Below are 72,089 nucleotides of genomic sequence, written 5' to 3' on the forward strand. Positions count from 1 at the left end.
CTTCTGCTGTAGAGGTGGAAACACATCGATAAAGTTGGTTGGGGCAAGCCCAGGATTTGATACTGCTTTGTAGTCAGCTTTTTTCAACTCAGTACTTGAAAAGCTGTGGAGAGAGAGAGAGAGTAACAGCTTCTGAGAGGAAACCAGCTCTGTACTGCAATGTGTTTTGGTCTTAAATGGCTAAATAAGAAGCAACGAATTCAACTGTTAACAGATGTTGTTTGCTCTTCATAAAGTTTGAAGTAACTCTGAAACATCCAGTGCTGGGTCTTTGGTTGTGAATCACCTGGGAGAAGGATATTTAACTTTTAAATTTAGGAGCTGTTCCTTGATTTAGAGTACTAGGCTAATAACCTGGTTATACAGTCAATGTTGTATTAGAAGTCCCAGGGCTGCTGGTATTGATCCCAGTACTGGTCTGAAGTAACTCATGCCTCTGTTAGGAAAGAAAATGGTATATTTGCCTGAGAGACAAGGTGATCTGTGAGGGCTAAGAAATGGATGTTTCCTTAGAGCATCTAGGAGCGAGACATGGAATTTATTACCTGGTTTAGTATTTACTTGCTCTTTCCTCTGTAGTTGCTAATCGCAACCAGCCATGGGGAAAGCTCTTAAGGCTATGACGTCTCTACTTATTTGATTGTCCCAGAGATTGGAAAATGGTCTAAATCAAGGTCAAGTCCATCCACAGGTAATGAGGGGATTGACTTATGTAAGGAAAGGATAAAACCTGGCTACAGTTCTGCACTGAAGCCACTGAGTAAGCTGTCAGGAGACAAGTTTGATTATTGCCTGTCTGTGGGATACTGGCTCTCCCCAGGACTATGCATGTTTCACTTTCATTGTCACCAAAGACATCTCAGTGATGAGAACAAAAGAAAAGTAGCATGACTGTTTTTTATAAAAATGTATTTCCCGTTTTGGTTGAAAAGGGAATCCCCCAGGTCTTTCCTTTTCTAAAATCATCCAGGTGCATCTGAGCATTTCCAAGCCAATTTGTCATCATTTCAAGGACTGACTGCCTGTAGTAACAGAGAGGAGAGTGCAAGTGGGTGCTAACCCTTTCATGTACAGCTCTGTTTTACCCAGCTCTAACGCACAGTATCAGAAGGACTTTCACAGTGTTTCCTCAGTTTCAGTGGATTAGACTGAGCTGGAATCTGCACTGATATTTCAGTTGTGCTTTTATTAATGTAGAATGTCAGCTAGAAGAACACACAAATACTGCACTTATACCTAAGGACATTATTATGATCAGTGATGCAGCTAACACACACATGTCCAGTCCAGCATGGATACAGTGACTGTCTTGCTCTATTGAACTACTAAACTATTTTTGGTTCACATAAGTCCTTCAAAACTTCAATGATAAACAGACCAGAAATTTCTACAGAGAGCTGAAACATTTACCTACCTCTGCCTTAATGCTGCAGAATCCCTAGAGGTTTATGGCAAATTGATCTCATTTGTGACCCCTAAGAAGTAGATACCTCCCAGTTTAACGGCTGAATGATGTTCCTCTAATGTGTTCACTTCTTTCTGGGAGTATTCACAGCACAAGGTGTTAGCCAGCTAATTTAGATGGTGAAGCTGGTCAATGGCAAGAGAGAGGCTCCCTCTGTAGTCCTGAGTGTGAGAGTGGAGTTTCCAGAGGAAAACTCCAGGCTGAGTTGGCTCTGCTCTTAGAGATGAAACTTTCCACAAAGATCTGTTGTGTGGCTGTGAGTTAGCAAACTAAGCTTCATCTTCATGAAGAGAGGAAGGAAACTGGCCGAAGAAAAGCAATATGAGCCAATAAAATAAAAATGTTCAGGCACTCCTCATGCTAGGAATGACATTATGTGCCACTTACATTAAATATCCTTTTTAGGTTACAGAAGGCTGTAGCTGGTTGCCTCAGTTGTCACTGAATCACACAGCAGAGAGTTCCAGTGGTTATTTTTGCTTAAACACTTAAAAGTATTTTCTTTATAAGTCTTCTAAGTAATTTCTGGTTTAACTGTGCAGATTGTCCCAAACTGCTTTCTCATGTCAGTGGAAAAGCAGAAGTGCCGAATGTGATTTTTTATGTTCATGACCAGGCCTGTGCTGTATTATCTCATTCATCTTTCTGATTTCTATTCAATAGCCATCATCTTTGTAGCTTTTCTCCACAGAGAAAAATCTCTATTATCTTTACAATCCTTTTTGAAATTGTGTTCATTTTTTACCATGTTCTCTTTGCGTTTTGACACAGATCTGATCACAGCACTCACCAAGGAAATTACTTGTGGTTTCTCTAGTGCATACCAATGTTGGTATTTTCTGTATCCCAATATTTTGACTCTGGAGCAGACATTTAAACACTACAGATGTTTTGAGCAGATGTCAGAGTGTTTGATCATGCTGAGCTGATTGAAATGACCTTTGTGTTCTCAGGCCTTCTTTCTCTCACCAAATGTTACAGTGAGTTTAGATCCTTTCAGGCAAAATCTCCCAACCTTTGCCATTGCCTGCAACAAATGTTGTCTGAGGCTGTGCTGACCAACTCTCTCATGAGATCTTTCAAGTCCTGTTTAATTCTCTATTTCCCTGTAGATTTTATCCTATATTATTCATTCTTTTACTTCCAGAAGCGAATAGACTTCTCCAGACCTTGCACCGACCGTAAGGCTTTTATGGTTCTCGTTTCTTCTACCCTGAAGACTGAGCATAGGAAATCCAGGCAAATTGAGTGTGGCTCTTTGTCTCCCCCAGGTGACTGGCACAAACACAAAACTCTCTGCAATTGTAACCTCCTCCTGTGATTTAAACCCTAAGGTGTGCTGTTCCCCTTGAAGAAGCTCATCTGTTTTTTTTCTCTTATTTCTTTGGAAACATAAATCTGAAGGTTTTTAAAAAGAGGCATGGCTTTATTCCTTGCCTGGAAAAGTCAGGATGAGAAGATGGTGGCTTCAGACTATCCTCTGACATTGCTGCTTGGGTAGATAAAAGATATGAGAAGGCTGCTCCAGAACCAACATTTTCCAAGACATTACCTCTAACCCATCTTACTTTATAGCAGTCTGAAAAGTCCAATTTAAAATTTACTCCCAAATCTGTCTCAGTAGCTGCGATGGTGAGAGCAGACCTTGCTGAATGGGGCTTGGGGGAAGTGAAGGTGGCTGTGCTGTTTGCAGCCCACCCCGCTGTGTTCTCACAGGGCTGTGTGGCCCTACATGGTCTCGTTGGCCTGGCAATCTCTGCTCAGAACCCATTACACATTGTTACTGAAGTTATGTTGAGGAAATCAGAGCCAAGGTTGCTTAGAGATAGCTTAACTTAAGCTCAGGACATAGCAGAATTGTCCTTTGATTCCTTTGTCATATATACCTGTCATTTTTCTCTGTATCTTTTAGCTCTTTGTATGCAAAGATAGTTTTTCCAAAGTCGCCAGACACAGCTCGAGCCAGGGCAGTGGCATGTACATAAGCAACATGGGGGACACTTGAAAAGATGCATTCCCAGCTGACTGTCTCCATTCTCAGCAGCAATGATTAGCCCAGCTCTGAGTGACAGTGTGCAATAAAATGGTGACAGCTCTGCTCTTGATGCATAATAAATGATAGATGAGTGGGAAATATCTGAAAAACTTCCCTACCTTCAGATTGGATGAGTGAGCACAGCCCTTTTCTGTCTGTCTTTTCACTCAGTTGCAGCAGCAGCCTAGAGCTGACCCTTTGGTGCCTTTGCCCTTCTCTTTTCTACCTCCTTTTGTAGCTCCTAGGATGAAAAAGTAATGTGGCTTTCCTAACATTCTAACCCCATTCTGTCATTCCTGCTGCACTCCTGTGAAATGCGTGTTATACTACAATAAAGCTGATGTGCAGCCAGCATGGAAATGGTATTGGCAAAGCTGTAATGGAGGCAGCAATTTATGACTTCGGCCAGGTGGACTTGTGAGGGATTGTTCTTGTGCTAATATTACCTTGCTGCCAGCCACTGAATTCAGCTCTATCATCTTGGGCAGGCAAATCTATTGGTGTCATTCTAGTGCCATCCCTTTTCTTTTTTAAAAAAAAATTGTTTACTTTTAATTGGAATGAATGTTAATCAGTTGTACCACATTTAAAAAGAGTTAGAGAGGCATGTATGAAAAAAGGAAAATGGATGGTTGAAAATTGAAAATATTTTTCTCATTATTAGTTTTTAAATATGCACATTTTTAGGTCATTAATACCTGGAATTAGGCCAAGTGGAGCTGACTAGACAAGGATAAAGTTTGTGGCTGGGTGACCTTGGAAGCTGTAACCACTTGGGGCAGAGAGGCAGGGGGACCTGTACGCCGCCAGGCACAATGATTGCCTCTTCCTTCATCCAGCTTCATATCCCAGTACTTGGTCTCAAGCAGCTGCCCTGCTCGCTCACTCACCCCTGTGCCATAGCTGGTGCAGCCTGATCCTAAGTCTGTTGAGATATGGCTGCAGAGTTATTGAGAGTGGTGCTTTGGGAAGTCACTGATTGCTTTCAGACTCCAATTTTCCCTTCCTATTCTGTCTGCCTGCTGTCCCTTAAGAAGTGGGTACATCCTACAACACAGGACTGGCCTAGGCACAGCTGGAGACAGTGCCTGTCTGACACAGGATTGGAATCAGACTTAAGGGAGTTCTTAACCTTGACTTGAACCTTGTGATCCTGATGCCCCTTTTCCCTTTTCTCTGCCCTCATCATCTTTGCTGAGACTGGATGAAACACAAGTGTAAAGAAGTCCACAGATTCAGGGGCTGGAAACCTGGGGGGTTATGAGCTCCCTCTGTTTCAGCCACTCCACTGCAGTTGGATTTATGTTCCCAGAATGGGTTAGCTTTCTTCATTTTCCCCTTTCCTTCTCTGTCAGCACCACAGATCACACCCTATGCTTCACCTGGGATGGGAATTCACTCAACAGTTCTTGCTGCAGAATTACTCAAGAAAGAAAACTCAGCGAAGAACATGCAGCTAAAGAAGAAGAATATTCTGTTAGTTATAGCTGTGGGCTGGGTAAAAAACAAAGTGAAGAAAACATGTCCTTTCCCATCTATTGCCACCTTCCCCCACCCCATTCAGAGCAGTGCTGTTAAAAAGCTGGTGCACCCTTCACGCCTTTAGTATCTTCACGTAAATAGTTTTATCATCCCTCTTAGCCAAGGTATCTGTCAGCTGCTAAAGGCATTATTTTCTGTTTATCTTCTCATAAGCTGCTGCTCCAGCGGAGCTGCAAAATTAACATTGTGCTCAGCAAAATGGTCTATGTAAAACAAGGGCAATTTATACAGAAATATCCATAATGCTTCACATTAGAATTTGGCTGTTAAAATTCTGGCACCTCTCGGAGGTCACTCTAACCTAGTTAAGTTCTGTTAAGAAAAGCTGTTAATGTGGCTCACGGCTTTTTTTTTCCTACAATATCGTCTTCTTCGGCTTGTGCGCTTCAGGACTCACCTCTATTTCCCCTTCCCTGCTCTCTGCCTCTCCTGATTTAAATTGCATTACTTGCTGTCATATATTATTGAAGACTAAGCTTAACTACCTGGACACCATGAAAAGTATTCAATACTGGGGTTAAAATTCCTGCAGTGTTTCCTTTTCTTGTTTTTTCTTTTCCCTCTTTGGGATTTTGACCACAAATGAAGCACATTGAGGGAGGCTGCTTATAGAAAAGATGCTGCGCTAGAACAGAACAGATGTGAATTCAGTTCCCTGCTGCGATATGTGTTTCCTGAGTGTCCTTGGATACTTCATTTCATTTCTCTCTTCTTTTCTCTCTCTCATTCTGCCTCATTCCTCCCCTTGCTGCTTTGCACACAATAATATTTACTTTTATCATGCAGCATATCTCAACGTGTTTTTTCTCCCAGAGGAAATGTATATTAACCAATGTGTACACAGTATTGTGAAGAGTGAGATTTCAGTTTTTGGACCTCAAATTTGACAATACCACACAAATAAATACATTAAATAAATAACTCTCCAGCTCATTCAACATTACTATACACCGCTTGAAACAGAATGATACTAAGGTTGAACTTGATCTCTCTTGCCCGAGGCTTTTAAAAAAGTGAAAAGGAGAAGATTTCATTCCAATACTAGTGTGACAAATCTATGGCCTAAAATGGAGTCCTGTTGAATTTTTCTGGGGGGGTAAACACGCAACTAAGCAAATATTTAGAGCCACTGGCTTCCTGGCACTTTCTTGTGCAATATTCCCTTTCATGTACTGCATAGCAAAACTTGCATCACCAGCTGTCCTGCTTCCATGGCAGAGGTCTCACGAGCACTTCAGGGTGTGTGCCAGGTCCTGGCTTCTTATAGCACATGTTCCAAGGAAACACTTGTATAAAAGAAATGGCGCTTTGCACTTCAAAACAGAAGAGAATCCCCTAGCAGTCATGGGGAAAAGGTCTCCCTTGCAAACGAATATAGTCAGATGTTTCTGAAACCCTGACATGACCACAGATTGGCTTTCAGGTCCTAAGCACCATTGCAAAGTAGAAAAATGCTTGTGCTGCTGTAAGTGGGCAAATCAAGGGTGACACGCAGTGACTGGTCAAAGAAGCCTCAGGGAGTACTCCATAGGGACCTCCTGTCTTCTGGCAAGCTGATAAAGCAAACCTTGTTTCTCCTTCTTAGGTGGCAGCACGAAGTTGCAAGAAGTCCACTCCCAAGATGTGCTTGGCACAATTCATAGTAAAGTCCACATTCCTCATAGTATAGATAAAAGTGACTAAATTAAGGCTGCAGAAAACAGCACCCTTGAATGGAAAGAAATCTCTTCCCCCATGCAGAAAGGAAAGTAATTACACTCAGAAGACCCCAGAGAGCTCCTATCTCTACGACTGATACAAAGAAACAGACTGAGAAAGATCAGTCTGACAAACAATAATATATTTATACTGCAGTAATGAAAGGGGTACAGGCACTGGACCTTGGGAGTGTTGCCTTTCTCGTTTAGTGCCCTTATCTGATAATAGCAGGACTGTTCCATTGTGTTTTAGATTATGAAGTTATTCCAGGATATAGAAACTTCTATACTGCAAAGTTTTGCATTGACAGAGGAGCCTATTTCAGTGGCCCAGGACAGGGTGCTGTAGTTAGATTCTGATTCAGCAATGACACACCTGACCTTCACCATGCAGGTAGTTTTGGAGGTATCTGTGAAACTAATTGTATTACTGGAAGCTAGTCTATTGTATAAACATCGTGTACAATAAAATGGCAGAGGTTCACTCGCCACCTTGGTATAACACACTGCAGGTTATTCTAGGCAGCCCTCTGGCTTGTTGAGAAGCTTATAAAGACTACGCAATTTCACTTCAGCAGGCTTTGTTATAGCTGTCTTTGACCACATCCTTGGGATTTTGAGCAGGCTGCGTCTCTCTTTAGTAGCCTTATAGGATCAGAGAAAAAACAGAGGAGAAAGGGCTTGAAGACGTTTCTTTATCCATTTTCCTCCCCCTTTAGAAAGGATCATCTCTCTATGTATCATTTGATGGATGTTTGTTCTTTAAAAGCCTCCAACAGTGAGACTCTACCACGCCCCAGGCAATCCACTCCAGTGCCCTGCTCCCTTCACTGACAGGAAGCTTTTCCTGATGTCTAACCCTCATATCTCTTGCTGCCACTTAAGCCCATTATTTCTTGTGCTAGCCATCCTGATCATGGCAAACAGATTATTTCCTTTCTCTTTCCAACAGCCTTTGTGCAACTGATGACTCTTACATGCTATCAATTATTTTTCTCTGTCTGAAAAAACTCCAGCTCCCTCATTGCCCCTTCATAGATCATGGTCTTTGATCTTTGACGGTTCACATTTCTCTCCCGTGGAATTTTTGCAATTGTTCCACTTCTTTTTTGAGGTCCAGTGCCCAAAACTGGATGAAACTGAGGTTTTACTGATACGAGCTGAGGGAGACAAATCAGCTACCTTCAACTACAGTTCATGACATATTGTCAACCTCACCATATGCTTGTATGAAGATGATTTTAACTAAGACAGAAATGGGTGGAAAATTATTTTCTTCTTGTGGCAATTTAGACTTATCTGATGCCTTTCAGATGATGTTATTTAGTTTTGTTACAACTCAGGTTCTTTCTTTGAATTGTTAAATCTCTAGGACAGGTAGTACTGATAGGTGACCGTACTTACATCTGTCTTTGCTTGTTGGTATTTGAGTGGGTGCTGATAGCTGTTCCCAGGGAATCAGCATTGTGCTATGATTGCCTAGTCTCACAGATCCTGATTTTGAAATTAGAGTGTTTGGAGATGGATTTGTGGTATTTTTGTCCCCTAAGAGACACAGAGATTACCGATATTGGAAATGTGCTTCCAGACAAGCAAATGGGAGCCAGCTGACCACTTTTCTCAGCTTTTCCTATTGTAACTTCCTTTTGGATATCCTTTCATGTGCTTTGAAGGAAAGCCGGGCTAGCAGACTTATCTCACTGCTGATACAGCATAAGGACAACTTCTTCCCATTACTCAGACTATCGCCCAAACACACAGAAAATTAAAGAAAAAAGGACAGTCTGACTTCACCTGCCTGAAGGAAACCTATGTTGGATCCCACTCTGAGGCGGACATAGACTTGATAATGAGACATGCACAGAAATTATGAGAAAGAGCAATCCAAATCTGAGTCCTGATAGTAGCCCCAATGGCACAGGATCATGTTTCATACTGGTTTCTTGGCTCTGGTGAACATATGAGATAGAAACTTTTGTTTTTAAGGGAGAATGATGGATATAGTAAAACAAGGACAGAGATGAAACTTCTTTCCTTCAAGGAAGTCCTCTGACTGTGGCCTTAACTTCAAAGGAAGTTTTGTAAGGAACAGCTGAATGCTGAGAAGAGACAGGAGACTTTGAAAAGTTTTGGTGTGTTTGGAATTTAACCCTCCTTGCTTCTTGCCCTTCCCATTGTGGCCATGTGCAAGCACTCGCCTATGTTTGTCTCCCTGTGTTCACTTCCCTGGGTAAGACCCTCAAAGGCTCAGCGATTATTAAAGAACCTGTAATGAAAACAGGTCAATTTTCCACAGTTTTTGAGTCTGGATTGAGCTTTTCTGCTAAAAGTTAAAAATTTAGAGAAGAGCTTTGCAGTACTATCAAAGAAGAGAGGAGAGAGGCTTTTTTTCCTATTCTGGGGGCTTTGCAGATGACTCCAACATATGACACATTCCTAGCTCTAAAGCTCTTCAATAAAATCCAAATTTAATCTGTTAAGATTGAGGTCTCCTCTCATATTGTCATTTTTTAGATACAAGGGCTGCCTCTCATTGCACTGTGGGAATCCTATGTAACTACGCTGTGACAGTGCACCAGAGGATTAACAGTGAGTTAGTGAAGCTAGCTTCACATTGCATTACCCAGGTTCTTCCCCTAAGAAACATAAATAGGTTTGAGGAAATCAGAAAGGGGACATTGTAAAATGCATAAATGCGGACACTATGGATGGGACAGCAAAGCATCTGGAGGGCTTTCAGCCCTGCATCTAATCAGAGCCTGTTGGTTTGGCACAAATCTTCTGGTATGACCCTCTAAAAAAGCCCCGTGGCCTGAGATTCACTCAGCACAACCATAGCCATCACAAAGGCAGGCCTGAATCTAGGGAGAGATTCATCTACAGGGGGATTCAGGTGTCTACACTTCTAATGTTACTATGGATTCCCAAGACTATATGAGTTATCCACATTGGGCTTGCTGGAGACCCAGCACTTTCAGAAGTCAAGTGTGACACCCTTGATTATCCAAAGCGGAACCAAATATCTGTTCTTAGGAATCTGAATTGATCATACAAATGGCCCTTGAAGAGGTCTAGAATCTCCAAGCACAATTCAGCCCATCCAAAGATATCTGTAGAAAGTAGAAGTGTGAGGGGTTTGAGAGGCAACTCCATACCTTGTTCTTGTATTTGCCTGTTATTGCACATTTACAACTCAGTCCTCACATGGGGTAGACCCAGTACCTTCTAACCTTAAGCTCTGAACCTGCTGGTGAACTGGTGCAAATGGGAAGGATTATACAAAACAGGGACCATAACAGTGTTGTGCTAAGGAGAAAAAGCTGGGTCGCTTTCAAAATAATCATAAAGGAAAATGGGAAGAAAAATGGAAAACTCAAATCTACTTTTAATTGCATAGATATAGTTACATGTTAAAATAAGTGAGCAAGGAAGATTTTTAACTCCCCCTGTATTCAGGACATGTTTTCACCCCAATATGCTGTGATTCAGATTTGCTACAAAACCTCAAGCTGCAATAGAAAAGAATCTGTTTTGTTATGTTTTCCTCTCAAATTTTCTTGCCCATAGCTGTAAGCACCTGGAAATCCCAGCAGCATCAGCAAAACACTATGCTGTCCTCATGCTCAAGAGAATGTAAGAGAGGCTGACTGAAGATTGTGTTGACTGGACCACAACAGCTCCAGCACATTTAACTTCAAGACATGGTCAAATGCTTTGTCAGCTCCCCTGCATACTGTGAGCTGTAATATGTACTAGCTGGCAGCTGTGCTTTTTGAAAGCATGCGACGTGGAAACAACATCTCTGCCACATGCGGTCTGGATGTTATGCTCATGCCACTTAGTCCATGACCAATGCTCCCACACTTTCCAGTCCCGTAGATCTGCTGTTGTTTCATACCCTTCCATTCAGAGGTGTGATAAAAGGCATTAAAGGCAGAGGGGGTTTTGTCCTATCTCATTGAATTCCCTTGCTTTGTGGGTTGCATTTCAATTCCAAATTTTACCTGGATTCAGCCTTGTGGGGTTTCATTAGATCTACAGAAAGAACAGAACACTGAAAAGTACAGAGAGAGGCAGGAGGAAGATCAGCTTTACAGTTGCATTTGACCTAAAGGACTGAGCTAACATATTCTTGATGGATCAGGTTTTGGATATTATAGAGTTCCCACATAGGACAGGCTTGTTGGCTCTTTTTCTCAGTGTACATGATGAGGATATATATTTCTTTTAGAAAAACACTTAGCCAGAAGGAAGACAACATGTAGTGAAAGATAAATTATGCAGATAATATTCTATTATGTGCACAGAGTAAAAAGTACAAGGGACATGAATTTCCCCAGGGAGACACCTCTGAGAGCAGAGACTGGGACAATACACAAAGTAAAATAAAATAAAGAGGCAGAGGAAGGAAAAAAATGAATTGGAAGTAGTCAGTTCTGACAGATATTGCTTGAAGGACAAGGAAGACTGAACGAGCAAAAGATAGTACTGGGGGCAATTCCTTCCAAAGAAAGGACTTTGTATTGGCTGTGTCACTTATAAAGGTCAATACTCCAACTCATGAGGACAGTATTTTGACCCTGCAGGTATTTATGGAGCCTGGAGTGAGTGACTGGAAAGTGTGAAAAGAATCAACGTAGAAAAAAACTGGCAGCATCTCTTCCCTCCAGGCTTTTCCTTTGCTCTGAGGTGGGGAATGCAGTGGCTTTTTTTGGTTCTGGTCTGTGCTATATGGCTGGCTGAGGTCTGGCAGGATCAGGTCCTGTGGGTTGTGTGGCAATACAGGATCACATAGAGGAGGCAGAGCGGCCCCTGGTCTTACTAGAGATGGGCACAAAAGCACTGCTGAGGGTGGAGTAATAATTATACTTGAATAGCAGAACATAGAGAGCACTTAGTGGGCAGTAACACTTCATTTCACCAGGAGCAGCAAGAAGATGCTCCTCTAAGGTCTCTCCTCTGAAGTCTCTCTTGTTTCACTTCCAGAGCTGTACCTTGTAACAGCAGGTCTCAACGCTGGCATTTTGAGTTGTCCCTGTTACTGCTTGCGCTGATGCTTAGCTCCACTGCAGCAATCCTTCTGGTAGGTTTGTGCTTCTGCACAGTGCAGTGTGCTGACTTGTGCACAAGTGAACAAATTGAGGGAATAAAATGGGTTGGGTTTTTTCCAGCCCTTGAGATGGGTCCGTAAGGTGGTAGTCTCCTCCTGTGACTCAGCACACACAGGTTTTCCTCAGTGTGTTCAGCCTTAGACTCTCTGACCTGGCTTTTGGAGTCCTGGAGATGAGGTACTGAAGTGACACAATATTTCACAGGATATGATGCAACCATTGGCAGAAACAGAATTGGCTCTTCCCTGGGACTGCTACCACAAACTTCACTGCAGATAAAAAATGAGAAGACAAATCCGAGTGCTGGAACCCCTGTGGCTCTACCTTCACATATATGTTTGAGGTGACCACTGTGCTATGCCTTGACCTCCTGCAAGCAGTCGCTGTAAGAATCACTCTCATTCTCTGTGCTCACCACACTACAGCCCCACACTAAGAAAACAAGCTTATCAGTCTTTTGGCTTTGCGTTGACAGCTACAGGTTCAGAGACTTTTTGTTCGTTTGTTTTCCCTCGCCCAGATTTCATTCATGTTTTCTCTCCCTTACAGCTTTCTACCAGACATTAGTCACAACTGCAGACTGGACTGATTTGCTGATGTCGTACAAAGAATTGTCTCTCCTGGAGACCTGGCCAATGTGTTCAGAACTCACAAATGGTATCAAACCACAGGTCTATTCAGGCAAGTGCTTCTCTGTTTATTTTGGCTCAGGTCAGTGCTGCTTGCCTTTCCTTGTCCTGTCTTCTGCCTCCCTTGCTATGTACGTCTTTTTTCCTCTGTTTTTTGAGCTGCTGGCTCCTTGCCCTTGTATCTAGGATGCTAGCACGCCTTTCACCGCATCAGCACCACAGATTTGAGGGATATGGGAGAAAATGGTCCAGTATGTTCCTTGTAGCTAATACATTGTCATGCCTTGCTTTCCTTGCCAAAAAAACAAGTCTAAGGGGCTTGCTTTCTGCTTACTCTCCATTTCTCTTGGATTAGAGATATCACAGAATCACAGAATGGTAGCGGTTGGAAGGGACCTCTGTGGGTCACCTAGTCCAACCCTCCTGCCGAAGCAGGGTCACCTACAGCAGGCATATTGTGAGTGGTTGTGTGTGGACTACTGATTTTCATAGACACTGGTTGTTCCACCATCTGTGAATTTGTCTAATCCAAATAGGGGTTACTGGCCTTGACTTAAATATTATTCCCTATTCCCTTTGCAACAGTTGCTGGCAAAGCTGCTGTTCTCCTGATGGGTTATGTTGGGTTTAAGTTTGATAGCTTACTTATGACAATGACCGGCAGTCTGTTAAAACAGTATTGTCTCTTCATTTAATACTTCTCTGCCCCCAGCTTTCATTTAATCTAAGTATTGAACATCGTTCATAATGTTGCAAAAAGCAGTTGCCGATTGCAATATTAGGAAGAAAAAGCCATAGGAAATAGCGGATAAGAAAGGTAAGTACCGAATATGAGCATCTTTGGTTCTTGTTTATTGATAAATAATAAAATAACTGCTGTCTCATAACCTCCTCCTGAAGCTTTCTATTCTTGACAAAGTGGCATGTATGATGGTGAATGTCCATCTGTCATCAGTGTCCTGTATGTGGACTCACAGATTTCTTCCATTTGTGCTGTTGTTTACAAGTAAAATATCTCCAGGTTTTATTTTTGGCCTTTTGTTGTATTGTAAGTGCATCATCTTCTGTCATTTAACAGTACTTTAGTAAACAGCTGGTGTCCGGAGGGTAAACCTTTAAAGTGTCCTACTCTGACAAAATTCTGCTTTGTCAGCAAACCATGTTGTGCATCTTTCTTGTATTGTTTTGCAAATTGCAATTACAAAGTGCTTCTGTGCGTAAACAGGATCTCTCTGACCTAAGAGATAGTAAGAATTATGTTAGAGAGGGCACAGTAACTTGACGCTCTGACCTACCCTAAATGGCTGGACTTGTTTCACTTGGGCAAATCATATATTTAAAACGACCCATCATGTCATCAGAATACCTCAGCAGAGATGCTGCAGCTCCAACTTACATGAATATTCTTTTGAAAGGCTAATCAGAAGAGATATACCATCAAGATCATGCGCTTTAAAAATACAGTTCTAGACAGCACTGTCCAAACTGGGCAACAATAATTACTCAGTTCTGATTAGTCAGATCATATAGATCCTTGCTACTCACCAGTTCTCCATGTTCTTAGTTCAGATCAAATCTTAGGCTGCAGAGATTAGTTTTGCGCCAGTGTTTGAAAATCAAAAGCCTTTCTCTAGGTCATATAAAATTGATGTTCATGAGGTGCCTTACTTAATGAAAGCACTAGGGTAGACTTGAGAATATCAACTTAAGTACCTTCCCCAGCATCTTCCTGCCTTTTCTTACCCATGTGTAGCTAACAGGCTACATAAGAACAATAGTGGTCTCCTAAATGTCCAGGAGATGAACCAAACCGAAGACTTTGAAAATAAAACCAGTCCATGTGCTATAGCCAGAGGGGAAGGCAAGGACAGTGCATGATGATTGTTGTGCTGAGTTACCCCTGTCTCTTTTCATCGAGCAAGAGGCTAGGTGAAATTCTTTGATGGACTGGAAATGGAGGTTCAGGAACAACATACTGTGTCATGAAATGAGTGACCCAGTGTAAGCCATCTTGCTGGGTAAAAGTATAGGAGGTTGTAGGAACTGTGTGTTGCATGTAACTAAACAGAGAATGTTTATTTCCAGGAGGATTTATTCAGATACTTTTATGGCTGCTTAGGTAAAATGTAAATCAAAAGAACAGGTGACTTAGAAGAAAACAAAATATTTTTTAAATTGGAGATGCTCCTCAATGCTGTTCAAGGGAAATGCCTGGTGATGCATTCCACAGTACTGTGGCAACTGTAGGCATTATTCTGTTTATAGTTTCTGCTCTGGAGGAGATAAATGATACGTGCTCAAGCAGTTGGGCAGGAGTGTGTATGTCAGTGTGTCTGCATGCTAAATATCTTCTGATCTTGCCTCCTGATCTTGCAGTCAGTATGTGAGGAAACTCCCCTTCAGTGGGACTTCTTTCTGGAGAAGCACATATGCAGTGAAATACATTTGTCTGTCTGTACAGTCAAACGGGGCTAGGAACATTGCTGTTTTGAATCTCTTTGCTTGGCTACTTTGCACTTTTGGAAAGCAAGGGGGAAAATGTCTTTAATTCTTGTTTCTTTTTTCCTAGAGCCATGTTCCCATGACCAAATTTGCAATCACAGCCCAGTGTTTCCAGATTTCCTTTGACAGCACAGCAGAAAAGAACGGTGCAAAATATTACCTTTCCCTCTTTTTCCCTTTTGGCAGGAGCATCTCATATTAGGACTAAAGCTACTTGGTCCTTCTGTCTGTTTTGGACATGCACATGGTGCTTCCTGAACCTCAGCGATTCTCTTTGTGAAATTCTGCTAATGAGAGGCTGGCCATAGGAGATGGTTTGTACTTGTAAATCCATGGCATAGGGGGGATATTACTGTGTTGCTTCCCATCTGCTGTCACTGAGGCCACTGTTCTGGCGCAGAGTGAGACATGAACAGCTGCAGAAATCCAGAGATGGCCCTGCTGTTGCTTCCAGGGGGGATGAACGTGGAAATAAGCGTCAGGAGAAGGAAATTGCCAGCCGTGCTCTCTGTCCTGGCCACTTGGCTGTGGGAAAGGGTAGGCAGGTGGCCCCTGTTTCTTCCACAGAGGATGGGATTATCTTTTTTTTTTTCTATCTGCTAAGCCTCTGCTGAAACAAAACTGCAGTAAAACACTTTCACACGTGATTAATGACCCCACCCCCAGCTCAGGTTTAACCTTTATCCAACTCCATGGTCCTGTGAAAGCTGCTAATTTTGAGGACTTTCTCCAGAAGCTGCACTCAGAAACCATTTCTCTTCCTTTTGCTAGGGACTGAAGGCTGTGCTTTACAAACCAGGACAGCAAGTAGTAACCATCCCACTTGGACCTGATGATGCCCTGTGTTCACTGTGCAGCTGAATGCATGTGCTAACATTCATATAATGTAGACAAGTTGTGAATGTAAGGGACAGGGATGGTTCACGATCTGAGAAACAGTGTATATATATATATATAAAAGTGATTTTTTTATTGTATGGAGTCCCTGTGTGGGGCACTGACTCTGTGGTAAACCTCTGCTGGCAAAAGAGTCTTCGAAGAGCAGTTAAAATCTAGCACATCATAACAAGCTTCATGGAGAGGATGAAGATGACTGCCCATCGGCAGCTGTTCTGAGTGGAAATATAGATAGCACGCAGAAAGCTAGGGCCAGGAGGGACAGCACTTGCACAACGCCTGTTGGCCACTGGGAAGACTGATTTTTTCAAAGCTATGTCTTCACACCTCTATAAACCCAGTAAAGCGGAGAAATAAATCACTGTGCACAGTTGTCATCTTTCCCCTCCTAGCACCAGCCAAAGAGTTTAAATATAGCTAAACCACTGTATTTCCTCAGAATAAATACTCAAATACTCAAAAAAAATTGCTAGGTTCTAGTATCACAGGAATGATTTATAGACCAGTTATACTGGGAATTTTATTCTCTATTGTTGCTCCGATAGATTATGGGTCAGTTAGGTGTTTTGCTCCTGTAGGAACATATCCCCATTCACAAAATGTCTGAACTTGACATGCTGGGGTTCATTCTGTCCATCTTGCAAAACACCTCCAGTTTGTGCAAACAAATTCAGAATCATTCTGCAGAGGGCCAGGTCTGTAATTTTTAAAATGTTTGTTTATTGCTGAAGGCATTAGCAGGAATGCAGAGAGTTCCTTTCTGGTAAATAATCTTTGCCATCTTCTGTCTTCTTATAAGACTCGAGCTGGCAGATGATGTTCATGGTGCAGCTGAGTCTGTAAATTATTAGCCATTGAGGAATGGATATCTTAGAGCCTTCAAAGTTGCTTGACAGCATCAGTAATGGATCTCCAGCAGGGGCCATAAGCAGACACCTGGTGAAGAATAAGAGTAGGGCAAGCCTGTTTAATCTTCCTCCATAGCTTTTTCTACTCCCTGAGTATATTTAGCGCAGGTTTTCCCAAGATTGGTGTGATTCTCAGCAAGCCACACTGGATTTCTCTTGCAGCTGCTTGTCAAATGTGTCCTTGAACATCAACAATTCTAGCATCATTCTGAACCAGGCACATCAGGTTTTAGAGTGAAATTTGTTATCCTCTACACTGATGCAAAATCATAGTTACTGTAAAGCCTTCAGATGAGTTGTTTTTATTGGTGAAACCTGAACAAGGAAGAGAATTTGACCAAGACAGTTAATGAAATTAAAAGAGGAAATTCAGGGGAAAGCTGTTTTATGATTATGCCCCTAAAGTCTTGCACCACTTTAGCAATGCAAATTGATACGTGCATTTTAATTCTCGTCTTAATATGGACTTTTCCACTCCTGCATGTTATTTATGTCAATATAAGCTAGAAAGGGAATGAAGCCCAGGGGTTTTGTTTCATCCTTGAACCTGTTCCTCCTCCTTTTTTGCAAATGTGAGTAACAATGTCACAGTCTCGAATAACATGTTTTTCTACTCCTATAAGCTGCAGTCATCTTCTCTAGCCATAGGGAAGAGAAACAAAATCCAATCCTAGTCACATTTCTGGAATGGGGATGTAAGACCCCAGGCAGATGGTTTTGGTATTCTGATGTCCAGTATTTTATGTCCAGAATAAAATAAGTAATGCTATTGGTGTGAGCTGAAGATGGTTAAAGTCAGTGTACTCACATAACAGATAAACAGTAAGTTGAGTGTACAAGCTGGTCTTGGAGAAATTTTTTAGCTTTGTTCTCATTCCAGATGAAATAGCACCACAGGTTAGACGGGTCCATTGAACTCATTTACAGAGACGGATGCCCTTCATGGCATGTTTCTCTGAAGATGATCTTTATTATTTTTGGCTTCCCTTAGCTGGGTGTGAAGTTCTCTAGTATTTGCCTGCTTGTTATTGTATTGCCACTTGCTAGTTATAATGAGTATTTAGTGTTTTCAATTATTTGCTGCTTCATTGAAAACACAAAAGTCATTGGAGCCATTAAGGGACTCTTAGTCAATCCACTAAATAATAAAAAGAATCAAAGAGCATGTATAAACTATGAGATTTTGCTGTCCTGGCTGTCAGCTGGGAATATGAGCAAATCATATCCACTAGCTGTCATAGTCATGCTAACAAAAGCTTTGAGGCAGATGCAAAAATGCAGATACTCAAATGTTCTTGGGTTGTGTTTCTGGAGAAATATTATAGCTGGGCTTGGAGGAGAGTCTTCTGGTGATGTAAACTGCATGTCCTTTACGGATGGTTGCTCATGTATGCAGTGTCAAGAATTTTAGTGTAGAAAAACCCATTTGGTATTTTCTCCTTGATAAATGTTTCCTTCCAGCTGAAATACTTTAGCTACTTGGATGGAAATTGTCTTTCAAACTAAATAGCTGGCTTCCTAATTTCACTAAACATTTTAAAATGATGTGGAATAGGCACGATGGGGGCCACAGAAGGAAGTAACAGGGAAGGTTAGTGGGTGACCTCCCAGGATGTCGGCTTCTCCGCAAGAAGCCCCAGGACACCCTTTTCTTGGTTTCTATAGAGCAGATGCAAAGCAACCAACCCCTTTTTTTCCTGAGGACAAATCACTTCCAAGCACATCTGGTTGAGCATGAAGAATGAGAATATGAATACAGACAATTATGATGGAGTAGAGGCCTTGTAAATTTATAGTCAAAGTTACCCCCTGGAAACTCATTCATCTGCGTGTCTTGACAGGATGCATATGAAATAGTGGGACAATAAAAGCTGTTGTTATGCTGAAAGATGTTAATAGCTGGCCTCAGGGTGAGCTGGGTTTGGAAGACAATCACAGATAACACAGATAGCACAGCGGAAACGTGAGACTCAGGAGAATGAACACTCAAGCCTTTGTTTTGTAAAATAAAGAAACACGGGCTATCTCAGAGTGGGGGTTGTCTGAAGGTATAGGTTTTACAGGATTTTATTATTGTGCAAAAGCATTTCACGGGACAGCGGTACATCTGAAATGCTGGTTACACATATGGAAATATCCAGCAAACATAAGCATAGATGATGATGCCTCAGCAAGTGAAGGTCTAAAGACATGTCAGAGGGCACTGGGTATTGGCCCTTTCTGCACCTTTTGCAATGCACGGTTCAGCCTGTCTGCCAGGCACCATGCTGGGAACAAAAGCAGATACTTGACAAAAAAATATCACACATAAGTACTTTGGCAGCCCTTGGATGGTTAAAGATGTTAAAAAAGAAATTTGTTAAAATTTTTTAAAATTCAGGCTTTCAGAAAGGGACCTATAATACAGATCTGTCCTCACCAAGGAACTGGTATGTAGTGAAGCTCCTTTTTTATCTCCTTTCTGTCTCTTTTCACTGCCATATCTACACAACGTGCCGTCTCACAGGGAAGACACTATCATCATCACCGGACTACTTGGGAGCATACGTTCACAGGGCTGCAGATGTTTTCTGATAGTTCCTGAGTCTAAATCTGGATCAGCTTGGTCCTGTCTGAAGATAGTGTCCTTTCCAAGGTGATGCTCTTGTGAAAAAACTCAGGAATAAACAACTAGAATGGATCCACTACTGTGTACATAGGTAAACCTACAAAAATTACTTGAGTTTTGAGTGTATTTCACCTAGTCTAAATGGTTGGTTTCTAATCCAAACAAGTGTGTCTGTCTGCTCTGCAGCTAGTAGAAAGAGAATGACACTTTCAGAAACTGATCCCATTTCTCTTGGACAACCATCTTAGGATGAGACAAACGGTCCTTGGGGGGGAGAGGTTTCTCTCTCCAGTGACTACAATAGAAACCGAGACATCTGGCAGGTCTTCTGTATTTTATGTATTTGGTGATTTTGGCTTCAGTTTTCATAGGCAGCTGCCTAAGCTCAGTTGAGAAGAATCCAATCCAGAGTTTAGCAGCATTGACAGAAGGTTTGGTCCGTGTGCCTTTATATACTACAAGCTAGAAAACCCTTTCCAGAGCCTACACCACAGCACAAACTCCACAAGGATCCTAGGAAGTGCTTACTTACACCTAAATTTGGACTTGTGACTAGTGGCAAAATAATGGGTGACCTACTGATGTGACGAGGCCGATTGGTAATAACACATCAGAAACTTTGAAGCGATAAACACACTCCAGAAATGCCGGTCCCAAAAGTTGCACAAATGATTAGCAAATGTGGAACAGTGTCCATTTTGGTCTTGGCATCCCTAATATAGGCAGAGCCATTGATTTATTCTAGCTTTCATGATGTTCTTGCCCTTCTGTCCTCAAAGAGATAGCTTAGATCAAGTCACTTAAGTCCATGCTGAAACAAAATGTACCTTTGTGATAAATACCTGTGAAAACTCAGAGTGACACGATGATGAAACCAAAAAGGTTTGGGTTCTTTCAGGGAAATCCAGTTGCAATCACTTTGTTGTCAGAATAATGAGGTCTCTATTTGGCGTAGGGTTAATACATCTGATGCAGGCAGAATGATTTTCAACTCATAGGGACCTCTTTGGAAGGAGACAGGAAGTAAAACTTATAAAAAATGGCTGATTCTTATATAGCCACATGACAGATTATTATGGATTAAGTGTCCATAAAATGTTGATGCTCTGTAATCCCATACTATGCTTGTGAGATAGCGAACCATTCCATGGCACAGCCCTAAGCCTGTTGTTCCTTTATAATTACCCTCGATAGTGCATGTAATTTTCTGTAACACAGGTTCAGACAACAGTTCAGTACATATGTTCTTTGAATTTTTGATCCCACTGGGGTTAATAGGTACGTAATTAGTCATGTCTAACTTCATGTCTTTGGGTTTTATGTATTTGGTGATTTTGGCTTCAGTTTTCATTATGTCTGATGAATATGGACAGATGCAAATGCTATTTGTAATGAAATACCAGAAGTATTTTGGCCAGTGTAGGGGTTAAAGAAAACTTCCACTCTCCTTATCATTTCACTTTTTGTCTGTACTGAGAATATTACATCACCGTGCCAGACGCATATTATTGGCTGATTCTGGTGAGTTGCTGGGACCGACTGTTGCTGCTTTGGAAGAGAATGCATTCACATTTTTGGACAAAGCAGTGATGAAGCTGGATAAACACAAAGGTACTGAGGGTTGATGTTTCAGATCAGGTGGAGGATTTGAACTTCAGGAAATTCACTGAATGTTCCTTGTGCTTCAGTTCACCTAGAGAGAAAACTTAAGCAGAAAGTCACAGTCACACTGAGAAACAGAAGCCAGCTTTTGGAGCAGGGCAAGCAAAGGACAACAAATACAAAGTGATGCGAGACAGAGAGCCTCTGATGGGTGATAGACAGTTGCTTTCAAAGTGGTCAAGTGTGCAGTGTTTCTAAAGTAGTGCTTAGTCACAAGCTGGCTCTTCCCATTACTGAGCAAAGTGAGCATTAGCGCTACCATGTTCTGCCACCCAAGGAAAGAGACATTATAATATTCACTTATCTCAAACAACAAACATGAGATGCATTGCAAAATCCCCGAGTTCAAGTCAGATTGCTGAATATGCAGCAATTTACACTGTGCAGTGAAGTGTTGTTGTATCCCCCTATATGAGCTGAGGGAACATAGGTCCCTGTGGCAAAATCTGGGGTCCTTTAGTTCATTCCCTACCTGACCCCCACTTCCTCCTCCCCTGAGCATGTACTTACTGCCAGATCTGAAGCACTGAGTACTTTCCACTGGAGTTAGGAGAGGGATGCATGTCATTACAGGCTCTAAGAGAATCATGGTAGGAACTGGAGAAGGAGGAGGGAGGGGGTAAAAGGTGTGGAGCCCACCAAGGAGAGATTGATGCAAAGAGACTGCAGAATTTAAGGCTATACTGAAAACAACAGTGGTGAGCTTGATCTCACCTCACTTCAGGTATCTAATCATCCGCCCTGGTTTAGATTTTTACTTTAGGAGAAGATGAATTATAGTCTAAAAACATCCCTTCTTCTCTGCTGACTATAGTCAGTGCCTAGTGCAGATGAAATTGTCTGAGCTGTAGCTATCTGGGTCTGGTGAGCTGGATCTGGCCCTGTATCAGTGAGAGTAAATTTGCCTGTGCAAATCCCGGTTTGAGCATTTGGGTATTGCTTCCTCTTTCGGTCCAACCTGCCTGTATAGCCATTTCCACACTCCCAGCAGACTAATTATTACAAAAAATCTCTGTCATTGCTTTGCAACGGTCCATAGCTTAACTAATTTAAAAATGCAAATGAATGCTAAATTGCAGTTGAATCTGAACCATCTCCTTCTCCCTCTCTCTTTCTTTCTTTCTTTTTTTTTTTTTCTCTGCAGGGAAAAGAAAGATACAGCAGACATTAAATGCTGGTGGTGAAAATCAATCTTTCAGATTTGAGCTAATTTTGAATTAGGTCCCAGTGCCAGGGATAGTGACATTATCAGAGTTGCTCAATTGATCCATGATTTGAGGAAAAACAGCTTGGACTTGATCCTCCCTTTGTCCTTACAGACAGAAATAAATGCTGCAGTCTTCAACTCTTTTCACTGGGAAATGTTCATACTCAGATGATCTCAAATGTTACAAAGAGGCGTTGAGGATGAACATAAGTAAGTGTGTGATCTAAAATACACCCCCTTGTACTGCCATTGTCCTCACGCATTAAGCTAGAGCTCTGTTTTGCAGTCACGTGTGGGTGAAGTGCCCAGCTGGTTATGAACTATCAGCTGAAGGGGTGTTACCTCTTTAGCGCCTGTAATTAGCTGGTTAACATCAGTTAAACTGTTGATACATTCAGACTCTATAACACCAGTCAAGACTGTCTCATCATCTTATGGTCCCTATCTATCTTTATCTGCTGAGAGTAACTTTTCTCTGAGACAGTAATTGCTTTAAGAAAGAGGCTACGCTATAGCTACGTATTTGAAGGGGACATGAACAACATCTAGCACCATGATTTATGGTCTTTAGTTGCAGGATCACATGGATAGTGTTAATAACTATTTATAGACAGCCTTGTTGCTTTCCCAATGCCATCACTGCCCTGTAACATCAGCGCTGAGATTGAATGCTCAGAAAGGGGACTCTTGAGCATTTAGAGAGCCACTGATGGGCTCAAAGTTAGGTATTGGGACTGCTTCACTCCATGGACAGTATATGGCACGAGAGTCTGGTAATCCAAAGTGCTTACCACTCTCTTGACTGTAGATCCCCTTCCAGTGTAGCCGAGTTAGGTACCCAGGGAAGAATACCGGAAACAAGACTCTTCTGTGTTTTGGAGTTAAGGGTAATGGACCTTCTTAGGGGTTCATACTCAGCTTGTATACTGATGATAGTCTTCATGATAATGACATCTTCTTAGTGAAACATAGCAAATTACAAGAACCACCCCAGAGGGCAGATGTTGGCAGCTACACAGGACTACATTAGAGTTCACAAAGCATTTTTCCTATTTTGCAAGTTGATGCAGGGATGAAATTTCATGAGTATTTGTTGATGCTTGCACACAGCAGACAGATTTCTAAATGGATTCTGCATGGACGATTGAAATTCGAACTCCAGTCCCCACTGTGTCCATCAGTCTTGCACAATCCCATGATGTTTGCTGGGCTGATGTGCAATGGGAGGTAAACATGGTTCTTTGGAACTGTGACCACAAAGCAGATGCTCACAGACACACACCTCTCCCCTACCCGACCCCAGACCAGCACAGTGCGTGTGGGATGGACCGGTTTTCAATTAGGATTCGAACATCACAATGATAGAGTCCTTCTAATCCTTTTACAAAGGTGTGTGTGGTTAATCAAATGGTAACGCCTCAGGCTCTGGGTAGCTTTGTTTATCTTCGTCTCAGTGCCAAACCTCCTGGGACTTGTTCACCGGTTCGGGATGTGCAGCATGCTTCCAGCCCTCCCAGGGCGGGGATGGCTGCTCTTGGCTGTAAGGCAGAGGTAGCTGTTGTGTTGCCTAATGTGGCCTTTTAATAGCTGCTGAGAGGAAGAGGAGCCCGTGGCCTGCTCTTCTGTGCAGAAAAGCATCAAGCGTACTAGTCTGGGTGCAAACGTGCTTGTGAGAAAGCATAAAGAATTTATTATGTGGACCAACTGCATTCAAACAGGGAGTGACGCGATAAAGGGGAAAAAGAAAGTGTTTTTCTTTCCTGCATTTGCCCAGAGGAAGGTGGTTCTTCTACCCTGGGTTACCCCAGGGATTATAGCTAGATGTTAGCTGTGCCAGCCCAAGATTTGCTGGCTCTCTGTTTCCTGGTAGTGTGGCAGCCCACATTTACAAAAATGATTGTCTAGTCGGGGTTTGGTTTAGTGGTGTTCCTTTTTCCTGTGTTCTTGAGGGAGAATAGAAGTAATCATTGAAAAACCTGGGTCTCTCTAGCAACCAGCTGGTAGTTTTTGTAACCTAGGCAAGAACATTTTTGATTTTTTTCTGTGTATGCATATTAAGGCACTCACAAGTATTGTGGCAAGTAGGGATTACCAGCACATAGTAAGGGAAGGTCTTGAGAATTTTCCCAGACACTCCTCTGGCCTCTTATCCAGATGTTAGGTGACAGAGGAGCTGTTATCCAGGCTGCAGAAGTCCTAATGGCCAGTCATGCTCATTGTACTAGAGATTTACTTTATCAGCAATGCTTTCACAGGAGCCTTTATAACCACAAATGGCAGTCTTCATTTTGGATGCATATACAAGGTCAAATTCTGATCTTGATGACACCAGTGTAAAACTGAAATTTGTTATTATATTCATTTCAAAGTAAACTCTAGGCTGAAGTAACGGGAACAAAATCTGACCAAAGATCCCCTTCTGGATGAAGGGAGAAAATGCACCCTTCACATTGGAAGGGTATGAGGAGCAACACCTTGTATCCTACCACAGTCCCTCAGTGCACAGCCCAGAACGCTGCAGGTCTCTGTGTGTCTTCTCCACGCGTGCTTATGTTTGCACTTGTGCAAGACAGTCTGTCTCCATGAGTCACAACAACTCCTCGCTACATGCGCAGGTCGACCTCTTCAGTCCAGGTAGATGCTGTGCCCGTAGCTGTGTGTGCGTCTGCACATGGGTGTGTGCATGCCAACAACCCATCAGCATGCATTGAATCCACCCAGTGAGCGTAAAAGCTTCTGTCCCTTACGCCTCAGAGTCTGTCTCAGGGAGAAAGACTGAAACTGAATCTCCTCTGTGGGCATGTGTCAGAATCCCATATATATGTGTGTGCATAAACACACACACACACACACATATATATATATGGATGTATTCTTGTGTTTCCATATTATATAGATATTCATATTATAGATATTATAATATTATTATAATATTATAGATATTATATAGATTATATATATATAATATTATTATTATAATATTATAGATATTATATAGATATTCAAGACCCGCCTGGACAAGGTCCTGTGCAGCCTGCTGTAGGTGACCCTGCTTCGGCGGGGGGGTTGGACTAGATGACCCACAGAGGTCCCTTCCAACCCCTACTATTCTGTGATTCTGTGATTCTGTGATTATCTGAGGGTATTTTTTCTGTGATTCTATACTAGTAGGCAGAAAAGCAGTCTTGAAGATTAATTCAATTTTATTTTAGCTATAAAGAACACTGCAGTCACAAGAGGTTTGCCATCAGTGTTGGAGGACATTAAGTATTTGGGGTTTTTTTAGTTGCAAGATAATAATGTTCTGGTGTAAATGTTTTATAATTATCTCATGAATTATTCACAGTTAACTTGATAACTTGACATTTTATAGGATATGGTCTCTAGAGTGCAAGGAGGGAGGGAAAATTTAAAAATAAATAAATGTGAAGACAGGACCCAGCTGCAACAATGAGAAAGCACTGAAGCCTCTGATTTATCTTCTGTCTGTGCTGAAGGGTGGTTTCATTTTTTATTTATATTTTTGTGGTGATGAGCCACAGAATGTGAGTAAGTGGATGAGGTTATTTTCTATATATATAGAAGGAAAAGAAAAACTGGGAAAGAAATCAAACTCCCTTCACTTTTTTAATCTGAAAGTGGTGTTTGAATTATTTCACCCATTGTTCCGGAGCTCAGAGGTTCTGAGGTTACTGTAGATACCATTTCCTTCTGGTGAAGCGTTAGCGAAAAGCAGCATGGATTTATCTTTAAGCATATTCCTTGGCCTTTTTTCTCCCCTCCCCTTCCCCTTTTCCTCTCTTCTTTCATCCTTATTCTCATTCCAGTTCTTTATTAATTTTTGTTTTTTCCTCCCCCCTTTCTGTTCCTGTCTCTCTTCCTCTGGGCTTGTCTTTTTTTCCCCCCACTTTTCTCTAATTTTTTCACTGCTTCTCATCTTTCAGTGTTTTCTTCTGTCTACAATTCCCTCTTTGTTCTCTCTGTTGCTAACAGGATCTTAATGCTGTCTGCTGAAGTCCGTGAGCCTTAACCCAAATCAGCTGGAGAAAGAATCAGACCCAAAGAAGAGTTCCTGCAATTTAATGAAACATGGTGACAGGTGCTGGAAGAACAATGTTGAAACTCACACCTGGACACCCAGTCTGAATGGCTATGGGGCCTTCACAACTAAAGTGAATTGGAAAGAAATGCAGTAATTGTCTTGCCCTAGCCCAGAGATCAAAGGCACAAAACACCCAGCAGGCAGATGGAGACGTCTCCCAGCTTGCCAGATACCCATGAATTCAAATGGAAAAAAGAACATGGCACATGACACTTTAATCCCAATGTGAGCAAAGACTGCCCTTGTACCCAGAGAAACAACTTATAGCTAATATAGGACTGAGACCTCTGGGAAGCTGTCCAGGAGCAATGTCACCTCTGTGGCAGACAAAAGCTTGGGACAAATTCCAATACCTTCTCTTTGTGGGCAGAGGGAAGGGAACAATGTAATGTATTCAATCACCTGAGCTAGCTGGCATCCAGGTGCTTAGCTGTGTTGAGGTTTATTGCACTGGAGTTTCCATAAAGAGTTTTCATCAATCAGGAATGCATGTACTTTTTCAAAGAAACTCAAGGGGTCTGCAGAGCCTGATGGATATACTTATGAATTTCAAAGTGGCAATTTGGAGGGTAGCTGGCAAGACATGAGCCATTGTAGAAAGATGAATTCACAGGCAGCACTTTTCAGAGAATGAGTCTGAGAATGAAAGAGTGATTCCACCAACCTGCTTCATTCATATATTTAAATTCATGCTGTAAAATGAATAGCAGAGAAAAGCCCAAACTTGCACTGATGACTTTTCCTCTTTTTCCCAACCTTCTTCTTTTTCTTAAACTACTCTGGATGCACCTTTCAAATTACTTTTTTTTTTTTTTGGCTCACTGTTTATTATAGCTTCATCAACCTTGAAATGGGAGCTGCAGGCAGCTTGATAAATGGATTGAAACGCTGCTTCTGCCAGAATGAAACTAACAGAACCCCCTCAATATCCATTAACGCTTTTGTTTTAGCATTTCTAAAATGAGCACAATTTCCCTCAGAGCATCATTGAAGAGTGACGCACCAGTATCCCTTAGGGTTTCAGCAAAGGGATTTCTTTATCCAGTTACCCCTAGGGCAGAAGCTTGTCACTGCGTCGTGAACAGGACCCAGCCTGCAGCACTGGAGAGCAAGGGCAGCTGGGGTGTGGTAGAGGGAGAAAAAGAAACAGTTCTAGGAAGGCTGAGCAAATCTTGACTCTGAAATATGCTGGGCAGATCAGTGGAGTAAACCAGCCAAGCCATGTGAAGTTGGGTCCTGCTCACAGAGGCTAGCAGATGTCCTGCTTCCATACAGCTATTTTTTACCTACATTGTTTCGAAACTCTCCCTTTCCTTCCAATCCTTCTTTAAATATGGACAGCTAAATATATCCCTGGTTCAAACCTTTTGTTTTCAGCACGCTTACTAAGTTCCACAGCTGGTCCAGCCTGGCAGTAAACTAGGGCTTTAGCTACTGTGATTTATTGATACAGGTAAGTGGTTCAGTCCCATCTGTGAAGGTATGAAATGTTCATAAGAAAATAAATACCCCATAAGAAAGTGGTATCACTTGCAGAAAGACAATCAGTTGCAAAGCTCCGGAACAGGTAGGTGAAGTCGTGTTACGTTTCCTGCTGTAGTAAATATCACAGGTGGTGTAGAAAAAGATGAGGGGGGGAAAAAGACCAACAAAAAAAACCACTAAAAAGCAAACAAAAAAAGCAATGAAAATATCTGACTTTTGAGAGGAAGGGCCAGTGGTGGATCCTGAGGGCAAAACGACAGAGGTTTGAGTTCCTTTCCTGACTAGCCTTGTTTCCCCTCTACGTGCAAAGCTGATTAATATGCAAAGCAAAGGATAGGAATGTCCTCTTGGCCTAAGTTCACTGGTGTGTAATTTGCCAACATGGACCATAGTGAGAGCAGTGCATCCTGTGCTCATAACACAGTTTCCAATATGCAGCAAGATGGCAGCACCCAAGGGCCTCTGCAAGGATATGTGATATTAAAATGTGTCTGCCAAAGGCAGCAGTCATCTTGTCTCTGTTCCTACCCATTTCTTGTCCAGTTTCTGACTGTCTGTGGCATCACTGGGCTGCCAAGGTCCTGTGCTGGTTAGGGTCACATCTTCCAAGTAATGACTCCAGTGCCATGGCAGTGCTGGGGGCTTGTTTCCAAATTATGGAGAGCCAATATTACAGAGTCATTGGCATGGCCCCACCTTGTCTCTTTTTTCCATGTGTTCCAGTCCCTTTTAAGAACTGCCTGGCTTCAGAAAGATCTTCGCTGTTCCTTGAGGCAGGAGATGACTATGAGTGGAGAAGGACAGAGAGATGGAGACTGCCTTTCTTTTGCTGGGAAGATGTGGCATGCCCAAGGCCCTGCAGACAGGAGTACTATTGGGAATAAGAGGTAAGAGATCAGAAGGTACCTTGACCCTTGCGATTCTCTGGTCGTTTAGAATGCATAACTGCAATTTGTTTAATACCAAAGGATAACTGATCATTCAGGAAGGAAGCCAAAGGTGGGGATCAATATTTCTGTTGCTGTGCTAGAAAAATAGCAGAAAAGGGATGGCCCTATCTCCTACCACAAAGCCGAAGAAATATATGCTTAAGGCTTCTTGTAGGAGGGGCCAACAGAGGGCTGTCATTTCAGTTTTGAGCTTCAGTGAATGTGTGTGGGTGATGCGTATACTGCACTTCAGATGTGGCCTGACTGGAGGCAGGGCAGAGGACAGTTCTACCATCCTTGATCTAGAGAGAAAATCTGTGTCACCAAGAAGGTGAAATAAGGAATATCTGGGCCACAGACTGAAGTGTGGAATAGTCACCTGAGGAGACCACTGCTGAACACTTCATTCTCCATTTTCTATGTAGGGCATACTAATGAATATTTTTTATATAGACATATGAGTTACCAAGAGCTGGCTTTACTTGGTAGAGTCAGAGCTGAGTTTGCGCTGGCACCAGTGAGATCCTGCGTAAAAGCATAAATTTTTTTTGCAGGGAAAAAAAATCTGTTTTATCAAAATGTTGGTGGGATTTTGTTTCCCATGAAGTATTTGTTTCCTATCATATACTTGCTGACCGCTTCTTGGAGGGTGTCACAGAAGAAGTAGGAGGAGATGGCACTTTGAATGGGGTTCAGTGTAGAAAATCTTAATTAGTGGCACTGGCAAGGAGCGTAGGTCTGAATTAGATATATCTGGACTTGGACTTGTGTTGGTTGTGCATCAGTATCCTGATCTCTCATCCACAGGGTGCAATCTGTGTATAATTATGATGCCACACCCCTGTGAAACAAAACAACTGAGAATTGTCCTGAAATGAGTATTTTTCAGGTCAACTTGGATGAGCAGCCCAAGCTGGACTGACCAGCTGTGCCACTGCACACCTTTGTTTGGACCTGAGGAGCATCCTGGTTTTCCGTGGTACTGCACTGTGCTGACTGAACAGCACACGCCTCTCCCTTGCTGAGCTTCTCCAACAACAACCGCTGGATACTTCTGAGCAAGGAAAAAAATTAACGAAAACATGGAAAATCTCTAAACCATAAATCAACACTGAGGGTGTTGAACAGGTTCTCTATGTGCACTGCACACACAGGCTTGGAGTCCAAGGCTGCTGGAAATCACAAAGTACCCCAATACCTCACTCCACACACTGGTTTTCATGGCACAAGTCTGACCTCCAGTGGACACTGACTGGTGTCGTTGGCCTGTAAATCTGGGGAAGATGTGTACAAATGATCTTTCGAGGCCACATGGTAAGATTTCAGAGCAGGTATTTGTTCCTTTCCTTCTTCAGGCCTTTCTGGCCTAAAACCACACCTTAGGACCAGTGTGCTGCTGAGCTGATATATGCAACGTGGTTGCACTGAGATAGATAATTCTCAAAAATGTCTTAATGAATCAGGGGGAAATTATCCTACCTATGACGTCGCTCCCTACAGAGCAGAAAGAGACACTGCAAAGTGATGAGCAAGCAAGGGGCAACAGAGAAAGTGAAGAGCCTGAAGTTTTTGGGGCAGAAACAGCTTCATTCCGAATGAGGCTCTATCCCTCAGAAAGTCCAGGACTAAGGGCAAGGACCTGACTGCAGTTCATGAGGTATAGTCTCCCCACAGTAGTTTGTGTCGTTGCCATTAACTGCACGTGTCAGTCACCAGAGCCTCAGGAAAGTTTGTTCTCTAGCTACACTGCTGCCAGTGTTCAGGTTAATTAACTCAAGTATACGTGCATGATTTGCAGCGCTACCTTTGTAGGATTTGAGAGGACAGACATCCCAATCTAACCTGTGGTTCCACTTTTCAGGGCAGCAAAGTACTGGAAAGAAGTGCTCATCTGAATGAGGAGGAACCATCTACATAGAGAAACACTGGGGCTTTTATTCCTTTCCAGAGACCACAGGTGTTATCTTCTAACGGTATCTTCTAACATCTCGGAACTGCCACAAAACCCTCCCTGTGTTTTATGTCACCGGTGGGAGTTTTTGTTCCACCCCCTCATGCGTTTAGATGGCTTCACAGTATTTCACATGCCCGCAACCCAAGTCTGCTGGTTGCTGCTACCTCACAACTCTTTCCTCACTGTGTGCATACAGATCTCTCCTCATTCTGCTCAGAGCAGCATCCTGCTTCTACCACTGAGGACTCACTGACACCATGACAAAACTTGATGGACTTAGGAAGAGGTATCCTGGCTGGGTAGTTTTTACTTGGACTCCAGCAGAAAGAAGAAGATATTTCCTCTGCTAGTGGGGAACTTCTGTGAAAGGTAAGCCACAGCAGTGCAACCTTGCCAACTAGAAGGTGAGCAACCCACTGACTGCTAGAGGTAGATCCTGCTCCTTATTTCCCAAGGAAACCTCTTATCACCATCTATGGAGAGCATGAGGTATGGGGGGCTGCCCAGGATCTAGTCCAGTTAGTGTGTTTTTATCTCACTGGGGATTTTCAAGGAGAGAGCTATCATCAGTATATGACTTTTGGCAACTGAAGCTGTATTAATCAAGAGAGATCTTTGGCCTGCCAAATGTGTCAGTAATAGGAGGTCATCCTGGACTGAATACATCCAATGTTTAGATTTAGTATGACTCAGGTTTAGCTCAGATTTGCACGTAGGGCAGATTCCAATAGGCATAGACTTTGAACCCAGGAACTTTTCACTTATCTGAATATGGTGGAAAGATCGCAGTGCCCTTGACCTCTGTATAAGAGAAGCATTCACCTGGCATTTTATACAGATGTCTATTGTGGAGCTCAACCAACCTGGGTAGGCTGCAAAATGCATAGATGAAACGACTCACTTAAAAGCAGCTCAGAAGAATGGCAGAAGCTATGAGCAATTGGGAGAGGTCTCTGGAGGGAGCAGGACAGACACAGCTGAGCTGCCTTTCCCAGAGCCTACTTAGCACAGGCCAAGGCCCTCATTTGCTATTGACCGGAGGGATGTTTTACAAGTGCCCCTTCTGGTTTAGAGAGATATGGAATCTGTCTGTAATTAAGTTAATTTGAAGTTGAACATGGGCAAAGATAATGAGCTGGAAATAACAAAAGAAGAGTAAGAAAGTGGAGAAGGGGTTGCTAAGAAACGGATCTATTTCATTTATTTCCTTAAATCCCACACACCCTCCCCCCCCCGAATCAAATAAACCATTTTTTAGGATGGCTGAGTGATGGGGCAGACAGCACAGACGTGGAAATGATTGCTGTGTCATGAGCTCAAAAGAATGAAGAAGATAAGAAGGTTATGACTTGGAGAACTGAGCAAGGCGAAAAGGGAGAGGAAAGTGATTTCTTTTGCAGATGACAGCTATGGCCAGTTTAGTGGCAGAGCAGTGACTTTGGGATGAGCAGGGTAGTGTCCTGTGCCTGACTTGCCTTCTGGTCCGAGAGAACCCCTCCAACTCTCTGAGCCTCCACTGGGAAGAGCTTTGGAACTGGCTACCACCATGTCTTGCTTATCAAAGATCAGTAAACTGCCCCTCTGGAAGCACAAGGCTTTTACCTTCTCCACTATTTGACCCTGGTGAGACTTCTCACTGGAGTCAAACACCAGGGTGAAGAGTTAAGACAGTTTCTCCATGACTTTTAGAAATGGTATAAAAAGTAGCACGTTCAAGCCAAAAGGAGGATGGAAAAGAGGTCTGCAGAAAGGACCAGAATACTTAACAGTCAGCAAAGCATAAGTAAATAGACAAGTTATGATCAATGAGTTTGTTTGAATTTGACAGAGCTTTTCTGCAAACACAGGGGAGGGAAGGGGGGTGAAACATTATCCGCCAGTGTGAGCTGTAATAAAGGACCTGCTGTTTTCTGATTCTCACTCTCTGTGAAAATTGAAAAGGTTAGCCAGGTAATTGAAATCGGGACTGGAATACAAATACAGTGCGAAAACCCTACAGCTGGCAAATAAAATTGCAGGGAAAAAACTCAATCCTCAGTGGAACTTCTTAGCAGCAAAAAGACAGGGATGGACAGGGGGGAGAGATGATTCTTCAATATACCTGTTCCTCGCGGGAGGTGAGATAGGGGAAGAAATGAGAGCTGAAGCGACCAGATTGAGGCTAACACTTCTATGAGTGCTCCTTGCTGTCGATGCAAGAGTAACTGCAAAAAAGTGGAGTGTGCTAAGGCTAAATCAGGTATGGCAGTCATTTTTGCCTCTTGGAGTGGTTTGCTGGGAATTGGTAGGTTGCCATGTCAGCCCCATCTTAGGAACTATCTCTTATTACATGCAGAGAGAGCGAGCTCCACGCGACTCAGCCGCTCATCTTAGGGCTGAGATACATAAGCAAACGAGATACGACTGGCTAATGTCAGTTTCCTCTTCATCTTTGTTGTATGCAGGAACACAAACTGATTTGCATTAATTTAGGCAAGGAGCACGGAGATAGATGGTTACAGTGAAGCAGCTGAGGGATGGTTCCTTGTTACCCCACTGTGAGCTGTACGTGTCTAAGTCCCAGTGGGGAGGGTCCTGTCATCGCCACTGTAATGTGAATTTGTATGTGTTACTGTATCTGTGGTCTGTTTTTCTGCAGGAGCAGGTAACTTCAGCTGGGAGGAAACAGTGGTGCAGGGCTGGGGGAAGCAGAGGTTTGTGGCATTAGCCGAGTTTGTTCACACTTGGAAAAACTTTCTGCATGCAGTATTTCCCTCGCACCAAGCCAATTAACAGAAACTCCAGTCTGTATGTGGTTAAATAAACAATAACTATACCTCCAAGTTCCTGTGTTGGTGTTTTATTTCCTTCCTCACAGAAAGGCTGGGGAGTTCTATTTCCCAAAACTGTGACGCTTGTAGTTTTTTGGTGCAGTTGCTAAGTGCTGCCTAACCCACCTGCACTGCAGTCCACAGCAGCATGAAAAACCTTCTCTTTGGAGCTTTTCCATTGAGTTTAGGCAGCTATCTAGCACGTTTTGTGGCAGGACAGATATCTTTCCTCCTATAGAAGTAAGGGAAGCAAAACTGAAAGCTTGCAAACAAATGCTGCAAATCTTAGAAGCGATAGAGTTTTGTCTGAATTTCCCCAGTTTGTGAGAGCATAGTCCAGGTGTCCCAGAGGCACCAGGTCAACGAACAAAATGGCAGGTGAACACCTGAGCTCACTGTTCTCCTACTGTTTCGCAGTGAGTTAGTTGTTAGCCATTCGTTTTGTTCATTTGGAGCCTGATCTTCCTAGCAAGTCATTATTAAGGGGGTCTCTTGGGTTCTAAAGAAATGAAACAAATTGAAAGGGACTGACACGTACCTGCTCTGCAACATAGAGCATACAGCATTTCAAGGTGACCTGTACTTAGTTGCCTAGCTTTGTTTTTCAGCTGTAGAAGATATGCATAAAAACTACCTGTAAAACACCTAAGGCAGATGACCGAAATAGGTCAGATAAACTGATTTTAGGACAGCTTTTTTCTTCCTCCTCTGGCTATAAAATGAATCCAGTTTTCCCTTGATGGAGATCTTCATGTTGCAGACATCTGAGTATTAGAGTCTTTTGGAAAACCCACTTCCAGCCAAAAAAGCAAAGAAAAGCCTGGTTCTCTGGGAAAGAGCTTTGTTGTGTTTTGCAACATAGTATAAGCAGAGGATGCATGTAAAAAAGTTATACGGCCTTTTACAATAAAGACTTCAGTATTTCATTCATGAACGAGCTATCCTAGTGGGAAGCAAATTATTCCAACAGCTTTCATACTCCTAAAATTAATCCTTCTTTAAAAAATAAGTGGATTTAAGGTAATTTGCCTTTAAAACAACAGCTGCAACTTCTCAGGGTTTCACAAAGTCTGGACAGTAACAGTCTTCTGCTTCTGGTGGCAAATGAGCTTGGCTCTCCACCGCTGTGTTTTAGGTGTGACTAGAGCAGGCTGTTGACCAGCCAAAATGTGCAATGGAAAGAAATGTGGAAGAAAACCAACAACTCTTCACTCGTCATGTGAGGTTCTTACATTATGGTCCATGCTTATTTTGCATGTGGCAAATTCCTTTTTTCAAGTCAGGGAAATCAGTCCTGAATCACATACAAGATGGTCATTGTCTTTTGGTGCATAAGACCTTATGGCTTGTGATCTACTTGAACAACCTCAGAAGTGTTTATTTTCCTGGACAGGTAAATCTACATTGTCCATATTGGGAAATTCTCTGCACAGTTTCTTTACAAACTCTTTTACCCCCCAACTCACTCTGAAGGATATTTGCCATCACTGCATCAGCTTGGACCAAATTCTGAAGCCAAATTTTAATCCTTGCAAGTGTTCTTGGTTGTTTGATTTCTTGTCCTTTCCCCTGATTCCTGCTTTGTTTATTATAGAAATAAAAAGTTCAGATTATTATTCTGTTTTCATCACCATGTTTTCCCTTGTTTTAATATCCATTTGATATGGAAATGCTACAGCTCAGCGATTTGCTATAGATTTACTAGCTTTTGGAACAAGAAACCTTAGTGGGGAAAAACCTTGCAAGTGTCATAATGAACCTTTAGCTTTTGGACCTTCTCCTGGATATGACAACTGTGCTGCCCAATTTTTAACCTCCTCCCCTGCTGAAGCAGTCCTGCAGAGCATCAGACCACACTGGGATTAGTGCTATGTTTTCCTGCATATAGACCAGCTGAAATAATCTGCATGTTTTTTTAAAGTACTGTGATTTGTCCTTGGTGTCCTGCGCTTGGTGCTGGCTGAACATCCAGGGCATCTCCATCTCTTGCTTCTCATGTGAAATCAGAGGGAGAAACAAGAAGCACAAAGATTTCTGGAGGATGGACCAGACAGAGGAAGAGAGACTCTAATATGTTTATTTTCGTGTTACACACAGATACATCTAACCAGCTTAGCAGCTGAATTGTATGTTTAGTATTACTGATAAGCCATGGTTTAAACACTTCAAAATACAGTAGTGTCCAAAAATTCTTCATATAAACTTAACAGAATTGTCCACTTGCTGTCATGATGTTTTTTCCAGTATTGAACCTGGCATTAGATCTGAGTATCACTCCTTGGCAAACCAAACAATTCTTCTCTCCTTTAAGTGCTTCCTTGCAATGCATTTCAAACTGTCCATGTTTGGTTCACAGTGGTGGAGCATTGCCCCTGCTCTCCACACTTTCCGTTCGCACACTTTCACGTTTTGCAGAGGGAAGCAGCAGCAGAGAAATAAATCAATAGACAGTTCTGTCTAAGAAGTCAGGTTTGATTTCAAATAAATATGTTTTTATCACACCAGGCCACTTTGGGGGAAAGTGAGTAGTTCTCCATTGTCTTTCAACAGGAGTTTTTTCTCAGTCAGTTGCCAACATTTTTCAGCATTTGGTTATGAAAGCTGCTAGAAGTATGAATAAAGGAATGTCATCAGCTTTTATAACATCTCTATCCATCTTGCCAATATTTTCACATTTGGATCCAGCTTCTAAAATTCAGCCAGGTAAATATCAGAGTGATAAATAACTCAAGCCATGACATTTTGGGAAGAAAAGCCTCCAATAGACATGAACTACTTTTCAAGGACAAAGTGCATCGACTACTTTCTAGAGTTCACACCTCAGGAATGAGGAGGTACTGAGCTGTGCTGTCACAAGGAACATAACTTGGAGCACTCAACCTCAAGCCAGCCCATGTTTTTACACCATATTTGTTTTATTTTTAGTAGAATTTAGAAGGATTGTGACATGTCTGCCCCAATAACACTTTCACAGAAGGTTTGACTTGGTGCAAGACTAAATGTTTTCAGCTTTGCTTTTGATGTTTGGCCAGAAAAGCTCAGTCATTTTTGGCTATGAGTGCCACTTCTTTTGACTGAAGCCAAATTAAAAGTCAAAAAAACTGCTTTTAGGACAAAAAAACACAAATGCTAGTTCAGAACTGAAAGTGAGATCCTGGTCATTCACTATTTCTTTTTTAAATTTCCCCATCCATGCACATTTCTCGCCCCTCAACAGCCCTGTCCTGCCCCCCCCCCCCCCCCCTTACAAAAACCTTTGTCTTTCCTGGAAACAAAATTTTGGCCATATTGTTCAAGATCACACAAAATCTTCACCCTACAGCTTCACATTCCAGCCTTGACTGCAGGTCTGTGCGCTCAACTGCAAGTCAAGAGACGCATTTGACAACCCCAAGCTTTGCAGCCGAGGTTGCAATTCTCCCTTGAAAGGAGGAGGAGAGAGGGGCGTCACTTGTGGATGGCTCTCCATGCATCAACACAAGACGATGTCTGGTTCTAAATGCGTAAGACACATTCACAAAGCCGCAAAATCTTGGAGAGGAATGTCTCCATCATATGGTGGATGTGTGAGTATGTCAAACTATGCTGTCTCCTCACTCCTTTGGCTGGGTGTCTAGGACAGCGGAGAAGACACGCTTTCGGTGGTACCTAGCTGGGACAAGGAGGATAACCCCTGGGCTCAGTTAGGGAGTTGCACAAGTGAGGAAATCCTGCATAGTCTCTGCCCTGGTGGTCCTCAGCCCATTAGTGGGAGCAGAGCTCAGTGCCCTGCACAGGGTGAGAGAACAGGGACCTGGGCATCTCACCAGCAGCAAGGCAGCGTTGGCACTGCAAATCCAGGAGGAAAATACATTTTGATGTCTGGTGGAGGGAAAAATGTTAATACGAACCTGGTTACAAATGTAAACGTCACTGATCACACTCAAGCGTCCACTTGGGGGTGGCAAAGTATTTCAGCTGTGTCTTCAGGGAGCGGCATTGCCTTTTCTCCCCAGGGCCTTGTATGTACCTGTTACCCTCTCTGTAGCTTGTTTCTCAAGATTGCAGCTGTTAAAATGGGTCTGACAGAAAACATGGGATAAAATTTGCCTTGTGCTGCAGGAAAAGCTGACTCACCAGCTGCCATGAGCTCCTCAGGTCTCTCCTCACCTAGGAGTCCCACAGCAAGAGGGGTGGAAAAAACAAAAGACTTCGGTGCAAACAAGGTAAGATCCAATTGTAGCAGCATAACCCCTTCCTCCTATGGTAGGAAATGTCATCCAGATGACCAGACTGGAGTAAGCCTTTATGTATACAGTGTATCATCTTTGAAGAACTTATGTTCTTATTCATTATGATAATTCTGTGTACTCTGACTATGTAAGCAAGTCCCAGCCCCCTGATGGCACAGAGAGGATGATTTTCTGTGGCAGTGCATACCAAGCCTGAGCCCAGCGTGGTGGCTAAACATAGTCCTGTGTCGTGATGCACAAGGGAAGCATTTCTCTGAAACACAACAAGCAGGCTTTGAAACTTGGGACACAGAGTTTTGTAAAATTCTCTGTCGTGTAATGCATTCACCCTGGCCTCCTTTTACAAAACTCTGTAGGGTCCTGACCTTGCAGTCAGTAGAGTTCAGGAACTCTACTTGGAGGTAAGCGTGCTGCCTTCAGCAGGTTTGCATGACTGGGTTGCAGGAGAGTTTCCCAGACCTTACATTGTGCTTTGCGAAAACTTAATTCAGTAGATAAAAAATCACTGCAAAACTCTCTTTTTTATTGCCTTTGTATCAGCTTCTCTGATCCTGCACGTTAGTCCCAATTCCATTGTGAATGGTTTCCAGGCTATTTCCTGCTGGTTGTTAACCCCATGTAGATCTCTGACTTCTGCAACCCACCTGCTATGGGCAGGTGTGAAGTCTGCTGAAGCAGGACCCCAGGGTTTCACTGGCAGAGACAATATATAAGTAAGTAAAGTTCAAGCAATGAAAAGATGTTGTTGCAAACTTCAGGACATGGGGCATAGCAGGGACCTACCACAGACAATCTGTACATGATCAGATTCAGTTCAGGCAGATGAGCGAAAATAAAACTGTCTGATGCACGGGGTAAGCCTGCAAAGGCTGCAGACTTTTCACATTTCCTGGGCAGATCTCCCTCACTAAGGAGTCATGCCAGAAACATCCTCCGCCTCCAGTAATGGGTATTTCCCAGGTAATGTAGATGGATTTGTGGCACACATATGCTGTTTCAGCACTGTGTAGACATTGTCAGACATACTATGAAGAGATAGGGCAGTGCCTTTGAGACTTGTTAAAAATCACCCACAACAGGGTAAGTTTTCTTGACAAAGTCATTCAAGGCATTAATCGACATCCTTACCTGAATCTTCACCTACATCAGAAAGCGAAACTTTGTTTTAGATTTATTTTACAATTATTGGCTCCTTGATTCTTCTGGGTCAGAAATAGCTAGTGCTGGTGCCGGCACCTGATGTTTATCAGGCCAGCTCAGAGCTGCTCTTGTTCATGCCTACTTGCTCACATTTCCTAGAGAGGGTTGTAACCGCCACACCTCAAGAAGGTCGTAGGAGAGAGAAGTGAGAATGGCTTGCCTAAAGCTAGAAGTGGGTAGACAAGGTTTGTGCAGCAAGTTGGCCCATTTCAAACTGAGTAAAAACTGATGTTTAAGCTGGTGCACAAAATGTGCTGCTAACATTGGGAGCGTGTGCTGTTCATATAGAGCAGGTCTTCACTGGCATAGCTTGCAGCCAGTAAGCTGAGATTTCCAGCCCTCCTATTAGCTTAAGGGCAACACAATGTTTCTCAATCAACAGCTAATTATAATCTCCTCGTTCATTCATTCAAGACACTGTCTGTGAGCTCTTCTTGCTGAAATCAGTCTTTTAGGAGGGCCTCTTCTTTTTTTGTTTCTTGAAGTTATTTTCTTTAACTTTTCTCTCATCTGGATCACAACATGGAAAGTCACAGACCAGTGGAGAGCTGAGAACTGCTGACAGATGTCCTGTGAGTGCCGGGGAGACTTGTGTCTTCAGCAGCGTCTGTCAGATTGTGGTCCTCAATCACAAAGATGCTCTGCTGGGCAGGAATCTTGCTAGTGGGATGTTTAGGGGCCCAGTGTTTGCAGCAAGGAGAAATCACACTGAGGAAAGCCATCCTGAAGCGCTGGGACAACAGATTGTAAATGATGGGGTTCACAGCAGAGCTCAGATAGAAGAAAACACCTAGGAGAATAAGGGTAGGGGAAAAGAGAAAGAAACCTCATATGGGTGTGGAATGATCTCTGAAGAGAAAAAAATCTTCATTGCCTGTACTGCTCTACAAAGCTTGGGTGCAAGGGTGATTGCAGTGACACCACACCTCTGCCTGCTACCATCCTGGCAGAGGCAGAAGGACGTCTTGCCAAGGCTAGCTCAGGAACTGCAGCACCCCGTGAAAGGGAAGTGGGAGAGAGCATTAGCTGGAGCTCACTATCTCCAGCTCTGCAGGAACCAGCTCTCTCTTAGAGGTACTGAACTGCCTCCAGCACATCCCTCATCCCCACAGCAGGATTTGCACAGCTGGTGCCCCCATCAGAGCTGTCAGAAGATAACTTCCAGCTGAGGGGAGCTAATTTCTTAACACACACCAGGACAATTGCACGAGTTTGGATTTATCTGAGCTGCCTAATAGCCACATTCAGTGTTTACCCATGGCAGACTGAAACTAAGATTCCTCTTTGAAAAAGCCTTCATTTTATGGTTGGCGGGGCCATAAATATTTGGTTATATCGACCAGTTCTGAGCAGTATGTAAGTCTTTTGTCTTGCTATTTGGTGAGGTTTCCTGTTTGACAGAGAGACCCTCTGGAGGATGATGCCTGCTGCTGTGTATTTGTTAAAAGCAACTGAATGACAGCAGACTTCATTTCTGAACATTTCCAAGAAGGAAAAGCAGCTGGTAATGATATATGATATCCTATGGGGTTTTTTTTCATTCTTTGTAAATATTCAGACAACTGTGTGGGACAACATATCCAGATCTTGAAAGTTCTAGAAACTTGCATCATTTTTAAGGCACAATTCTCATCACTGCATACCAGAACCCAAGAATTTTTCCATGCATGCCTCATGTCACCTAAAAAATAAATGAGTACATGTTTCAAGTAAACTGCTCACCAATGCTTTTTTCCCAGCCCCTGTGCAAGTGGAAGGAGAAAGCTTTACCTGACACCACATGAATTAAGTTGAATATATTAGCCAGAGGCTCAGTCCATTCCACAACAAAGCTGAAGAAGAGTCGATCTATATGAAAAGGAGCCCAGCAGATAGCAAAAACCATCACAAGGACAACTAGCATAGAGAAAGCAGAGAAGAAAAATGAGTCATTTATGTAAGGTTATGGTTCACTAGCCTGCACAGAGCAAAGAGAATTCAGAAAGCTAGATGAAGGCCTAAATATACAAATTTTATTCAATGTTCCAAAACTTTTGCCATCCTTTCTGTTTTTCTGCAGTGTTCACTGAAAAACATTACCAGCTAATAGAACAAATTTTCAGCTAATTTCTCTGTTGTATAACTCACTGCATGCACACACAATTACATCCAAAGAGAGCAGGCAACGGTGAGGGAATGTTGTGGCCTATACAGATTCTAATGAAGAAACTGCCAGTGAGACATCTGAATTCATCTGTGGAACCTGGGACACAATGACTCCATTATGCCTTGGAGTTCATTTCTTCTGCACACTATTTGTACATCACATAGCCGGATAAGGCCATAGGAATCACCCGCTGATGCGAAGTTTGTCTGGGTGTGCTGTTCAGCATAAAAAAAAAAAGAGTTTTCCTCCACACACAGCTTGGCCTGAGGTGGTTCTAGTAAGGACTCTTGCAAACCCATTCCAGACTTTGGTCCTATTGAACATCTGCACACAGTCATGAGGCACAGAAAATCAGGCTGCCTTCAAAATACAGTTTCCTAGTTCAGAAGGTGACTTAAGCTGCCTAAAAGAATAATGTTGTTGCAGGAAATATTGAAGATTATTTATGTTTCCTGCATAAACACCATCTTGGCAGCAAGATGATATTTTCCTTAAACACAGCCTTAAACTACAAAGTGATGTCAGCGCTTTCAGGGTGATTGGAGCACAAATTCTCCTGAATGCTATACAATGCAGAGGTCTGTCTAGGCCCTACTTATTCTTGGGAAGGTCTAAGGGGTTAAGTCAGCAGTAGGTGATGTATACAGTTTGGCAGAACCTTCCTGTTCATAAGCAGAGCTTGTGGCGTGATGCAAAACAGATGTACGTCCTTCTTCAAAAATGTACAAGATCGACTATTTGCACTCTGAAAAAGAGGCATCCTCCTAAAGGCTGCAAAAGCCAGGTTTGGAGTGAGGGATATTAGAGAGCTGCCACGCATGCACCTGCCATTTAGGTCTGCTCAACCTCCTCTCATACTGGGGAGGAAAATTTGCCTCCTGTGTCTTTTGATAGTTCGCCATAATGTTTCGCTCCTATGTTCTGTCAGTCCAGATAAAACAGCAATAAGCCTTTTTTTTTTGGATCACAGCTACTCATCTAATAACTCTTGCATCTGGTGAATTTGCTTGATACGCTTCAGGACCTGGTGATCCTCTTGTCCATAGTAAATAAAACACAGAAGGACTCGCTACTTACACAACATCTTGGTGACTGATTTCCTGGATGGTCTCTGAACATTCACAGCCATTTCTTCCACTTCCAAAGATTTGTCTCCTTTCAACTGGCAAAAGGATGGAAACCGAAGGAGAGCTTAGACAGGAGATGACATCTCCACCAGACACAGCCTGTTTGATGTTTTGATAGCTGTAGTTTGAGAACGCAAAATTTAGGGCAACTCAGGGCTCACTGAAAAAAATCTGAATTTAAATTTCAGTTTTAGTCTAGGGAAACATCGAAGCTTTAGGTTCAAAACAATCTGTAGCTTTTATGCATCTGAGACTTCATATTTATAGCAAATTTATATTTCAGTTCCACACTTGTCCTTTCTCAATGAATCAATATTTGGTTCACAGTCTGTGCTCACTTTCAACAGTTTTTCGCTAGGCTTTATTTTCTCTACTAGCAAAATATTCTTTGTTTGTTTATTTTCCTAAAAGGTTTCCCCATAATTGAGTGCAAACTGACAATCCAAAAAATACCCAGAGAGGCCTCAGTGAAGCACAGCTGTAATCACAGGAAAAAATCCTGTAGAATTCAAGGGAGTTTGTTTCATGGCCTGAGTGTTTGGACTAATTGATATTCAATTCGTCTGATGAACAAACCCATATCTGCTCTCTTGCAGACAGCCAGTGTGCACAAAATGCACAGATTCAGCCACATACTGCTCTGTTGCAGCAAGGTTTTGTTTTTTTGCCTCCAGTAGTTTTTCCTGGACTTCTAAAAAATGGACGTAAAGAATAAGAGAGCACTGGTGCTTTGGTGATGATAAGGCCAGGGCTAGATAATCAGGACAATTGCTTTGATTGTAAAAAAAAATCATCTATGGAGAGTACATAATTGGACCCAGGTTCCTGAAGTGGGAACTTCTGATTAGCCAACAGATTTGGAGTGATGCTTTTTTCAACTAAGAGAAACTGGAAACAAAGCTTTTAATTACATGGGAAAGAATATCAGGAATGAGGGACAAGATAGAAATCAATGTGGATTTGTAAAAGTCTTGTGAGAATACACTACTTGTGCCATTTTCTTTTACCCTTTACACTATGCCTTTGCTTCCTGATTTTTGATTGACAATACTTTTCTGTAAGGATGATGGAAAAGACCTTCTTTCAATGTTCTATTTATTTATAAAACCCATAAAAGGGAAACTTATGTAAATCGAATTATAGTAATTTATAGTGCAGTTCAGGCTCCTGTGGATTACATTATTCCCTTTGTAACTTTTAGTCATAGACACAGTTGCTGAAGGAAGAGGCTCAGTTGATTTGTAACATGTCTAGTGAGAAATGTCTGCTCAGATTGATTAAAATGCCTAGTTTCCCTTCAGTGGTTTTCAGTCTCAGCCGTAATCTATTCCAGGCATATTCCAAAGCCTCAGAGAATACAGTGCTCTGATGCTGTAATAAACTAGAGACACATGTATCTTTATTTTTCACCTTTCTCCTGTCATTTTTTATGATACTGTAAGGCTTCTCTTGAGCCTCAACTGATGGTAGACGGAGGTGTAACTACTAAGAATAACTCAGCAGCTGCAATTTAATAAAACAATGAGCAATGACAAAGGGGAGAAAAAAAAAAAAAGGAATCCCCAGCAAAGGTTGTAACTTGAGTTCATGCCAATGGTGTGGCAGAGGGAGAATTCCAGCCGAGGTTGTGGTTACTTTTACGTCACTGTGCATATATGAAGGTTGCCTGGAGATGAATGTTACCCATTCACTGCAAGAGAATTAAAAGTGTCTGGAGCAAGAAGCTGAAAATTGGATTTCCTCCCCCATATGTTTATTAGCTATAGAATTTCATACTAGAAATCAAAAGGCAGAGTGAAATTCGGGTCTCACCTACCCCCGGGTAAACCTAGTGAGGCCACTCGGCAAAAGCAGGAGAACCATTTTCTGTAAGCTCCTTGACCTGTCTGACATGAGTGGTGATCAAACTTTCTCTCCAGCTGAAACAGAAAATTGATATTTAAAAAACCACATAGCTTGTGCTAAAGCATGCGATTCTGCCTACTTGAGTGATTTAGCTGAAGCTGTTGCCACTCGTCTGCTGAACCGCAGCCTGGGTGTACTCCTCGCTCACTCCCATTGCAAAGAAAAATTTGTTATTGGGTGCAAGGTTTGCAGGACAACCTCCATGGAAAGAGAACAGACCCTTCCAGGAGTGTGCTGGGCTCTGCAGAAATTAGCCAAAGGCACTCAACTGTCCACAAACAATTCTGATTTTAACAGCTGTGCATTTAGGGGGCAGAACAGATTTTGATGAGAAAATCTGGACCAGTTGTACATTGTCAAGAAAAAATTATCTTGATCCAAAGATAGTTGAAATAAAAATTACCAGTGTGTCCAATGTGTTACTGAGGGGAAGTAACACTAAGAGAAGTGTCTCAACAGAAGGATCATCCTAGGTGAGGTCAGTCTAGTCCTGTCTGATCATCTACATCCTCTCATAGATGTCTGAAGTGGGTGGGATATATAGGTCTCTGGACTCTCCACTCCTTTCATTCACTGTCAAAGAATCCTAGTTAAACAGAATCTGACTTTTAAACAAGCAAAGAAGGCCACCTATGGCTGTGTCCTTTAGAGATCAGTTTGAAGGAAATGGACAGAGACCCTGTGCTGAATCGTGCTGCAATGCAGACTTTTTCCCCAGCAATGCCACCCCATCTCTACCAGTGCTGCAGGGATTAGCTTCTACAAGCAGCCTTTTCCCCATGTTCTCTTCTTTTCTCCTCTCCTCTTCATCCTCAGCTTTTTGGCTATAGGTTGCAACCAGTAGCCCAACAGCTGAACCGGGTTTAAAGATGAGCATGGCTAATTTAGGGACTGGTCCTAAAAGCACCTGTGATGAGGACCTCATGAAAGAGGTAGCAGAAAACTTCTACTATCAAATCCGATGAGACTACAGTGTAATCATTAGTGCCCTGTTCTTTAATGCTGGAACTATCTATTGACAATAACATTAAACTGTCAAGCCTTAAAATTGTATCCAAGTAGATCATGAGGTAATTGATCATGAGGTAATCAACGTGAAGTTTCTGTTTGGCCATGAATTTCCCAGTGAGAAAGACAAATACATTTTTTCCTTTTTCAAGGAATAAAAATTAAAATAAACTCATCTACTGTATGACCTGTGTTTGCTACCCTCTCACAGCTGCCTAATGTGTCAAACGTTGCCTTCTGTATCGAATCTTGAGGCTCTCCTGAACGCTAACAAAGCTTGAGGGAGAAACTTTGGTGATGAAATGCGTTTCCCCAAAGCCTGGACTTGGAAAATCTATGCCTCTGTTCGCTGAATTTGAGCTGCTGTACAACCTTTGGATCAACTCTGAGCTTTTCTACTACAGTCTATGAACAATACATGACATGCAGGAGACTCTGGAGTGTTGCTGAAGCTTCATAGATTTCATCCTCTGTGAGAAGATAGAAAGTGTCTTCTCTTGAAAAATTTTATATATATACACAATTATTCTATCATTTCAGCTGACAAAATGAAACTGTCTTGCCTAGTGCAATTCAGAGCACAATGCAGACATAATGCAGGATGGGTGTTGTTCAAGATTTGGAAGTCTGAGTAGGATATACATAAAAGCAGATGCATAAGCAATGAACACTGCAGCCATTAGGAAAGACAGCTTGAATGTGTCTGTGAATACACAGAAGTCCTGGGGAGCAGCCCTTGTCTGGTACCTAGCTTCTCTGCTGGGATGGTAATTAGGAATATCTGCTGGCACAAACAGAAGCTATCACGGTCTTCAAGACTTCTTTTTATTAGTTTGGGGATTTCTCTTTCCTTTTTAAACAGCTGTATTTTCAGCACTTTTTCCTCCCTCCAGGTCCTATTTTGCAAAATTTTCAGTGAAACTATGTAAAGACCCCAAAACAACTGCTGGGCTGTGAAGATAATTTAACCCATTCATTACTTCGAAGATCTACTGAGTGCAATGGATTTCTGGCAGTTAGTACTTGTGGCTTTTCCTGGGTAAGGAAAAAATGCTTATATATAGTTTCAGATAACAGTAAGTATCAGCCAGCACAACAAAATGATGTATACACCAGCACAGATCTGGTTGGATTTCTTGTGCATTATTCGGTAAGTTCATTTGTGTGTACTAGCATATTCCACCCCTTTATTGCTATATGATCAGACATGGCTTTTTAAACTTTAAGTTATATTCAGTGCAATAAAGTAGCATTTATATTTTTGAAATTTATGTAATACATGAGAAGAAAAGTCATTAACTCTCTATGATAAGCAGTGCATTTCAGTATTGTGCTACATAGCTTTACAATATTGTGATACTGTTTGTTTTATCCATGTATTCAAATGCTGAATACTTGGTAAAACTAGTGTCACTTTCTGAAGAGAGAATGAATATGAACTCTAAGGCAGCCTTAACTGATGGTAAAACTATGCCGTAGGTATATAAAGAAACAATTGCTGAATTTGCTAGCTGCAGCAACAAGGTAGCATTTCAGTTTATGACAGCTTTGTGAGTTTTAACAACTCAATATTATCACCATCTCCAGGGAAGGAGAAAAATACAGCAATGCAATGGAAATTCCACCGACACAAGAAGAGGGAACAAATAATACACAAGGTTCAATCACTTGCCTGATACTTTTTATTCTTTTTGCATTTTCTTTCTGATCTATTTCCTTCTGGTACCTACCACAAAGATGCAAATCTCTGAGAGGCTGGAATCAATCCACAGACTTGGATGTTTAAGTAAAGTTCAAATGTGAACAGAAGCAAAGGTAAGTTTTTAAAAAAAGATTGGGGTAAATTATTCCCCAACATAGCTACATTCATTTTAGCATGGGATTACACCAAAAAAGGAGTTGGAACCACTGTTTTCAAAGGTTTGAAATACTTTTGCTTTTTTGGGGGAAAAAAGCACGGGCAAGAAAAAGGTGCAATCACTTAAAACACACATACAGACACAAACACATAAGGATGAGCTAAGGAAACACTGGACACAGGTGGAGAAGGACTTACTCTTAGCCCCATCAGATAGTACAGCACACTTATTACCCCCATAGGCAGCACATAGAAGAGGAGGGAAGTAATCTGGACAATACAGTTGTAGATCCACATGGGCATGACTACAGTGCAGGTAGCAGAGCCAGGGACGAGGGTGCCGTTGGGGAAATACTGCAGCATGATGCCATGGGTGCCTGTATTAGGGAGGGCGAAGAGGACAGAGAGGACCCAGAGCACCACGATGGTCCTCAGGGCACGCTTGCGAGTGCTCTCCAGCTTGGCTCGGAAAGGATGGAGGATGGCAATATATCTCTCCACGCTGACTGTGGTCACGCTGAGGATAGAGGCAAAACACACTGTCTCAAAGAGTGCCGTCTTGAAATAGCAGCCAACGGGCCCAAACAAGAAGGGGTAGTTGCTCCACATCTCGTAGACTTCCAGTGGCATTCCAAAAAGCAACAAGAGCAGGTCTGAGACAGCGAGACTGAAGAGATAGTAATTAGTTGGGGTCTTCATATTCCGGTGCTTGAGGATTACCAGGCAAACTAAGAAGTTACCTACCACCCCAACAATGAAGATCAGGGTGTACACCAAAGCCATTGGCAAGAACAGATGGCTCTGTCTGGGCCCACATAGGAAGGCTAAGTAATCCTCAGTGCTGTTTAAGTACCTGCTGAAATGTTCGTCATGTATAGCAAAGTGATTAAACCAGGAGAAATTGCTGATCCAGGCCATTAGTGGATCTTCTGAAACGTATCACAATCGAGATCTGGTCTTCTTTAAGTTTCTCTGTGCCAGTTTGCTCACTTTATGCAGAGAGAGGAAGAGAGGGGAGGAGTTGTCGTGCCAGACCTAGATGCACAAAGCCACTGAGAGAGGCGAGTAAGTGTGTTTGCCTGGCTTCGGTTAAGATTTTGCTGTTGCAACAGCTGTTCCCCTGTGAGGAGCCCCTTAGCCAGAAAGCCCCTCCCTTCACACATATTCATTGGCTTGCTAAGTGTATTAGATTATAGAGTAAGAAAAGAGGTTCCAGCTACTTGTATCAGCTCCTGTAGCAGATGCATTTACGGAATCAGAAGCATATGATTTAGAGAGCTGGGAATCTGAAATAAGGATGTAAGACAAGTTGCAAGATGATTATCTTTGTCAGAGGGTGGGGAATCAGACAAAACCTCCCCTGAAAAATCAGTCCAAAAAGCTTTAACAAAATTCTGTTGATGTTACATTCAGTTATGAGCCACAAGCAAATAAAAAAACACACTGTCATGATTTTATTTTTCAGATCTCTGCTGATTTTTATTTTCTGTTGTCTACAGCAGCAAGCACTTGGAAACTGATTTTGATCAGTAGAAAGCCAACCTGTTTTTGTAGTCATTCATCTAGAATTAGGCTACTATAATGTTTTAGCCTTTTTTTCTCCTGAAATCTGACACAGGATTTTTATTGTTTGTATTCTTGATATAAAAATATTTCCTCACTTTCCTGGTGTGCTGGAATCTGATCCCATATTCTTAGATAACCTTGTTCTGGAAATATTTCTGAGGACTGTATTATTCCAAAGATAGATTTATTGCCTCCAGAACTAAATTTACATGATTTGTTATAAATTCTTATTTCTTCCTGAATGACAACCTTTCTGCAAACACACTTTCTGAGTCAAAAAAAGTGTATCCTGCAAGAATGATGACTGTGTCAAAACAGATCACTTAGCTCCTTACGAATGCTTGATTCTTTTCTGAATTTCTCTAAAATAAAAAAGCTTCGAAGTGCATGGATGTCATTTTCTGAGATTCAGAAAAAGTTTAGCTGTTTGGTGATGCAAAGGAGGTGCAAAAGCTGTGGGCTAGTTTAGGGGATTTTGTCAGCTTGAGGTACAATTTGTCTCCCCAGTACCTGTCACTGGTTGTCACTTTTGAGTACCTGCCCAGTCCCCCTCCTCAAAGCCATGTAGACTTTTTACATCCCTAACTTCCTTTGACAAGCAGGTTCTTGGGTCTACTGTCTATGTGTGAAGAACAATTTTCTTTTCTCTGACCCAGTAGCTGAGTCTCCCTGGCTACTATGACTGTATATTTTTAGGCATCCAGGAGAAAAAGAACAGTCCTTTTGGCTGGTACGTTCTCAAAAATCCTGGCAAAAGCAAGTTTTCCAAGGAAGATGCAAACTACTCCACTAGAAGTGGCTGGACAGTAAATCGATCCCTGACAAAACCTGTTTTCTGACTCTCAAGAATTGAGGCTGTCTTAGATCCTGTCTTCTTTACTCCCTCCCTCCTTAACTTCTTCTGGTTTACTAGTGGTCCAATAACCTTTCAAGAAACAAAAATAGTAATAAGCACAGACTGCCTCTGAAAAAAACAGCAGGAGGTAAAGAACTGAGGTTTGGTCTCACAGAGGCATATTTGATGTGTGGAGCCTGAAGATTACTGTGCATTCATTTAAAATGTTAGAGGCATGGGAGGTGTCACAACAACTATACTAAAAGACAGAAGCAGATCTCCTGTGATGACTTGTGGATCTGCTAAAATTATCTCTCATATAAACTCTATCCATCAGAAATTCCCTGCTCATTTATGTTAGCATTGCACATAGGTATTTTATTCGGCAGATTGAAAGGTTTTATTGGATTGGTGAGCTAAAGCATGCTCTGTTGACAATTTTCTCCCTTTGTTAAGGATTCATCTTAAAGAGATTCCTTGCATTTTAACAATGTTGAAAGAATGTGAATTTGATTTTGATCTGCTGTTGGTGTAAGAGGTAGGAACAGAGGAATCATTAGCTGGGTGCCTGGTCGAGACCAGGATTGACTGTTTCAGAGAATTGTAGCAGACAAGTATTTGAGAATTTGTGCAGGACTAAACACTTGCTGTACCTCTGCTTAACTTTCAGTGGTTTTTTTTCACCTTATTCTGTCAACAGTATTTAATTTCTTTCTATTTCTTCTTCCCTGCCCAGGAAGTTCCACCACTCTGTACTGCATCATAACTGAGGTGAGTAAACACTTCTAAAGTAGCTACCAAACTGGTCTTCATTTTTATTCTTATGCATTAACCTCTGTAAAGAAACTGACAAGGAAACTTGAGGTCTGTTCAGCCTGGACTCAATCTTACAGAAAAGGAAACCAAAATGTATTGAGTTATTTACTAAAAAGCCAACAGGGCAGCCGTACCCGTCATGACATCTATGAGAGGAAAGAATGGGCTGCAGAAACACATCAGGACACCTGAAAGTGTGGATGTGCCAGGCCCACCTGTGTCTACTTCCAGTTGTTCTCCCTTCTCCTTCCTTTCTCATCCTGCTGGGCTGGAGTGCTGACAAGAATAGAAGCACAGAAGAAACCCAGGTCTATTTGTCTAGCAGCCCACCCCTGGAACCATGTCGCTATGACCATGATTAAGGGGCAGATGGAGAGGATAAGGAGAGTAGAAAATGTATTTCAGCTCATTTCTCAAAGCTTTATTTGGTGTTCTTTATCATATCTGTCTTAATAAGGATAGGAGAGTGTATCTAACCAAAGACTAGCTCTGGCTCTGCATGACTGGAATTATTTTATTTTTACAACCGAGACAGAAAATAAAAACAGTTTTCCTTCTGAAAGTAATATTAAAGCATTTGGTATTTTTCATTATAAAGCACACTTTACTGGTGCTTGCTGTAATACACTCAAAGGAAGATGATGTGCTGCATGCTGGCCTAAGAATTGTGGAGTTTTATGTAAGAATAACAATTAATGTAATATAATATTTACATTAATATAATGTACACTATGTAATGTGTATTAATGTAGTGTAATATTTGGCAACGTTGACCCTGGCAAGGTTTTTTGGCACAGTAAATGTCACTACTAGTCAGACTGTGGCATTTTCTCATTCGGCACTGACTATGCCTTCATGCTGGTGGTATCCACTTTTACATTGTAGGATCTTTCCCTTAGCCAGCGTAGTGTGCTATAGCCCATTCTTGTGTTCCATTGAGAGCAGCAAAGTGCACATTTAAGAAGAGGCAAATTCAAGTGCCTTCATGTTTCCCAAAGCCCTTGTAAGGGCACCTATTAGCAACATATATTAGGTCAGTAAATAATGAATAATTTTATATTTTAGGGAAAAATGGACACATTCATCAAAGGAGATGGAGAACGGTGGAGGTAATTCAAAGTATATCAAATGGGTAAGTCCTCCACTGGTTGCACTTACAGAAGCTGTTGGGATAGCTGAAAACAGGACCAGAGAGCCAGCCAACAGGTGAAGAGTGAGGACAGTCCAGTGCTAAAAATCACCCCCTAGTTCTCTCTTACCTAGCAGGGTGGCTGTACCTATTGACATGGCTTTCAGCGATGGATTGCTTTGTTAGTGTTGATTCTGGAAACTAGTGGGAATGATGTCCTTCCTTCCTTCCTTTTTAGTAAGCATTTTGTGTGTTGTTTGCGTGTATGTGTGCTCATGCTTTGAAGAGGCAGTGGGTGGCAGGAAGGGACATGGCCTGGGCATGCAGGGGAGCAGCGAAAAGATCTGAAAAAGAACTCTGATGCAGAAAATCTTGTCATACCGAATGTGTCCGTCTTGACAAAATGCCTCGGGTTTACGTGGGGGAAGATGAAAGGATTGTTGTGGCAGAAAATATATTGAAGTCGCAAGGACGGTACAGAATGAGTCAGATTGTCTGAGTCAGGAGGGGTCTGGTGCTACAGGACTCATATTTACGCAGGAAGAATCAGATTATTCAGCACCTCTCTATGGCTTTCTGCATCTTATTAAAGTATTGATACTCCACTGCAGTTTCTTCCTCTCCTTGTGGTGTATATGTTACTTAGGAGAGCTCGACTCACTTGATTGTCTGACCCAAAAGAGATTTCACTACTTTCCCTGACATGACTCATCAGTATTAATTTTCAACTCACATCCATTTCGCTTCTGTTCAACACTTTGGGATTTGGGCAAGGATTTTTCTCCACCGGAAAAAGCCATCCATATCACAGAGTCTGCATAGTGCCTGGATATGTATTAGACATATACACCGATGAGACAGAAGAAATCACAGTGACAAGTCTTAACATATTCAAAGCAAGGCAGTGAAGCATTGTATTATTGGAGGTGGTAGAAAGTCAGCAATTTGTTGTAGTGGAACTGAATCTGTCAATGAAAATGATAAAGGGACACATGGAATTTATATAGCACATATCAAGTATAAAGCTAAAAGTAAGTGTTAAGAGAATCCCTTTTCTGAACATTTCTTTGTTTAAGGGCTGGTGTGGAGGTAACCTTGCTGTAAGAATAATAAAGCTTATTTGGAAAGTTTTGCTTTTCTTGGAAAACTCTATACACTCTCTCTTTTCCCCAAAAATGCAATGATGTGTTAGTTTATACTCTGTGAAACAGTTTGTTCAGAGCTACTTTCATAGTAGTAATAATGAAATTAAGAAACTGGAAATTAGGCAGCATTTTTTCCTCTTCTAGTTTCAGAGGAAGCGTGTTTAAATTATCTGTGCATGTCTAAATTTTTTTGGCTAAAGTATTATTCTACTGCTCTAACGGTGCAAAAACACTTGCCAAGAGTTTCCATTCCCTCCTGCCTCAGCTGCTGTTCAGATTGCTTTGTAAGTTGGATTACAGCAATCACCTATCTTTGTGTCACATTGAGAATCAATATTGTTTGACTTGGAGTTAATGAAACCATCTTTATGAAGAAGGATGTGCATAATTCGGAACATTAATATGCTGGCAGATGATGTTCTCTTCCTGCTCTTTTCCCCATTAGACTATCCCCAGGAGTCATATCTTGGTGTAGTTCAACGCAGCGAGGGATGGTACTGTGCTTTTGAATGTCTCCTGCTACAAGGTTAGAGAGAGAAAGAAAACTCTAGACACAACAGTGATGAAAAAGATACATGCCAGAGGGATAATTACCATAGCCTCCAAACAACGTGATAGGCCTTAGACATGCAAGGCAAACTGTATTACCTCATTAAAAAGCTTGTTTCAAATTGTGGTGTACACCTCAAAACTATTTTTGTGCTTTGGAGCCCACTCAGTAGTGAGAAGATCCCAGGTAGAACTGCAAGATAAGGTAAAATAAACCATCCATGCCCTCCAGAGCTGAGAGCAGAACAAGGAAGAATCCCCAGGTGATGAGAACAGCTCTCCTATGCAGGACTGGGTGTGGGGTTAGGTGGCCTGAGCACCTCTGTGACCTGGTAATTCTGCACTCAGTAGCTTTACTAGGTCAGTTCTTCTCCTCCAGGATTTAAGTCAGTCTGCCAGTTTGGGAGCCTTCTTCACTGAAACTGAAGATCAGTTTGAGGCTCAGGAGCTTCCCACACAGACCCCTGTATACCAGCAAGGGAGTGAAGGCTGTGACCTCTTAATTTTAGATGCAAAAAAATGCTATTTGGACTTCTCCTTATACCATGGCCCACTGAGGCACAGCTGCTCCAGAGCATCTCTATTCTTCCTCGATGCTAATTGTACAGAGACAGTACGAATTTGGCTTAGTCCACCTCTCTTTACTGGCAGACCAGTCTAGCATCCAGACTGATAGATATTTTGCCTAGCCAAGACACCTTCACTATCTGCTCATTTGCAAACTCTGATCCACAATTAGACCTGAACTGACCCAGAACTCTGTTGATTTGCTCTGATTGTACTAAATGTTAAACATATCTCTTATTGATGAACATCCAAAAGTATTTTACAATACCTTTAATAAAACAAATTTCTACATCAAAGCAAAATGGCTCAAAGATCACTCAAGTTGTTGTTCTCTCGATACAGCAAGCTGTATTTAAATGAGTAGTGATATTAACTCTGCAATTATGCCAGAAATAGATTAGGTAAGGAAAACAGAACTAGAAAGCCTGATGTTTGATTTTTCAATTTTATTTAAAGGTCAATGGCTAAAGACTAATGTTTCTTGAAACAAGAAAAGCTTAATGATGGCTGGCAGGACAAAGGAGGGAAATAAAATGGAGGAGGAGAAGATCTAACAACCTTGAAACAATAACCTGTTAGGAAGATAAACAAAGAAACACTGGGGACTGGAAGTGAAAAAGGACAAAAGAACATTAGACATAGAAATGAATAAAATACACCAAGTGAAAAACATACATGAAGACAGAGATGAGGAAGAAGGAAGACAAAAAAAAAGGAAACAACAGGTAACCTGTAAAGAAATAGGATCATAGGATCACAAGCTAATGCAGCCTGGAAGGGGCCTCTGGAGGTCTTTAGTCTAAGCTTCTGCTTAAAACAGGGTCTGCTATAGAGTCAGACCACAGAGTGGACCATAGGGTGACCTCCTCCTAGGTGCTGCGGAGGCCGCTATGAGGTCTCCTGAAGCCTTCTCTTCCCCAGGTGAAACCAGACCTGTTCTCTCAACATGTCTTCATAGGGCAAGTGCTGAAGCCCCAAACGTCTTGGTGACCTGTCCTAAACTTGCTCCAGTTTATCAGTGTCATTCCTGTATTGGGGGAACCAGTATTCAATGCAATATCCTACATATGGGCTAATGAGTGCTGATCTAGGAGGGCATAAACACCTCCGTCAGTGTCCTGGCTATGCTCCCGTTAATACAGCTTGGGATGCTGCTGTTGCTGCCAGGCACACGGCTGGCTCGTGTTCAGATTGCTATTTAACAACACCCCCATGTCCTTTTCAACAGAGCTGCTCCCCATCCAGCCTTATTTTAGTATATACTTGTCTGCCTTTCCCAGCATTCCCCTGTGTGGAAGCTATTACCACTAAAATTTGAGGAATGGCTCTTCAGCACTGCTATTTCCAAGATAACACTGTGTATAAACCCGATTAGTCCCACATTGTTATTCGTTATTATCTCTTCTGCTGTTTGAAATGATTCAATCATCCCAGAAGAGAAAGGAAACAGTATCCAAGGTCCAGATTTATGAGGTGTCTGGGAGCCTAAATCTCTCTGGTACTCATGAGACTTTGAATTTTAAAGGCTGTTCAGAACCTTGGTTCCTAGCCTTGTGTTACCAATAACACAAGAGAAAGACTACCACAAATTTTCCAGTGAGAATGTCCTACTTAAATATCTACCTTGCCATTTCAGTGGAAGACACAATGCATGAAGGTATGGTACTGGATAGTGTGCTAGCACTAATAAATGGCCTACAGAAAATGTTCAGGGCTTTTTCTCAAGGCTTAAAAGAGTTCTAGAGTTACAACAGAAGATTTCCAGGCTCCTCTCTCCAAGCCTTGTTAATTGCTGTTGCACTGCCACGGTGTTGAGCAGTAAGGCTGCTAAAACTTCGGGGTGTCCTGCAGCTCCCAAACCTGCCAGTGTCACTGTAGTGGCCCTTCGTTTCATTGGAAGATGCTATGCTTGCTTTCTTTTGGTTGACAATCAATGTATTTTGAAATGCATGGTCTTACACATCACCCATTTGCTGACTTGCAAGTGATCTAACACAGAACTGAAAGGGAAGACATGCAGGCAGTAGTTTGTGCATCTCTCATATTTGCTAATAGTTTTAGAGTCCCTAGAATCACAGAATCACAGAATGTTACAGGTTGGAAGGGACCTCTGTGGGTCATCTAGTCCAACCCCCCTACCTAAGCAGGGTCTCCTACAGCAGGCTGTGCAGCACCTTGTCCAGGCGGGTCTTGAATATCTCCAGAGAGGGAGACTCCAAAACCTCCCTGGGCAGCCTGTTCCAGTGCTCCGTCACCCTCAGAGTGAATAAGTTCCTCCTCTTGTTCAGATGGAACTTCCTCTGCTTCAGTTTGTGCCCGTTGCCCCTTGTCCTGTCGTTGGGCACCACTGAAAAGAGTCTGACCCCGTCCTCCTGACACCCACCGTGCAGATATTTATAGGCATTTCTAAGGTCCCTTCTCAGCCTTCTCTTTTCCAGCTGGGCTAAACAAGCCTAGCTCCCTCAGCCTTTCCTCATAGGAGAGATGCTCCCGTCCCCTCATCATCCTCGTAGCCCTCCGCTGGAGTCTCTCCAGTAGCTCCTCATCTTTCTTGATACTGGGGAGCCCAGAACTGGACACAGTACTCCAGATGGGGCCTCACTAGGGCAGAGTAGAGATGGAGGAGAACCTCCCTCGACCTGCTGGCCACACTCTTCTTGATGCATCCCAGGATCCCGTTGGCCTTCTTGGCAACAAAGGCACACTGCTGGCTCGTGGTTAACCTGTCGTCCTCCAGCACTCCCAGGTCCCTCTCCGCAGAGCTGCTCACCAGAGTTCCGCCCCAAGCCTGTACTGGTGCATGAGGTTGTTCCTCCCCAGGTGCAGGATCCTGCATTTGCCCTTGTTTAACCTCATCAGGTTCCTCTCTGCCCAGCTCTCCAGCCTGTTCAGGTCTCGCTGAATGGCAGCACAGCCTGCCGGTGTATCTACCACACCTCCCAGTTTTGTATCATCAGCAAACTTGCTGAGTGTACACTCTAACTCTTCATCCAGGTCATTGATGAAGAAGTTGAACAAGACTGGGCCGAGTACTGACCCCTGGGGGACACCACTACTTACAGGCCTCCAACTAAAACAGTGAAGATGATAGGTCAGACACTGTGTGCCTCCAAGCTGAGGGAAAACCAGAGAATTCGCTCACATTTGTGAAGGTATGAGGTTTAAATGATACTGAATAGTCAGATGGAAAAGAAGAAGAAGATCCACTCTTACTGGCTAGGCAGTAAAAGGTTCAAACCAGAACAGAGGGCAGTAATCTGCACATCTCTGGTCCCTTTTGAGAAACATTTATTCATAGACCTAAATGAGGCTTGCTATGGTGAGTGAGCAGCACACACTCTCGCTCCGTGCTGAATAGGTACTTTTCAGATGAAGTGTATAGGCCATGATTTTGTCTTCAAAATGTGAGAATCAAGGCCTATGCATTTTGCCAGTGATTCTTTCAAAAGTATTCTATAATGCAACGCAGATGGTACTTCACAGGGTTAAAAAGACTGTGCTCAGTGGGGAAAAAGCTTATCTTCCTGAGCACATCTACCCTTGCTTTGCTATAAAATTTCCCATGAGATTTTCAAGTGCTTTATAGATATGAATAGCTCAGCCCTTCAAAGCAAGATTGTCCCTGTCTCCCAGAGAGATACAGAAGAAGTATAAAGTTCTACAAAAATTGTAGGATTTAAACTTTTTGGCATTTGGCCTTGTGCCGTACCACCAACACACTGGAGGAAGATCATGAAGCATTTTTTACCTCTTTCCAAAAGAAATGCTGTCTACTTTTCTACCCTTTTGGGAGCATTATGCAAATTCTGCTTTGAGACACATCACGTCTTTCTCTGACAATTGCAATAATGTCAAGAGCGCTGGAGTACTTTAAAGCCTATTTGAGTCTGCTGTATGATATTCTTAAAATTTTCAGATTGCTACCAGATTTTGTACACATTAACTTGAAGGGTTTTTCTTCAGAGCTTATACATATTTATAGAGAAGTGGGTGCTTTTTCTAACTGCTCTTGGCATTTTTAAAATACAGGCCATGGAAGGTGATCTCTTACTGTATCTCTACATTAAAGAAAAGGGTGAAAATTGGAAAATATGTAGTTTCCATGCAACTGCCGTGCTGTTGTAGAAAAGAAGCTGATGTATCGTTCTGCTGCTGCTAGACTTCTTGGATCTGAAGTCAGCAGAAAGATGGAAAGTGGGCCCAAAAGACCAAGCTTAAAGCTAAATATGCTCTTTAATCGAAAAAGTTTATTTGAATAGAACTGTATTTCACTGAAAAGAGGTATTACCTTGAGTATGTTAAAGTACATGCACTGCATCACTCAAATAGAAAGTGGCCAAACTCGAAGCACAAAAAACTAAGTATCATGGAAGCATGTGAAAGCATATCCTGAAGAGCAGAATGAAAAAAAAAACACACACTCAAATCTGAGAACTGGAGAGCTGAACGCACTTTTGAAAACAAGTTACTTTCTGACAATACATATATTAATTCTACTGAATAGCTGTTTACCCAGTTAGCTGGGAAAAAAAGTTGTTTCTACTTTTCCACTTTAATTTCAAATACTTGATACTGAATTCAGATGTGCTTTAACCTACACTGGAACACTCAAGATAAAGAAAGCAACAAAGCCACCTCAAAGCAGCTCAGCCAAATGAACCTGCAGTATCACAAAAGAGCAGCAAAGACCCATTTCCCTTTCCCACTCTTGATAGTGGTGTTTCCATTTCTAACTTCAGCGGGACTGGAATGAGAGCCAACTGGGCACTGACCCTTTTTGGTGGATAGCATCAACCTCACACCTCAGTGAATGAATACCAGTCCAGATTGTTGGTGAACATGTTACTGCACGTCTGTGTGAATCTTGAGCAGAATGAGATCAACATTGGTAATATTTGGTAATATTTCATCCTTTTTCAATGCAATGAAGACATTTTCTTCTACCTGCTTTGTTTTTCTCTACTGTTCTCTTGCAAAACATTCCTGGCAGCATGGAAACTCTCTGCTACTGATCCTCTCCTTGGACAATTCATGGTGAACTAGTTGGTCCTGATCCTTGTGACTCCAGCTCAAGCTCACAAAAGCAATATAGAAGTTAAAAAATGAAGTTCTTGATGGGAATCAACTATGGTTATAAGCTTGTGGCTAAAACAGCTTTCTTCTGGGAAATAATGTTTTGATGAAAACCAGGGGGGGTTGCGCCTCATCAGATGATTTTGATTAAATTACTCCCCTCCAGAAAACTTCTGAAAGTAAAATGTAATCTGCTTTGGAAATGTCAGAATAAAGGTTTTCGTATCAAAATACTGTTATGCCTTATCATTTACATTAGTTTGAATATTTCTATATTATTTTGAGGTCTGTCATAAATATTACTTGATAGGCTTTCTTAAGAATGTGTGTCCTGGGTTCAGCTGGGATAGAGTTAATTTTCACAAGCAGCTGGTTGGGCTGACCTAAACAGCCAATCAAATGGGATATTCTATACCATGTGATGTCATGCTCAGTATTTAAGTGGGGAGCTGGCTGAAGGAGAGGCTTTTACTACTCAGGAGCAAGCTGAGCATCAGGTGGTGAGAATGTTGCATATGCTTTTTTTAATCAGTATTATTGATTGTTGTTTTATTCTCCCTTTGCCATTGTGTTAAACTGTTCTCATCCAAACCCGTGATTTTTTGTCTTTTTTTCCCTTCTGATTCTCCTCCTCATCCCACTGTGGAGGGGGGGAAGGAATGAGAGAGCAACTGTGTGGTTCTTTGTTGGAAATTGAGGCAAAATCACAACAATGTGTGAAGTGACTGCATGAAATACAGCCAGACATAGCATGACATTTATGTGTTTTCTGACCTTTTAAAACAAGTTTTAAGTACAATTACTACTGAGTAGAGATTGAACTGGAAAAGTAGCACTAAGTCTTTCAGAATGTTTCTCATTTAATCAAGGCAGGAGAAACACTGAAAGTATTACCCAGGAAACAGCTGTTTTCAACAGTCCAGTGTTAACTTCAAATATTTTTTTAATGTATATAAAATGGTATTATTTTACAAAAACTATTGGTATTTTAGACATTTTTCACTCAGCAGAAGATTTCTGGTTTTCAGCTGTTTCTCCTAGTTCAGAAAGAAAACAAGTCTTCACGCACCAGTGTTTCCAATGAACCCCAAATTCTAACTATCTCTTATAAACATCAATTTTCTTCTTCTCGGATTGGTTATGTGTGTATTTGATGCCTGAAAAGTTCCACAGTCACCTTTGCAAATAGGATCTGGAGACATCAGGTAGGCAAGATTGTATTTACGTACAGAGCAGACAAGCTTTTAAGGGGTGCATCATCAGACGCTTCATTTTCATGCAAAACAGACAAGCTGTGAGGCAAGGCCTCAATCATACACAGAAGGGAGGGCAGGAAAGGCAGGGCTCGATTCAGAGATAACCTGTTAAACTGTTAATAAGGTAAATTAAGGACATTCTGGACTTCTATATGTGTGTGCTTATATGAGTGTACAGAGTCTCTATATAAAGGGTAGCTGTGAAACTATATATATGGAGAGTTTTTCCTTCAGTGTAGCTTATTCTGTAGTTCTAAATGTATCATAAGTCTTTAAATAAATGAAAAAAATAAATATATAGATAACTTGACCACTACTGCAAGTAATATTACTCTATATTTAGAAACATAAAAAAATAACTCCTGCTTCTGACACTTGTTTTTAAAGCTTTGGTATTACTCTAAAAATGTCAGAATATTGGTGGTGTTTGAAAGCAAATCAATGCCTCTTATTTACTTCCTGCATTTCCACTGCATTTTTAATTGTGTAAGAAGATGTGAAGTTTTCTGAGGATATATCTGCCCAGCTTTCATTGAATACAAATAATCAATTCTAAGGATTTCGGAAATAACATTTTAAGCACAGTTGTTGTGGAGCTTACATCTACTGCTTAAGATTGCTGTCTTAAACCTATTCAGTGCAGGAAAAAAAAGCAATACTCCCTTACACTACAGATAAATACATTGCAGATAAATACAAATGTTTTCCCCCTTAATGGAATTTTCCAGCTCAGTGGGGTCCTGGCTGAAGATTTTGGAATAATTTTGTGGTTTTGTATAGGTAATAGCTGGGGACAGTATAACACAGTATCCCAAAGCACTGAGAGTAAGGGAAGGGATGCAGAATGCATTAGACTTAATTGCATAATTTATTCAACCAGTAACTTTTTTGGTAGAAAGAGAACTGTTATCAGAAAATGTCAAGTTGTTGAACTTGAAACCTTTCATGAGAATGCACTCATTTTAAACATTTGTTAGGCAAAGTTTTCTCTGTTTCAGGGTGGGTTTCCGAGAAGCAAACTGATGGACTTCGTTCCTTTCCAAGAAAAGTCAATAGCCCAGTGCTCTGGGTATTAACTCAGCACACAGGGCATCAGGCTTAACCCTCTGTTCCTACACATTTTTTAGGTTCATTCCAAAATAGCCAAAAGTCTGGCACTTAAACCCTTTCTGCAGTGAAGAGATTCAGACATCTGATCTGGAGCTGTCAGAGCAGAGCCTTGAGCCTGACCTGGAGTCACCATCATACTGACTGTGCCCCTACCCCATAGCCTAGTACTCACTCATATATGCTCTGGGTTTTCCCAAGGTAATGTTCATATGGTCTTTATTTTAACTAAAAACTGACCCTAAAGTAATAATGTGGTAGAGGTGGCATTTCTACTCCAGATCTGAAATTTATTTCAGAAGGTAGCTAAGATTCTGTGAAATTCTGAGGAGGATAAGTATACACGAAGCATGAGCAAATACAGAAAACAGAGCTAGCTTTGAAATTTTTCCAAAGAACAAGTACAAATATTTTTCCTCCTTTCTTCTCCCTTATATGACAAAGGCCATTAATAATGACAAATGAAATGTTAAAAACTTCTGTGACTTGCCTAGGGCTGGAAAACAGGTCACTAATTCATCTTCTATAAGAATGCAATGTTTATGGTTCCCAGCTGCCTCTTCGCCTCCCTAGATTGTGCTATTTGTTTCCCTTGTATGCTGAAAATGCCCTAAAGTATAAAGAGGAGCTTTTCAGAACCACATGTGATTACACAATAACAAAAATGGGATTGTTTGGAATAATTTTGAAGTTACTAGCTGAGCCATAGATAAAAATTGTCTCTTAATTTTCTTGGTAGAGCGTGATAGTTCAGAAACATACCTTCAGCAATGAAAATACTGCAGCTTGAAAATGGAAAATTTAAACATTTTGCAAAGCTAAGGTTAGGCAGTTTAAATCAAATAGAAAAGCAATGGCAAATTTACACTTGATTTACACATGAAAACACACAAATGTTACTTCCATTAAACTTATTGCATATTTAGATATATACTCTAGTAATTTTACTTGGAAATTTAGTTCTAGCAATGAAATATTGTATTAATACCTGGTATCTATATACTTTTCAGCACAGCTGCTTCAATTTTTTAAAACAATCATCATCACAGCTTGACTGCCACGGGAAAATAAAAGCCCAATTAATGAAATACACTTGCGGATGTTTCAAGATGCTTACATCAAAGTCAGGCTCATATTTAAGACCTTTTTTGAACCAGATCTTTTCTATGTATAGTTCAGGATGCAGTTTTCTAGAGGGAGAAAGAAGAGTCTAGCAACAGAAGTCCAGAAAAATGAAAGTGATAAATAACCATACTTCTGCTGACCTGACTCTGAGTTGGTTTTTCCTATAACTATATTCAGGAGCCGATTCCTCCTACCTTTTCTCTGAACTCAGTGACATGTACCTTGTTTTAATTAATCTATTTGGCTCCTTATTATAGCAAAAATGACAAAAAACCCCCAAACCAAACAGGACTGTATTTATGAAAAATCACAAATTTCTTTATTGCATTCTTAAAATGTTAGCCGCAGTACTGCGCATACAAAAGGGAGAGGAATACTCTCTGCACAGAATATTAATAAATGTGCTATTACAAGATGCAATTAGGGCCAATAAACATCTAAGTATGGTAAAATGAGTGGTGGAAGAAGACAACAACAGAGAGAATCTTTTGAAAGAGTCCTGGCTAAACTAAAGAATTAGAAGTTAAAAACTTCTGATAGAAGGGGAGGAGGCAATCAGTTAGAAACAAAGGTTAAAATCTCAGCTTTACCGTATTTGAAGCAAGCAATAATAATCTGCTACGAAAGCTAGTTGCCATGTAGAGGTTAAGGCAAAAGGCACTCCTGCTTTTGTGTGTGTGCATTGAAGAGGACAGTAACAGGATTTTTCATTAGCCACAGCTAACCAGAAATATCACAGGAAACTGTCCTCCTAACGGAGTCATAGATCTGAAAAAAGAATGCCATTACATCTTCCTTCCACCCTTCTGTGCATCTACTGTGCACCTTCAGCATCATTTGGCTCCCTAAATGAACCTACTACCTCTTTTCCTTGTTTGTGTCTTGATTTCTCTTTGCTGCTATTCTATCATTCTATAAATGAAAATAGAAATCTTACTAATATTCTATCAACGTGATTTGCATCCATACTTCTATGTCTCAGTGCAGGATACCAACATCATGGCAGGATAGGGAGGAAATGAATGGAAAGCTCCTCCTGAACTGCAGGGACATGAGGATGGCTGGGTTTTGCCTGTATTGCTGTACCTCTGCAGTCCTGCACCAGTGTTCCAGTTACTGAAATCTGAAGTTATCCATTTGTGTGTAACTTTCTGGATGTATGCTTGACATTTGCACAGCTTCTTTGTCTCAGGTGTTGCTAGAAATCAAATAACACCTGCCATATGAAGTGTATTAAGTCCATTTGCAATACTGACATCCATCTCCCATTAGCCTTACTTGACATACATATGTGTGTGCGTGCATCTGTAAACACGCTATAACCCAAGGGGATTAGAACTAACAATTTAGGTATTATGATATATTATGACACCAAGAAAGCAGAGTTTAAGGACTAAAGATGCTGATCTGTCATTGCTGAAAAACAGTATTCCAACCCTTCTTCCCTCAGAGCTGACCTTCTCATCTTCTGAGCGCTCATCTCTCACTTGCTTATTTTTGTGCAGATTTCTTCCAATATCTTTGACAGAAGAATGCATGTATTGTTTGTTATCAATGTGTCTTGGAAATGCAGATCAGCATGCCCACAGGAGAAGTAGTTTGTTTACTACCTAATGGTGAAGTGGTTGAATTCTAAAAAGGGCACTGATGTTATTATTTAAAGACAAGCAGAAAGTAGGCAATGAAGAGAAACGACCTATTAGAAATTCAGTACTGTCTACAAGACAGTAATAACCTTCTGCCATGGTAGAAAAATAGAGGTAATTAATGCCTTTAAACTCCAGTTAGAAACAGCATCCATTTCTTTCCATTCCTGCCACTCTGTAATACCACAAGGCAATATCCGAGCAGGGGGAATAGCAAGCCCTGGAGAGTTTACCAGGAAAGATGGTGGAACTGCTGTGATGAAGTTCTGAAGAGGCAAAACAAATGCTGGTAAAAGTCAGCAAAATGCCAACCCATCCTCAGTCCACATTGGCTAATTTAATTGTATCTCAGCTTTGTGTGAAGAATGAATCTCCTGAATTTTCTGGGGAAAAAAAGAAAAAAAAATTAATCGTGCAACACATACAGGGAAGAGGAAATGTGAGAGCTTTTTGGAAACTAGGTCTTTGCAAACACTTTGCCTCTGAAATCTGTTAGTTGCTTATCGTAGAAAATACTTTTAGGCACAGTGCCTCCATCTCATATAATCCCATCAATAAGGACCATTGCTCTTCAGTGAATTTCTCCCTCTGGTGGAGACAATGTGATAAACAAAAGATAATATTTCAGAAGATAATATTTCTGTATCCATAAAACTAAGGCCTGGAAAATCCCATTGCTCAGACATGAGGCCCTCTGAGCTACGCAGTGTGATGTTATGTGCTTTGTAACTCTGGGGCAGAGAGCTCTACAGCCTGTCTGCAAGCAAACATTGCAAATATTTGCTTTCCTAATGGTCTCCAAGAATGTAGGTCTCACTTTCCCACTCCAATTCATGCAAAAAAAGGGAATGTCTGTTTTCTCAAAAAAAAAAAAAGGAACCGTGCCACAGTTTTTCTTCAAATATTCTTTAATTTTGTCTGAACAAAGTGGTATTTTACTTAAGGTTTTGGGGCACAACTTCGATTCTCCCACCTTGTGACCATCTGAACTGCAAGAGGGAGCAGTGCACGGACTGAAGATAATCTGAAGAGGGTAGCACAAAGGCAGCCATGCTTCATCAGTTAGTACTAGCAACCTTCTGCTTCTTCAGGACCATGTTCTTTTACATGGAGCAAGGGTGCCAGCTCTGCTACCCTTCAAAGAATATGTTTCAAAGTTGTCAAATGCTTGACAGGATACCTAGTGGCTATTTGGGCCATTTAGCAGACAGCTCATCATCCAGTATTTCAAAATGGGGCTATTTTGCAGGAGACATTTGTGAAATGGCACATTTGTGCAATCAGAAGGAAATGGGGCTTATTTCAAACATCCCCACGATTCTCAGCACAGCACTCATTAGCATAGTATCAGAGCAACTAGCAGCCTTTGAGGCCACTAGGCAGGCATATAGATTTTCCTGGTGAGGTACACCAGAGGATATGCTACAGCATCTCAGATAACATTGACTAGCTACATTTATCTGCATATGTCCACGTGTTGATACTTTGCAGGAATGAGGGTTTTACTGTACCTGTAGAGATTCAGCAACCTCACAGCACGTGCTGCTGGTGGAGGATTTGCTTTGCTGTGATAACTCTCTCCCACCAAGCCAGGGGGTTTCAGTACTGACATTCGAGATACTGGTGCATTTTTTCAGTATGTCCCTAAGTGACATGTCCAGTACACATCCCTATGGACTTTGAAATTAATGTCTTTGTGAACATAAAATGTTTTTTTCATATGAAAACTACAAAAAAAATTAATGACTACTAGCTGTCATTACAGATATTGTTTAACTCCCACCCCCAAAATTATACCTAATTATAGAGACAAGGAGAAGGGAAAAGAAGTAAAAATAAAGATTACAGTCTTGTAAGAAAAATATTCCAGCAATTTTTAGAAGTGGCATCAGAAAAGATCGGAAATAAGGATGTTACACACTTTGGTCCTATTTGAATTTTCTGTCTAGGTCAGTCTAAGTAATCACCTCTCACAATGTTCATAAAATCTCTGGGAATGAATTTCAGCCTTGTGAATTGATACTGTGAGAAAAGCACCATAAACAAGTTCCCAGATTGGTGATTTGTTTCCACAGAGGGCCAGACCATGGGGAAATGTCACAAAATGAGATGAAGATGGGGCCTGAACTCTAACAGGCCTCCCTGAAAAACGGACCGAGGGTCTTGGCACACTGCTGCATGCAGAGCAAAGAAAGCATTGCAAGTGTAACAAGAAGCCCAGATTAATGCTTTATAACCTTTCACATGCAACAAAAGGAGCAATGCAGGCCCAAGCTGAGACAAACCCCTGTCCTCCCACCATGACTGACTGGCTTCCTGATGCATAGATTTTGTCGCATTCTGGCTTCCTAGAAAACAAAGATTATTGCTGATACTTATTTAGCAACATACTGTTTCAGGGCTTTCAGTGGGACAGTTGCACAAACCATCTCCTTGTCCTTGTTCAGTGATTGCCAAGTTTTGTAAGATGAGCGAGCACATGGGTGCTGTTGAGGGCGGAGGCACTGATTGCCTGCTCCCCTGCATCCCAGCCAGGCAGTCAAGATGAGTGTGCCCAGACTGAGGGATGGATCGAGCCCACGTGGATGGTTCCAGCTGACTGTCCTGAGAGCATTCTCATTTTTTCCTACAGTTAGAGGACCAGGGATGGAAATTGAGTCAAGCATTGCAGAGTTTGAATGATGTTAACACATTGAATAATTACACAGTTGCATATTTTAGTCTGGATTCAAAAAGGAAATGGATTTGTCACTGACTGTCTGTTCCCACTCCAGTAAATTTTAATTCAGTGATTTCAACCACATTTCAAAGTCTGAAAAAGTATTTGAGATCGCATGTGTTTGACAGAATTAGCAGCTGAACAGAAGAGAGTCCAGTTATTGGTCTCACTGAAGCAAAAAATGCATGGCTTTTTTTGCCCATTTTGCTGTCCACGAGCATGGATCCTGACTGATTGGCTCAGACAAAGCTCCAGTATGCAGCTGGCCCACAGCGGTTATTCCGGACAGGATTCATAGGAAGAGCTGGGGTTATCATCACGTGAATGGGGAACCAGGGGGGAAAGGACACAGATTTATTGGAGTGCAGCTTTCATTAGGTATGCTTTTCTTGGAGTTACCCTTTTTGGATGGAATACCACAATTTTGGGTTTGTTAATTATTGCTTTTATGAGGGGAAATAATTTTTTGCATGCTCCTGAAAAGCTGTTAATGAGATGTTCAAAGGACATTAAACAAATTCATAGTGTTGCAATTCTGCAGTTAAAGATGAATCATCTTAGTTTATCATCCAGGTAGTTATAAGCAATAAAAACTTGCTTTGGTGACTTCTACTTCAAGGTGGGTCATTTGACCTTCTGCTGTATTTCATAAGAACTTTTCATAAAGGATCCTATCTCCATGCATGACAAATTGCAATGATCTTCAGTGCTGGATCTTTTATTCAAGGAGTTTTTCACCTTCATGTGGCGTCCAATAATTACTGGATGGAGGAAGAGATTTTAAAATAGGATTTTAGTAGTTTTTTATTTCTGATTCAACAGGCATATGCTTTCTTGTTCACTTCATGGGATATCTGTAGATTTATTTATTGAGACTGGTTGCTTTCAAGTGATTGCACAATCAGATTACTTTAATGTGACATCCAGTGGCTCTTCAATGAATTTGTATCCCACATGCTGCAGAAAATCAAGGCTTTCCTAGGAATATTTATTTCATTTGAGTTGCTTAAGTGTCTTTCAATAGCCTTTCATTCCACTTAGCCTCACTCTATTAGCAGTGTGTTAAGCTCTCTTCAAACACATGTAACCTCTTTGGGGTTGGTTTTAATGGGTTCATTTCAAGAAAATCAACATTGACCTTCTCCTTCTGTGGTGATGATTGTAGTAGGAGCTGGTATGATTCAGTTCATTATTTTTACTGTAAAAACTAGACTGGAAAATTTAGAGTTCAGGTTACGAAGGGAATGTATTGTATAATAGTTCAGGCACAGAAAGCCACTTTAATAGTATGATCTGCAAAATGCCAATTAGCTCTGATGCTTTTATTCCACACACAAACGTCTAATATATAAATATAGCAAGACCTGACTGTTCTCTCTGAACTAGAGGTGGGTGGGAAAGACGTAGTCCATCTTGCAAATAAGCAATATTTGACTAATATTTATCTCCTAGATATTTCTCAGCTTTCAGGCCTGTTCCTATGCTACAGGGAAAGTAATGCAAAGTCTCAAAAAAAGGTTGAAATGAATTCTAGAGCAAAAGTATGTACCTTGTTTCTGGGAAATGCAGGCTTGGTTCCTTCTTCCTGAAGTACCACAAAGGTGACATACATACCATCTTCAGAAGTGACATGTGACACAACTGACAAGCTGTCAAGACCTGAGCATCCTCAGAGGACTGGAGAGCGCAAACCTTCACAAGATTTTGGATGTGATCATGGTCAGACAACAGGCCATGTGAGTTGGAAGAGTCTATTGCCAAGCATTGGTTAACTAATACGGAAAATTAGAAGACGGACAATAATTTTGACAGACAAAATAATTCACTCACCCCTATGGGGTACGTTCCATATGGCTCTTCATTGCACTGGCAAGAGAAAAATTTTTAAATGAAAGAAATGCCAGTGCAAATGAAGCCACATTGGTAGCTCCACTTCTGCAGGAAGATATAAAAGAGCTGGCAGTTCCTGTGAGGGATCCTGCACAACTACAGTCACTGCCATAGTCTGTGGATAAACAGAGTTTATCTGTGGATAAACAGAGTTCATCTTGTTGCCTTGGTGAATTGTCCACTATATTAAATTTTCTAAGTATTTTATCATTTCAAATCTTTATAATTTGCTACTTGCTTAGCCACCTACCAGAGAGATTTATTTTCTCTGAATATTTTTCAAAAGCTCTGCTGCAGCTGCCAGGTCTGTTTTGCACTGAAACACAATTTCACATTGTCACAAGCCCTGTGAAGAAGGCTGGGATTCGTCTGAACTGCCCATGTCCTTGCTACAAGGCAGAATTTTCTTTTCTTCTCTGAGCCCTGTGTTACTAGATCTCAGGACAGGAACTTGGGTGAGGAAGTTGATCCAAAAGCATTAAAAGTATTTCTTTACTAAATCCATGAAGGCAATACTGTATAAAAAGCTTTACAGAAAAAAAAAGAAATGAAACAAAGAGTTTACCTAGTACTTAGGCTCACATTATTAATCTAAGTAGTTCAGCCCAGAGACTGACAGGTCCTTTGCAGCCTTCCTTCAACAGGTGTCTCGTCCTTGGGCATTCTTTGCTAAAGACTTGTTTTCACAGCAGGCAATCTTACCTTACAAGGCTCTTTTTGCTTCTGATGTGGGCACCCTTCTAGATATCTATTCCAGCACATCAGTCCTCCGAGGGCTTGACTTAGTTCAGCCTAAAATTACTTCTGTCCTACAAGAGACACATAGGCTTGCAAAGAGGCCTCAAAATACAGCTTAAAAGCATAATCACCAACCTAAAGCATAACCAGGAACAGCTATCGGGAATAACTGGAGTATTTAATTATTCTTCAAAACCTCTGATACTGAAGAATCCCAAATGTTCCTTGACATTGTCTAAACCATGGCTTTCCTTAGTCAGGTTTTTTTCTTAATAACTCAGTTAAATCTTTTTGGCTTCAGATGAAGTTCCATGTTTGTGAACATGGAGAAGCACAGATCACTGCCCATGTAAAGATAACCTTTCATGCAGTTGGATGCTTATCAGATTTTCCCTGTCACTTTCCTTTTTTAGAAGAAAAAAATAATTTCAACTTTATAACGTAGCTTGTCTTTCTCAAAACTCTATAATTTTCATTTTTATAGCCTTTAGCTTTTAATAGCTCTTCTGTAATTGTTGCAATTTAGAAACTGCTGCCTGTTAATCACCCCCTTACGTATTAATAGAAGGCATACGTACACTCTCAATTAAAATTGTAATAGTGTTTCAGAAGACCTTCTGTGGACAGCAATATCAGAGTAGAAAAGGTTGTAATTTCAGTCATGGATTTTTTTTAATGGTTTACAAATCTACTTTCATGTCTAAACACTAACTATGGTATGGTATGAATCTGATACATTAAGTAGCTAACAAGTTAAGGGATTGTGAGCTTCCTAGCAACACTTTCTGAAACAGAAAAGGTCTGTGAAAAGCATAGATTTGATCTCCTTGTGCTGAAATGACAATTTTACCAAGCAACTGATTTATCTTGGAATTTCTAGATTGCAGAGAAGTCTGAAAAGTGTCGGCTTTAGAAAGAAAAGGAAAGAAAAACATAATAGTTCTTTTTATTGATCTGATCTAGTTATACCCACTCATAACCTTGGGGCTTAAGTGTTCTCTCTCACTTGATGTTGACTTGATCTGGTAGGACAGCAAACAAAGCAACTCAAATCCAAGTGATCTGAAAACCCGCGGACCAAACCGATTAAACTCCCAGGGTTAGTCTTGTTATTTTTGTCTGATTTTCACTCAGCTGGCTCTATTCAGCTCATTCATCAAACACTGTTGAAAGTCCTGAAGAGTAAAGGACCAGCTCTACAAGTCATAGCAGAATGCCAAGGACCCTTGTCCTTGGGGAGGTAACGAGCTGCAGGGTTTTTTGAACAGCTGTTTCTTACCATGGAAAACCCAGGAAGAAAGATGCTTTTGTAATGGCAATGACTCAGGTATAGGATTCAGCAGGAAATTGTTGCTTGCCCAGTAAGTACATGGTTAACACTGTCCACTTTCGCAGTCTCCTCGGAGATCATGGGATGGAGGGGGCACAGAGGATGTCTACCCCCCTGTTTATCCTTTCCCTGGCCAGAAAGTGGACATACCAGTGAGGATTTGGCTATGTCCCCGTTTTCATCTGTGATGCAAATGAACAGTGTTTCTTTCAGTTTCTGTATCCAGACACTACACTCCAGAGAAGCAAGAACTATCTCAAGATACCTGATGGTGCCCTAACAAAAGCACTGGCAAATTTTTCTATTCTTTTACAGATCTTACTTGTTTCGCAAGAGCCTATCCAACTTCAGGAAAAATAAAAAAGTCAAACAAAAGAACAACAACAGAAAAAAACCCCCAACAAACCAGAAAAGTTGGGGAACAACACCAGTCATCCTTAGAGAAAACATTTGCAAGTTTCTGCATAGTTCTGCTATCAAAATCTTTAGGCAAGACATGTTTCCTGGAGCCATGCTGTCTCAGTCCATGGCCATATTCTGCTGACCTTTCCATGCATTAATTTCACCCGAGAATTGAAGTTCTCCAGGATGAACAGCAGAAAAAGATACGTGAGTGTTCCCTGACTGTCTTCAAACGAAAATAGTGTGCTTTAAGTAGCAGCTAAAATAATTATTTTAAAAATAACATCAAAACTTGATGCTGACAAAAAAATACCGAAAGTTCAGCCAATGACTCAGCCCTGATGAGTGGGGCTGGCGGGGATTGTGGAGGGGGGGCATGGTCCAGCACTTTAATGCACTGTGAGCCGTGCTGGGGACTGACTGCATCACTGCTGCTGGAATTACACCAGAGCAAGCCTTGGGCAAGTGAAGGAGAAATTAAGTGTTAATGAGCAGACTGCCCTGAATCACTCTGGTTCAAACAGACTGTAAATCTGGCCAGCTGAGGCCTCCCAGGTGCACACAGCGATTGCTCGCAGCAGGGAGAGAAAGACAGAGATGCTTGTGGTGCAGAGAGGAACACAGTGGTACCAGGTTTTGGGGTACCGTTTCCATCCTGGAAGGCACTATGTGATTTAAAACACATTCGACCAATTTTAAGAAAGGAAATTTTATTAGAAAAAATAAAAGTTAAATATTCCAAACAGAGTTATATCAGAATATATCTGTTAATTGTGTAATTACTGTGAAATGGGTGTTTCCAGATGAGACAGCCAACACAATGAGTCTGTTTACAGTGCAACAGCGTTTTCAGGCAATATTAGCTGGGACGCTGCTGAGAAATTCAGACTTTTTTATCAGCGAATTGTTTTCTCCCTGTGGTTTGTTGTTGTGCCAAATTGCGGTGCTGAATCCGAAGAAAATTCTCGTGGCGCTACATGTATGGATTGGAAATTCAAGGCTTCCAGTCCCAGTAATTTCTTGATCAATCTGTGGTACTTCTGGTACAACAAAAACAGTGTATCATAAAGCCGTGGTGATTCAGAGCCAGTACAAAGTGAGCACAACTTCGTTTTCGAGTACAACACCCCCAGACTTACTGATGCAACATAGGACAGGTTATTGCCTGTATTGCTAC

The 72,089-nt window shown here is 41.6% G+C and overlaps 1 protein-coding gene and 1 long non-coding RNA gene across 2 annotated transcripts; one reads left to right on the plus strand and one right to left on the minus strand.

Annotated features, from left to right (window-relative positions):
• The first annotated feature begins 27,358 nt into the window (after positions 1-27,358).
• Positions 27,359-33,555, plus strand: LOC142363975 (uncharacterized). The gene is made up of 3 exons (XR_012766063.1): positions 27,359-27,818; positions 28,574-28,737; positions 29,669-33,555. It is a non-coding gene; the product is annotated as an uncharacterized LOC142363975 (long non-coding RNA).
• Positions 33,556-39,505: 5,950 nt separating this feature from the next.
• NMUR2 (neuromedin U receptor 2) lies at positions 39,506-47,937 on the minus strand. Its single transcript, XM_009942615.2, has 4 exons — positions 47,218-47,937; positions 42,199-42,283; positions 40,746-40,871; positions 39,506-39,765 (listed from the first exon to the last, which is right to left on the minus strand). The coding sequence occupies exons 1-4, from the start codon at positions 47,935-47,937 to the stop codon at positions 39,506-39,508; spliced, it is 1,191 nt and encodes a 396-aa protein (XP_009940917.2).
• Between the last annotated feature and the right edge of the window lie 24,152 nt (positions 47,938-72,089).

The sequence above is a fragment of the Opisthocomus hoazin genome, chromosome 22, assembly GCF_030867145.1.
Source record: "Opisthocomus hoazin isolate bOpiHoa1 chromosome 22, bOpiHoa1.hap1, whole genome shotgun sequence".
Taxonomy (NCBI): domain Eukaryota; kingdom Metazoa; phylum Chordata; class Aves; order Opisthocomiformes; family Opisthocomidae; genus Opisthocomus; species Opisthocomus hoazin.

Coding starts and splice junctions, on each gene's coding strand:
- NMUR2 (XM_009942615.2), bottom strand. CDS start 47,937: ATGGCCTGGATCAGCAATTTCTCCTGGTTTAATCACTTTGCTATACAT. Junction 42,284..47,217: donor ACTATCTGATGGGGCTAAGA/GTAAGTCCTTCT, acceptor TCCTTTTGCCAG/TTGAAAGGAGACAAATCTTT. Junction 40,872..42,198: donor ATCAGTCACCAAGATGTTGT/GTAAGTAGCGAG, acceptor TCTCTATGCTAG/TTGTCCTTGTGATGGTTTTT.